Source organism: Protomyctophum parallelum (genome assembly GCF_964188405.1).
Source record: "Protomyctophum parallelum genome assembly, chromosome: 13".
NCBI classification, from domain to species: Eukaryota; Metazoa; Chordata; class Actinopteri; order Myctophiformes; family Myctophidae; genus Protomyctophum; species Protomyctophum parallelum.
Window position 1 is genome coordinate 22,921,623 of NC_139708.1, and position 72,089 is coordinate 22,993,711.

At 45.5% G+C, this 72,089-nt stretch overlaps 2 protein-coding genes across 2 annotated transcripts in view; both read right to left on the reverse strand.

The window, feature by feature from the left end:
• Window positions 1-9,342: 9,342 nt before the first annotated feature.
• Window positions 9,343-45,591, reverse strand: syt3 (synaptotagmin III). The gene is made up of 13 exons (XM_083780639.1): window positions 45,336-45,591; window positions 35,474-35,846; window positions 34,180-34,624; window positions 28,041-28,427; window positions 27,256-27,358; window positions 26,148-26,324; window positions 21,282-21,408; window positions 18,182-18,400; window positions 16,262-16,382; window positions 14,884-15,055; window positions 10,709-10,838; window positions 10,178-10,271; window positions 9,343-9,462 (listed from the first exon to the last, which is right to left on the reverse strand). Exons 3-12 carry the CDS (start codon window positions 34,328-34,330, stop codon window positions 10,182-10,184), a joined length of 1,677 nt encoding a protein of 558 aa, XP_083636765.1. The 5' UTR covers window positions 34,331-34,624; window positions 35,474-35,846; window positions 45,336-45,591; the 3' UTR covers window positions 9,343-9,462; window positions 10,178-10,181.
• A 23,567-nt stretch (window positions 45,592-69,158) lies between these two features.
• The window catches only part of LOC310869757 (protein kinase C and casein kinase substrate in neurons protein 3), a 13,762-nt gene continuing 10,831 nt past the window's right edge, over window positions 69,159-72,089 (reverse strand). The window contains exons 7-10 of the mRNA XM_083780649.1: window positions 71,940-72,060; window positions 71,485-71,555; window positions 70,419-70,498; window positions 69,159-70,150 (exon numbers count right to left, since the gene is read on the reverse strand). Of these exons, the coding sequence (XP_083636775.1) occupies window positions 70,041-70,150; window positions 70,419-70,498; window positions 71,485-71,555; window positions 71,940-72,060 (382 nt within the window). The 3' untranslated portion in view covers window positions 69,159-70,040. The remainder of the gene's footprint in view (window positions 70,151-70,418; window positions 70,499-71,484; window positions 71,556-71,939; window positions 72,061-72,089) is intronic.

Sequence of the window (72,089 nt, forward strand, 5' to 3'; positions counted from 1 at the left end):
CTCCGATCCATGTGGAAATATCTATTCAGCAGCAGTGGTTCAAGGAGAGGCCCTGGGTCAGCCATTTTGTTCCCCACCTGGATGTAGTGCAGGGGAAGCTTAAAGGCTTTTTAGACACCAGCTCATTGCCTAGTGCTTCCCAGCCAGCACCCCGATCTGTAAGGCTTGGAGTGGTGAGCCTGCAGCCCACCAACCCTGTTTCCGATCAGCAGAATGTTCAATATGTTGACTTGCCTACCTATTTTTACAGACAGGCAAAAATTGAATCATTTTCTGATCCACGTCATGTTCAAAACCCTGATGCTAACCGGCAGAAGGATATGGATTATTTCCCCTGTTTTTTCTGCGATGAGGAAAGTCCTGTCTGTTCAGAACAACTCCATGCGCAAAGCCCCTTTTATGGCACCCGTCTGGCTCGGGGGGGGTCCCCGTTGTGTCAACAGGCGGGGGGGTGTCTCCCTGGGTCTCCCAGCCACCAAGCCCATCCGGCCCGCCTGTCCTGACAGGGTGGGGAACCGTGGGCGTGCTAGGAGAAGGCGTGGCCGCCGACACCACCAGGAACCTCTTCTGCCCAGCCTGCCCAGCTCTCCACCGTCCAGTTCTCCAAGGCCCAGTCTGCCCAGCTCTCCGCCGCCCAGCCTGCCCAGCACTCCCCTGCCCGGCACCCCGCTGCCCGGCATCCAGAGCAACGTGTTGCCCAGCATCCACCAGCCCGTCCAGCCTGCTGTCTCCATTGGTGACCCGCCTGTGCCCTCTGCACCCTCACCGGTGATATCTACTGCCGACCTGCCAGAGCCCTTGCCAGCCACCTCCTTAGATGTCCTGCCTGCGCCCTCTGCACCCTCGACAGCCCTATCAGCCAGTGACCTGCCAGAGCCCTTGTCAGTCATCTCCAATGGTGATCGGTTTCAGACCGAGGTTGTGGAAGCTCTGGCCCTGGGCTTTTTGTTCGGCTGCTTCCGTCAGCTGCTGGCTGCCGGCTCTATCTGTCCAGAGTCTGCAGCATCCTCCTTGTCTCCGGGGTGTGCAGAGTCCTCTGGGGTTCAGTCTCCAGAATCTGCAGCATCCTCATCTCCTGGGTGTGCAGCTGGGGTCCCGTCTGCAGCATCCTCATCTCCTGGGTGTGTAGCTGGGGTCCCGTCTGCAGCATCCTCATCTCCTGGGTGTGCAGCATCCGTTTCTCCTGGGTGTGCAGCATCCGTTTCTCCTGGGTGTGCAGCATCCGTTTCTCCTGGGTGTGCAGCATCCGTTTCTCCTGGATATGCAGCATCCTCCATGTCTCCTGAGTCTGCAGCTCCGCCTGCAGCCCTGCCTCCTGAGCCTGCAGCTCTGTCTGCAGCCCTGACGCCTGCAGCTCCGGCTCCAGAGCCTGCAGCTTCTCCCGTGGCGTCACCTCTGCCTGCAGCAGCTCCGGCCTCGCCTCTGACTGCAGCACCTCCGGCCTCGCCTCTGCCTACAGCACCTCCGGCGTCGCCTTCCGAGCCTGCAGCATCCCTGGCGTCGCCTCAGCCTGCAGCGTCCATGGCCTCGGCTCAGTCTGCAGCATCCCTGGCCTCGGCTCCGTCTGCAGCATCCCTGGCTTCGCCTCAGCCTGCAGCGTCCTTGGTCTCGGCTATGTCTGCAGCATCCCCGGCGCCGCTTACACAGTCCTCTGCCTCGACTCGGCCTCCAGGCCGTCCTCCTGATGACTCCTCCGCTGCCCCGTCTCGGCCTCCAGGCCGTCCTCCTGATGACTCCTCCGCTGGCCTGTCTCTGCCTCCAGGCCGTCCTCCTGATGGCGTCTCCGCTGGCCTGTCTCGGCCTCCAGGTCGCCCTCCTGACGACGCCACCGCTCTGCCTCCTGGCCATCCTGCAGACGTCTCCTCGTCTCAGCGCCCTGGTCGTCCCCCAGATGTCGACACGTCTCCCTCGTCTCAGCGCCCTGGTCGTCCACCAGATGTCGACACGTCTCCCTCGTCTCAGCGCCCTGGTCGTCCACCAGATGTCGACACGTCTCTCTCGTCTCAGCGCCCTGGTCGTCCACCAGATGTCGACACGTCTCTCTCGTCTCAGCGCCCTGGTCGTCCACCAGATGTCGACACGTCTCCCTCGTCTCAGCGCCCTGGTCGTCCACCAGATGTCGACACGTCTCCCTCGTCTCAGCGCCCTGGTCGTCCACCAGATGTCGACACGTCTCTCTCGTCTCAGCGCCCTGGTCGTCCACCAGATGTCGACACGTCTCTCTCGTCTCAGCGCCCTGGTCGTCCACCAGATGTCGACACGTCTCTCTCGTCTCAGCGCCCTGGTCGTCCACCAGATGTCGACACGTCTCCCTCGTCTCAGCGCCCTGGTCGTCCACCAGATGTCGACACGTCTCTCTCGTCTCAGCGCCCTGGTCGTCCACCAGATGTCGACACGTCTCTCTCGTCTCAGCGCCCTGGTCGTCCACCAGATGTCGACACGTCTCTCTCGTCTCAGCGCCCTGGTCGTCCACCAGATGTCGACGCGTCTCCCTCGTCTCAGCGCCCAGGTCGTCCACCAGATGTCGACTCATCTCCCTCGCCCCAGCTTCCTGGCCGCCCACCTGAAGATCCCCTTTGCTCTGCCTCAGTTTCCCTCCTCCAGGCCCCCTCCACCCGCCCTGCTTGTCCCTCATCAAGGTTGTTGGACGTCTGGTATCCGTCCCTTGAGGGGGGGTACTGTTAGGATCTGTCTCTCCACAGAACATGTCAGACCTGGCCATTCCCACTTTCCCTTCCACTCACACAGTCAGTTCACTCACCTGTCTCCAACCCCCTCGTCATCCCACCTGTGAACACTTTGACAATCAGCCTGCCCCATATATAACTGGACTCATTGCACTCACACTTTGTCAGTTCATACATTGTTGTTATGATGTCTACCCTGGAGCTCTTGCCTGTGTCTCTGTTCCTCTGGACCCTGCCTTGAATACCTCTGGTAATTTGCTCGTACCTATTTTTGTGTGTGCATTTTTGGGATTGCTTATCCTCTGCCTTTTTTGTGAGCCTGCCTTTGTTCTGCATTTCAATTAATAAATTAGTGTTTGAACACTATTCCACTGGTTGTGAGTCGTGACATTTTGACACCGTAACAGGATCACAACCAAATCCACAGCAGACAATCCCAGCGGCATCCAGTGGACCTTGGACTGGGAGATGCAGACTATGATTTGCCTACTACAATCTTATCCTATCATATCCTTACCACCCATCACACTGACGTCCTACAGGCTAAAACTGACAGGCCCATTCATTTTGCCACACAGCATGAACCATTCCAAAACTCAAGTGTGTGTAAACACCACCACCACAGCACCCATCCTTGAGGATGGGTGCTGGGGTGCTACACATTAAATGGGGTGCTACACATTAAATATATACATAAACATATACTACCCAAATATCGGTGGACAGGCAAACAGCATAAAGTACATAGATCTAAATAATGTCGACTAGTAATGCAGTCTAGTAATGTAGGCCAGTAAATAATGCAGTCTATCACTGCTACTACACTACTACTTTAGCTCCGGAAATACAACACTTTTAACTACAGCTACTTTATTGCTATCGCTGCCATATGTGCCATAGCATATGTGAACAAGTAACCAACATACATCTGGATTACACTAGCAATAAACCAGTACTGATACAACGAAATAAGAAGTGCTAGGGTGTGAAGTGGAGTCTGAAGAAGTGAGTATCCAGACTGCAGTGGAAAATGGGAAGAGAGTCGGCAGACCTGACTTGGTGTGTGTGATTGTGGGAAGGTTGGAACAGTCCCGTGTTTACCAACTCTGTTCCATCTGGAAGTCCAAGCAATACATCTTTAAGACAAAGATGTAGGTGGATGTAACCGGAGTAGCTGGAACATCACCACACACATTGCACAGAGACATATGAGATTGCAGGGCCATGTGCTGAGAGAGGAGGAGCGGGCCCTGATCCAGAAAGTTGAATTGAGATGGACACCACCAGGCAAAAGAAAAGAAAAGCCAGGAGGTGCAAATCCAGCTGGCAAAGCACTGTGAAAGAGGAGCTGCACTATAGACGAACCAATCATGATGAGAGGCACAACATGCTGCCAAGGACCGATGTGATAAAGAGGGCTCATTGAAGCCATAATTTACCATAGAGGCCATGAAGAGGAGTAAGTAATTAAGTAATAACGTTAATGTTGAGGTGTTACATAAACTGAGATTTACTGTGGCTCACTGTGTGCATGTATAGGTCTACTTCATACCGATGGTCTTGCCACCAAACTCTCACCGAAAACAATGAGCATTAATTTTCAATGGCTTAACAGAATGCATTATCATCCTGTATAATAACCAGATATATCAGTGGTGAGGCTATAATGTATCCCTGTCAACTACTTGTGAAATAGGTTTGTCCAGTGCGACACAAACCGATCTGTGTTACACACACACACACACACACACACACACACACACACACACACAGTACCTCCCCCACATCTACCCCCCCACTCCACACACACACACCGCCCGCCTCTTTCAGCTCACTGAACTGAGTGAAATGTCTTTCCGACTAAATGATTTTTTTTTTTTGCACGGCGGGAATGTTGCCATGGAGACAGCAGCCCCCCCCCAGCCCCTCCTCCCATTTCTCTTTCTATCTTTCACTCTCGCTACTTGTCTCTCTCCCTCCATCTCTCTCTCTTCAGTGGTCCATATCCTCATATGCCTGGTCTGTCTGTCTGTCTGTCTGTCTGTCTGTCTGTCTGTCTGTCTGTCTGTCTGTCTGTCTGTCTGTCTGTCTGTCTGTCTGTCTGTCTGTGTGTGTGTGTGTGTGTGTGTGTGTGTGTGTGTGCGTCTGTCTCTCTGTGTGTGTGTGTGTGTGTGTGTGTGTGTGTGTGTGTGTGTGTGTGTGTGTGTGTGTGTGTGTGTGTGCTTGTGTGTCTGTCTGTCTGTCTGTCTGTCTGACCTGTGTGTGTGTGTGTGTGTGAGAGAGAGAGATTGCACATGCATATGCACATGTGTGCACATCACACGCTGCCTTTGCCGCTGGAGCAGGTTGACGCCGTCGTGGAGTGTTGTGTATAGGTGGCCCTACGATGAGTGTGTCTATATGCGGACACAGCCTCCCTCCACCTCACCTCCCCATCCACCCCGCTCACATTCGCACACGCTGCATGCACATAGCATTTCCTATGTGCTCTCATTCCTGTCCTCCTCCTCAAATTCCTCGCATCATCTTCCTTCATTTCTTTTAATCCTCTCCTTCTCTCTAGCCTTGCCCACTGCTGTCTATGTGCACAAGCCCTCCTGCTCTCTCTCTCTCTCTCTCTTTCTCTGATAGCAGGCATTCACCCAACACCCAGCAATGTTCCCTCTAACAGAGGATAATAACCATGTGACAAATATGACTATTACAACATAACATGGCATGACATAGTAGGAGTGCAGAGGTGTGTGTGTGTGTGTGTGTGTGTGTGTGTGTGTGTGTGTGTGTGTGTGTGTGTGTGTGTGTGAGGGTGTGTGTGTGTGTGTGTGTGTGTGTGTGTGTGTGTGTGTGTGTGTGTGTGTGTGTGTGTGTCGGGGGGTGGGGAATGCTCCACTTTGCATTTCGGTAAAATGCGGCCATGATAAAGAATTCATGATAAAGTGGCAGAATAATTACACATGACTTAATGCACAGCAGAGAGAGGAGGGCAGAGACAGACATTTTTAATCCATGGATTCAAAACAAAACGTGCTGAGGCGTCGTCTATCCAGGGTAGAGTGAGTTGTGGAAGGCTTCCCCAGGTCAAATGTGTGTTCTAATCATAAGATGCCTTTGATATAAGGTGCAGCAGGCCTGGCCGGCTCCTGTTTTCCACAGACACACCAAGTCAGGTGATGCAATTTCCGACAATGTAGAGTACCGGTAGTTTAAAGAGACAGACAAGAGTGAGGCTGGATGATACAATATCCTTTATTTTCTTTATCATTGCTTCAGCCACACCGTTTAAACATTCACCTATATCCTCCTGTCTGGTATTGTTGTCCTGACTGAAACAGTCACCCTGACTGAATGCCTCACTCGTGTTCAAATTCGCAGCTTTAAACCCATAAAAAAGTAAACCTCTTAAATAAATGATATATATAAAAAAATCGATCTTGAAAATTAAAAACAAGAATGCCAATTCAAGGAAGATATACAGCATAAACAATGTTGTTTTCTCATTGTTTGTTTTGATCACAGAGATTAACATTAATTGCTATGTCTCCATTTTTGTCATTAGTAGTATTAGTATCAAGTTCATTGTCAGATTTTTGCTTAAAGCATCACTTATATAATTTTCATTGCATCAAGTTGACATCATTCATGTTAATATAAGCATGCAAACACGTTTCCCCCAAGACCATTCAGAACTGCACTAACACAAGGAGGGAGAGAGAGAGAGAGAGAGAGAGAGAGAGAGAGAGAGAGAGGAGAGTCATACACAGATAGGAGGGCAAGATGGAGGGGCATATGGTTGTGTAGAGAAAATATAGAGTGAGAGGTGAGGAGAGAAATAGATTGGAGGGGGGAGTTAAGGTAGGAGTACCAATAATCAGACAGACAGAGAGAGGGGGAGGGAGAGAGAGAGAGAGAGAGAGAGGTTTTCAGAAAATGGAAACAAGGGAGCAAGAGGGTACCAAGACGGAGACAGAGAGAAATAATGAGAGAGAAACAATGAAGTAAGTGGTTGTACTACAGGTTTACCACCACCGCCAGTGTGAGGGACAGTTACAGGGCCTATATAGACCAATGGATCAATGACATATCTACTTCTACAAGCTGATCAATAAGTTCTGAGCTGACTAACCACACGGAATGCTTATTGGAATGATATGGAACGTATTGCCTCTGTGTATACCCGGCGAGCATACCAGTGATGCTTCATTTCAAACTCCATCATACGACAGTGAGAACAGCTGAAAATAGCAGATCTACAAACTCATAGATTGGCTCTTTTCGGCGAGCAATGCCATTGTACGATGAAGTGTGAGTCGGGCATCGTTGCTTGAATCCCAGTATATCCATGGTCTGAAGCTATTGTGGAATAGAAACCAGATCCCTCTTGGAATGTGTTTGCGTAGGGGGGGCACGAGGGGAAATGGCAGCGATAGCAATACAAGTAGCTGTAGTGAAAGTGTTGTACTAGTGTATTTCTGGGGTTACAGTAGTAGTAGCAGTGATAGACATGGCTTGTAATTCTATATCGGCTCACACACAGGATATGCAGACTCTCCTGTTTTGTTTTTGTTTTTAGTTTTTTTTTTCTTCCCCACTCCGTTGAGAGCTCCCTGTCTCCTTTTTGTGGGGCCTATTTAACAATTTCATCTTCTGTAGGCGTTAACAAATTTGTACCTCAGATGTTTGCTTTGTTTTTTTGTTGTTTTTTTCTTATAATTAATGAAAACATACTGACTTATTTTTTTCCCACTGAACCATCTGTGTTTTTTTTCCCTCATACATACAGTACCGTACACAATTACTGAAAAGTACACAGTCAACACAGTTACTTACATCAGGCAAAGGATAGAGGGGACATTTTTTAAATGGTTGACAGCCAATTTAGGAGACAACATAGACAATACAACCTAACTGTCTATGAGAGACAAACAGACTGTTTATATGGGTGAAAACCCCCATTTCCCAACTATTAGTGCAATGAGTACCACATGAAAAACAATGGCTGTTCTAAGACACAGGACAGACTTTTTTTTTTTGTTCCAAGACAAGTGTTTCAGTCCGTGGATGCAGGAAGGGGGAGAGGATTGGGGGGGGGGGGGGGGGGGGGGGGAGGGTCACAAGGACGCAAAGGAAGTGGGGGAGGCATGAGTACAGAAACGCATCACACACAATGACACACACACACACACACACACACACACACACACACACACACACACACACACACACACAGACAGATGCTCCACAAATACAAAACACACCCACAAACACGGAAACACACACAAAGAAAAGCAACACAAATGTTGTGTGTCCTTCTCAAGTCAACGCCCTGTTCAAGGACGTGATGGTCTGAAGACAAATATTCTTTTGAAATTAGAAAATGACTTTTTGGAAGGAAAAAGAAAAACAAGCTAAAAAAATGTCCTTGGAATGGAAATAAAAGAAGAAGAAGAAAAAAATATATAAATAATGGTGAAATCCTTCCCTGCAGGATACTTCTCCAGCAAGTGCACGCAGAACGATGCTGGTCCATGTGAAACACTGGTCCCCTGTTGTCCAACTGGGAAACGTCCGGCCTGTTTGGCCAACAATCTGGGAATTCTATTTCTATCACACACACAGACACGCAAATAGTCCACATCTCCCAGACCTCCCAGTACCGTCTCTTCCTTTGTGGATTGTAAAAAACTGGTATGGATAAATTCCTCTCTTGATGGTTGTGTATATACTGTATTATGTACAGTATATATATTCATATACTATATATATATATATATTACACAAACCCCGAAAGACAAATTAATAGAAAAATAAAAACTAATTGACATTGACGAGCACCATGAGGAAAGGTGACAAAAGAGGATGAGGAAGAGGGACACGTTTCAAGGTTGCGCAACATGCTTAGGCCAATAGTTCCATCCTATGTTCTCCCTCCTCTGACATCATTAGCCACCACTAAATGGTTCATTGTCTTTCCTCCAGACAGATACAAAATAAGCGAGATAAGTCTGATTTCAGAGGATATTAAGCCTGAACAAGGCATTCCAAAATGTCCTGGAGAATCCACAATGGATGTTTTGTCCTGTTGAAAACACAGCAATACATTGGGAGTTTTCTCATACAGTATGCCGTATCGGCTTGCAAAGAAAGAAAAATTATGTGGCGGGGTTTTTTCGTTTTTCGTCTTTTATAGTCTGTACAATGGCATGAACCTTTGGTCCGGTTTTGAGATGACCAATCCACATGATGTGTTGCTCTCTTTTTCCTTTTTTTCTGAGGAAGAAAATGTATCACACTCCTCCTAGATGAAATACTACACTAATCTGAAGCACAGGTACACACATAATACAAAGTGTGTGTGTGTGTGTGTGTGTGTGTGTGTGTGTGTGTGTGTGTGTGTGTGTGTGTGTGTGTGTGTGTGTGTGTGTGTGTGTGTGTGTGTGTGTGTGTGTGTGTGCGCGTGCGTGTGCATGTGTGTGTGTTTGTACTGTATGCGCACGCATGCGCTCTTTTTCTAATTCACAAATGTACAACCAATATCAATACTAGCCTTTGTGTCAAGTGTGTTTGTAAATGTGTAGTGTGATGCTCAAAGTGTAGCCAGTGATAGATGTGTTTTCCCCATCCATCTGCTGCACGGGACCTGGAGGATTCATTAACAGTGAGAGGAGCCGTGCGAGCGCTTGGATGTGCCTCCTCATTCTCTTTCTTTGATGGGAGAGAATTATTCACAGATGAGAGGGAAGAAAGGAAAGTCTGGCGCAGGGAAGATGATAATGACCTGAGGAGAGACGGAGAGCAGGGAATCAGGGAAAACAGGCAGATTAAGCTACAGAAACTACAGTGGTTGGGAAGGGGGCGGGGGGGTATATGAACGGTATGTAGCCCTGCAAGTTGGGGGTGGGGTGTAGAATTACATAACCCATAACATCTAGATTATACAGATGCTTCTGCCTTGCAGCCTCTACACGTGAGCTAGCTGTTCGGTTTTCTTTCTACACGGCAGTGTACAAATGTGACCAAAATGTACAAATGTACTATAAGGGTCCATTTAAACTAGGAGATTTATTACAAAATTGTGTCACGGACAGATGTTTCATAGTAAAATCCTGAATGACCCCACACCTCCTTTATTTACTGTGTATACTGGCTCGCTTGTTGCTTCTCTGTTGTCCCAGTTACTTCTCTGTCTCTGGGGACTCAAATCCCGTGACCACCTACAGGGCCCATCGTTTGACAAAGTGTTCGACGCATTTACTCTGACCTTTCATTTTGTAAGTCGCTATGGATATGAGCGTCTGCTAAAATGACCCAATTTGCATTGTTGGATGCGTGTCATATTCTCACAGAACAAAATCATACTCGAAATAAGACGACAGACAATTATGCGTCAGTCATTTTATGGGATGGGGTGTTGACAGACTAAACAATGTGCTAGAACAATGTTTGAATTTGTAAATGTAAATGACTCACTGAAACAAATGGGAGAGACTTACGGTATTAATCGGAATGAGGGCTGTCCACCACAATGTTAGGCTTGGGGGAGGATGCTGTGGCACTCTTTGAGTATGATGTACCGATCACTTTCTCCTAGACAGCAAAACACATTGTGGTTGCATTAATTGACAAACACTACATGCACTCTAAACAGCTGAGTGTTAATTTAACTCTGAGAGTGTACAAACGCAACCAAATGGAGGGTAAATGTGGTTACTTTACCTCAGAGTTGTAAATGGATACATTAACGGTATTATACTGTCTAGTCACAAGCTGATGTCACTAAAAGACAAGTAATGTGAATCTAAGTGGCGTAACAAAGTGAAGCCTATACACTTCAGTTGACCGGCGTGCCTCATATTTTAGCTTTTTAGCTTGTAGATCAGCTATTTTTAAAATGTTCGCATATTGTGAATTGGCACACTAGGGTTCAAAAGGTTAAATAGTCAGAACAAAAGAACAGTACAGAACAGGCGGAGTACATTATGTATGCACATTATCACTAAGCACACATACTGTATGCACATTACCTCCTGGAGCTGATACCATTGCTCTATGGGTTTGCGTGGATTGGCCAGCATGGCTGCCCAGTGATCTCTCCCGGGACCTTCTGCGTCACTGCCCACGCGGCACATCCCTATGACCTCGTTATGACCAATACTGATATACAGTAGAGAGAGAGAGAGAGAGAGAGAACACAGAGGGAACAAGAAGGAGATCAATGGGAAGCAAAATGAGCAAGAAGAGCGAACGGTGGAGGAAGATTGAGACAATAAAGACAGATGGAGATAGACAGAGAGGGAGGGTATAGCCATGGAGGGAGGAGAGAGGAGGAGGGAGGAGGCAGAAGGAGGGATTGAGTGAAGGTATAATGGAACAGAGAGAGACGGAGATGCTGAGGAACAGGCAGAGTGGGCCCCATTTATCAACCTTGAACACAGCAGCAGAGGTAGGATATTGAATAGCGGCTCACAAATAAACACAGGCTGTTACAAAGGGGCGGCACGCTGGTGGGGAGCGGAAACCCGCTCCAAAAGCTATACCGACATTAACTCTGAAAGTGTTAAAGCGTAGCCACACTTCAACACTCACAGAGTTGCAAATAGAAACATCAACACGGGGATTTCACTGTGCATGCAGATGCCAAACTCCATACGCTAGCATCCTCTAGCTAGCTATTGCACAGTGAAATGATTGAAGTCAGAGGGCGTACAAAATGGACCCAAATGGACCCATGTTAAATTGTGACGTGGCGACGCTGAGCACCGAACGCAACGATGTGTGTCTCACCATCCGACACTATTTCCTTTAGGCATTAGCATATGCTAATGCTTATTCATGAGATGCCTGTCCTCTATGTAAAACAGGAGACGTCCAGCAGGAGTCTGACTCATAAAGGGGGGGGTGGGGGGGGGGGGGTGGCAGACTCATCGTGTTCAACGTAGCAGTACCATGATCAAACAGAGCCACCCCTAAAGTGACAGCAAACAGCAGCAGCACACCATGTACAAACACGCTAAAAAGAAAAGGAGGCTAACATTTTGCATCTGGCATTTTTGGCCAGCCCTAGAAATGGACATGGCCTTCGATCATTGACTCACGTCAGTCATTGTGTGATGAAAATGCACAGAGACTCATGGCAAAGAAGAGGACTAGGCAATTCAATTTGCCTGTATCGCCTCAGACGGCTGAGATGATTCCTTCTTCTACTAGCTACCAACTCAGAGCACACGTATACACTGGCAGGGGCCATTGCCGTCTGGTACGGGAATAGCTCATCCCAGCACCTGAAAACCCGGCAGAAGGTGGTGAGGTTTGGCTGAACACACCACACGTCCTTGGTATGTTCCCCACAGGCGAGCACCTGTGGGGTCAGCACAATGGGACTGAGGAATAGTTGTTTTCCCCCAGAGGCCATCAGAGCGCTAAACATTGACAAAACATAACTTCCAATTGAGTCGGTCAAACGGCTTCAATCGGTAAAGTCCCCTTTTGCTCAAACCAGAGCATACTGTGACTGTAAGGGTTGAGAATGTTCAGCCGTCACAAGAGCCAAAGTGCTGACCAGGTGTAACTCCTAGCTTCGAGAGGAGTATAGTCTTGACTAAAGGCTTGCCGAGTAGATGAGATGTTGGGTTTAAAGATGGACAAGTTAAAAGATAAGCTTAGTGTTAAGGCTTAGGTTTATATTCTTATACGGACTTGACTGTAGTTTATAATCCGACAACGAGTGATTCTGGCACGATGCCTTATAAAAGGAGGAGGTGACATAACGACTAGGTAGTCGTGACGTCAACCCTGAAGGTGACTGTCTTTATTCTATATCTTTGTATACTATTTACTGTACATTTTATATATCCCAATTGCTAGATTGTTCTCTCCTGTACACTCTATGTTACATTGTATTAGTCTGTGCCTGTGGAGAATGTCACACCAACACACTTCACTGCTTGTACTTGTATGAGTTACTGTGAGTAACAAATAAACAGAATCTTCAAGTTATAGCCTTGGTCAGCCAGTTGATGCACTACTAGGCCAATCGCAGACCTATCTTCCCTCTTGGCTGTGGGATGTAATCAATCTGCATTTGGCCTATAATAACTAACTATCCAATTGCAGATCAATCATCACTCCAGGCTCTGGGAAGTAGTGAGTAGTGTTAATGTTGGACATCATATAATGATGTGCATTTAACCAACTGACTGTCAATGGGGAACTCTGGAGAGAGAGACGGTTGACGTTCAGTTGGTGGGTCTGCATTAAGGTGCGTTCAGACCTGAATGCACCCGTTTGCATTGACTTTGTATGTAATCGCGCCGCTCTAACCATCCACGTCTAAATGCACCTTTAGGTCGCATTCATACCAGAGAGCTTTGCTGCGATTAAAACGAATCCTGCTGCGCATTGTCAGAAAGTGCGCTTCGTTTGGCAGGTGTGAAGGCTCATTCGAATCCTAATGCGCAGCAAATAACCGCATTTTACTCCGCCCAAAAACGTGGGTTTCGCTTCGCTTCGAATCGCACTTGACTACGATTCGGTGCAGGTGTGAATGCAATCCGCAGTAAATAAAGGAAATGAAGCAAACATAATGTGGCGGGTGAGGAGCTGAACACAGTTGGAGACGTAGAAGGCATATTTTACGCAGCGCAAAGATGTCCCGTTACGGCCCAGGCCGTAGCGTAACGGTCTGGGCACCGGACTGGTAATCCAGTCGCAGTGTGCCGCGGGTTCGACTCCCGGACCCGACACGGCCTTTACTGCATGTCATCCCCCCATCTCTCTCCCGTTTCCTGTCAGCCTACTGTCTGTCCCTTCAAAAATCAATAAAAGGCGTAAGCCGCAAAAAAAAGAAAAAAAAAAAAAAAGATGTCCCGTTACTGTGGATAGACGTGGTCGAATAAGGAGACTGAAGCCCTGATCGAAATGAGGACGTGTACATTAATCAATTGCTTAAGAAAACACATAAAAACACTGCAGTGTATTATAGCCTACATAATATTCTGTCTGTCTGTCTGTCTGTGCGTGCCGTAAACATGGAGTGCTGTCACTGTGTGGGGACTGGGGAGTTATATCAGTGCGCTCATGCAGCGCTGTGCTGCATGCCCAAAAGAACAGTGTGTGGCGGCTGCGTGCGTAGAGAGAGAGAGGGGGGGGGGTCCCAGACGGCTCGACACATGCACGTTATGAGTGTAATTTTATCACCATAGATTTCACTGTGTAGCAGTGTAGACAGTGTGAAGGCAAACCGCAATCAATTAAATATGCAAGAATTCCAGGTATTAGGTGAGAATGTGACCTTAGTCTAACCTGAAAAAACTTGAACCTACTTTATGCATGTTAGGTAAACAGTTCAGGTTCTCACCAGAGAAATTGCTTTGTACAAAATACAGACATGGTTCCTTCCGCACTCACCAATGTGAAACTAACTAGGGATCTAGTCAACGCATATTTTGAATGTATTCTAATCTGCTAAATTGCGGTTTTGAGTGTAGACGAACCTTGCACCAAAACTAATATATTACAGCACTGTCTTGAAATGACAGACATTTAGAGATGCCTGCTATTGTGCTATGCCATATTAGATTTGTTTACATGTTTTGGGTGAGTTGATTGGAACATCCCAACTTAGATCAATATTATATGCTAGACCATGTCGCTTCAAAAAGCAATGACGAAGCGCATGGACACTTTTCAGTTGATTGCCAGACGTAAAATGTTGGAGACAACTTCAGACAAGCTATTCCCGAGATCCACATGATTTGAAAATTTCAAGATATATATATATATATATATAATTAGCTTAAAAATGTCATCATGTTCTGCTACTTCAGTACACTTTAACAATATTACTGGGAGCACTATAGATGAAGATGGGCATTTAATAATCAGGAATTCACATTATAGACATGGCCACTGGCTATCTTAAAAATCTAATTGCCCACAATTTCACACAGTCCAGCCATATAGGTTTCACATAATAGCCTTGTTTTAGTTCAAATTATCTTTGTGTTTCTTTTGAGTAGAATCTGAATCCATTATACCTCCATTGAATGTACACTTACCAGTTTAGACCTCAGGCCGATTCTAACAGTTTTCTGAAAAACGTCCTGGATTTAAAATAAAGACAGGTCTAAATGGATTTAACTGTAATAACATCAAACTATAGAATGGCCTTAAACAACAACAAAACGTTCTGGGCTCTCACCAGTCATAGTCCATTACTGCAATGATGATGGACACACTCTCTATGTTCTCATTAGGAATGTCAAACACCAGCGCCTCGTTATAGGAAGGATTCAGCGTGTTCTTCTTAATGGATGTCTTCCTCTTCTTTAGCCTGCGCCCGTCACAGATCAGAGAAGCCTTTACGTACGGGTCTGGGGGAAACACAGAGGAAAGGAGGTGAGGGAGAGGAGAGGAGGAGAGAGAAATAGAGTCGGACGTGGAGAGAGAGTGAGAGGGATTGGGGCAGAAAGAGATAAGGGGTGCACTCCTAGAAACGCTATTAAGCATTACCCTCACATGCACCTGTCTGTGGCACATAAAAGGCATGAAAATCAAGTCACCTTGGCAAAGCTGGATTAAGAACATAAAGGAGAGAACCAACACGGGCTGAATCACTCCACTTGTACATTCTACACCAGCAGCTTTGTGGAATGCATCGAGGGGGAAAACTGATACCCAGGATTAGATTTTTACAGCGTGTTTTTGAAGCATCTTTTGGGCATTACAATCATCCTGTGATCATGAAGGCTGTGATTGTGACGTGCATCATTATCATTTAAAGACCTCGTAATCAGTGGAAGCGTACTGCAACTACGTCTTCAAAGCAGATTGATTGATCATGCAAATACCTTAGTTCGGCCCACGCTAATTAAGTTGCACTAATCAAATGATTATACTATCAGCAGTAATCAGTCTCCTGACAGTAATATTAAGTAATATTATTTTAGATGTTTTGCAGTGAAAATGCACAATTTAAATGTTTACACGTTTTAGTTTGTACTACATTACAGCCATTACATTACAGTAACATGTCATTTTATTAAGGTATCGACCTTCAGCAGAGCTGCTAACCTGGCAATAGAGTGTCGCAGTCCCGCCCCCTTTCATGACGACGCCAGGCCCAGGAAATAATTCCCAATGCATTTTTCCCATAGACATTTCAAAACATATTTATTTAAAGATCTTATAAGCGTCGTACAAAGCCAACTCGAGTTGTGACAAATCATGACAACAAACACAATATTTTGGACCAAACAAATAATTACAAAGAAGAAGAAAAAAAAAAAAAGTGCCGTTTTCTTCTTCTTTCTAATTATTTGTTCAGCCCCAAAAAATTTGTTTGTTGTCATGATTTGTCACGACAATAGTTGGCTTTGTGCGAGGCTTAAAAGGTCTTTAAATAAATACCTTTTGAAAAGTCTATGAGGAAAATGAACGGAGAATCATTTCCTGGGCCCTGGTAGGGGGGCGGGACTGCGACGGTCTATAGTGTTTATGTGCAGCGAATGGGTTTTGGAACGACGCCACACAGCCAGCCACAGAACAGACAGCATGAGACACATTAGTTAATCCTGTACCTGAGAAGCCTGTTAGGTCCATGGCTTTGAGGTTAGAGGCCTTGATGACTGTAGCGGTTAGCCTGCCTGCGGTGGGCAGGTAGCACAGCGAGAAGTTGAGCTCCCCAAGGTCAGCTTTTTCCTACAACACACACGCACGTACACACACACACACACACACACACACACACACACACACACACACACACACACACACACACACACACACACACACACACACACACACACACACACACACACACACACACAAACGAGTCAAGTAGAGAAACAGCTGCAGGATCAACTGTAAAGATATCTCTGTCTTTATAGTTGATCCTGCGGCTGCTAGACTGATGATGGCACCCATTAAAACACTTTTACCATTTCATATGATTTACTTCACTCTGTCACCAAAGGAGAGCGACATCGTCGGCAACTGATGCAGGGTGGTGACGAGTCAGGCATTCTAATCTGAACGGGCAGAGTGTTTAGGCAGAGGGGAAGTGCCATCATTGTAAATGAATCATATGTCAATCTGTCAATGTCCCCAAGAGGAAGAAAGAGTTAAGTGGAGGAGACATTTCTTCAGGCTATTTATATCGCTCGCTCTTCCTTTTTATGTCAGGGTTCACTGTTATGTTTCTGTCTGTGGTCTCATGACACTCGGCGAGTGACACTGTAGGTTCATACGTCGCACCAGGGGCCTCACGGATCGTTGTTTCCAAATGCGTGAACCCCTGAGAGATGCTGAGAGGTTGAGTCAAAACTATTATTTAGTGAATGAAATATGATACATGCACTTCAGATGTACAGCATGTGCATTAGTAATGTTGCTCTTGCTCACTTTACAGTGTCTTTTGCAGAGGTGCAACTTTGCAAGCATTTTTGACCAATTACTGTTGTAACTGTATTAATGTTGTGGCGTAATTTGGACACAATAATGACATTAAATTCATAGTTGTATTTTAGTTTGGTATCGCACATCCCAAGGTTTCTCTCAATGTTTACAATTGTTTTAAAAAAACTACACTGTGCTAATATGTCCACTGGAAGCTTGTTATCATTTATTGGGAGCTAGTGCGGGGCAACCCTAGCTGAGTTGGTAGAGACAAGGGGCTGACAAGCAGCTGCCCGAAAATTACGAATATTATAGGAGCTTTCTCTGTCCAGCATCACCCGCTATCTTTTTTGCAGACACCGGTTTTTACGCCTAGAGGTGTGGTCATGGGCGTGCTGGCATGCTTTCCCCTAAATTGCTATTTTGGTCAAACACATACGTAAACCGTATGCCAAATTAGTTTGGTAAAGAGCGGCGAGCACCGCGCCTCAATGGAGATGTCCGCGTAGTGCAGGCTGCGTCATCTCTCCTTATTCCTATTGCATGCATCTCTTTGTAATTTTCATATAATCAGCAGAAGTGAGTGCCTGCCACTTCCTTGTGTTTATATAATTGTATAGTCAAAGAAGTTATTTGTGCCAGGCCCAGGCATTGTGCAGCGTGCGCGATTCCATTTGCTCGTTCAGTTCATCACCCCATAGCAGCAAATAGGGTTTAATCTAGAGACCGAACTTTCCTTTTCGCTTCATACCGTTCCGTAGAATATTTTTAAATGAGCAAGATTTGAGCGAGTTGTGACTCAATGAAGAAGTCTACAAGAAGTCCATGCAATTAGAGATTGTAGAAGAATTGTTATTTTTGAGCAATGTTTGCCTGTTATCTCTCCTAATGGTACCAACATGAATACAGCATGGAATTGTGGACAATATCTTATCCAACGATAACAAAAGATTATTTAGTTTTGGTTCTGCAAGGCTAAATCTTATCAAGTGGTGGTCCGTGGCTAAAATGCCAAATATGAAAAAGGTTGAAAACCACTGGACTTTAATTTGCAGTGGCACTGCAAGTGTAGTGTAGCTGGCCTTGCCGAGGGGTGTCCTTACTGAAATGCCTTCAACAATGTCCCTCCAGACGGGCTTGTCCCCTGTGCCCTCGCTGAAGTCTAACAGGTTGTCGACCACCACCTGACCAATCAGGTCATGTCTGGAGAAGCGGTCGAAGTCATAGACAGAGAAGTGCAACTTCCTGGAATGTAGTTCGGCCAAGGGCACACCGAACTGGAACGTTTCATTGAACACTGGGTTCAAGGTCTTTCTGTGGACCTGAATATGCACGCACGCACACGCACGCACGCACGCACGCACGCACACACACACACACACACACACACACACACACACACACACACACATTGCTCTAAATATTTTTCAATTAACAATTGTAGATGAAAAGCATTCTTTGACAAGCAAGACATTTCACCAGGTGAATTCTGAGAAGAATGGATTTTGGTTATTTCCGTGCCAAGTTCAAGGTTCAAGGTTGGACTTTATTGTTGCATCTTGTGTACAGGTAGTAAAACGTATTTTAGTTTGGCTTCCTAACAGACAATGCAGCGGCATAGATACTTAGATACTAGATAGCATAACATTCAAACAAGAACAAAAAACACAGCAAGCACAGTAAACAAAGGGATATACTGTAATACAGAGTGCTATACATATGTACATGTGCATGTTTTCCCTGTAGTAGCATAGGTACACCTTTTAGTGAACAGCTTGAGCTTCACAGTAGGTTACTGTATGTATCGGAGCCTTGCAGGTCTGCATGTTACGTTTGTGACATCCAGCATCCGTCTGCCCGCCCGCCCAACCCCTAGGCAAGTTTAGTATAGGTTCAAATGCAGAGAACAGAGCCGACATGGCTGTGATTTCTTACCCAACATTCTTCAATCCATTCACTATAGGCTCTATTTATAATTTTAATAATGTATTTCAGTCAGGTCAGCCTTTTAGCCTAAACATAATTGAGTTCATTATAATGCTTCAGACTACCGGGGGCAACGCTATAAAACAGCCTTAACATAGCCGGCTACATTGTTGACAAGTCGCGAACAAATGCTCGTTGACGTGTTTTTTGTTATATAGCACAGGGAATTTGTTTTTATTCCATGAGAGGGGAGCAGGAATTGTGGGGGGAGTGAAGGGGGACGGAAATGGTGAAACAAAAAACATAACTTAATGCTTCACTGTGTCACTGCAGCTCTGAAAAAGGTTCAACTGTGATGCAGTGATGTAAGCTTCATTTCACTGGCTGCCATTGAAAATGACTTTTAGCCTGTTGCTTTCCCACCAGTAATATGAATGCAATGCAGCATAAGTTAACACAGTAAAACCTTGAGTGGTAATTTTACTCTGAAAGTGTGTGTGTGTGTGTGTGTGTGTGTGTGGGCGCGCGTGTGCATGTGTCTTAGCATTTGCTGTCAGAGCTAGCATATGGTGATGCCAGTTACAAATTAGATATGATATGACACATGTTCCACTTCTAATACACCATTTAGCAGACAGAAGGGCTTTTTTCCACTCTAGTCTACTAATAGCTGACGACTAGCCTGATATCTGTCCAATTTGACTCTGCTTCGCATTAAACCTACATGCGTTGATGCAGGAGCTATGTGGCTCAAACCTAAAGCCCTGCCCATACCAAAGCTTTGCTCCGCGATGAAACGTTGCAGAACAATGCAGGGACAGTTGCAGCGCTCTGAATGACCCTGTTGCAGGTCAGTGCATGCTGGCTCATTTTGTCGCAAGTGATTCTGCTTGTCCAATCGCAAGCAAAACCTTTCAAAAGCTACCACACGTTTAACCAATGTGAGCATGCACTGCTCTCTCTGGAAACACCCGCACATAGTGAGAAAAATAAAGCGGGTGAATGGGCGAAAGGACAAGAGCGCTATAGAGGGTATGCTCGTGACATCATCCACATACCCGGAAGTTATGCGGGAACACTTACTGAGTAGCAAAAAACTACTTTCTGGCATTGACATCCAAACAAACAAAAAAGTCCTAGCTGATTGCCATTAAACGATGTTAAACTCACTTTGCCACTCAATTTGCCACTCACTTTATGCAAGCGCATACCATCTATTTCATAAATGTATACAAGATAATAGTAATTTAATAGAACTCATTGAAGTGCTATGGAATGGGTAAACTATCTCTGCTCCTCGCCTTAATGTCTATCACTAAGGGCAACCCCGGCTGTTGTTTATCACAGGCTGATTATTGCTGTGGAAATTGTTCACACCTGGTGCAGGTGTGGAATGTACTGTTTAAAAACCCCAGTTTTAGGATTCTGTTTTGAGGGATTGCAAGTTGTTTTTTTTGCGAATCTTTGGTCTGGACTGGGCTTAAGAATCTCTAAGCTCTGACATCAAGTGACGTCCCATCTTCTTGTCATATCACAACAGAGTCTGGATGTGACGGAAACATCAACTAAGATTTATCTTTCCTCTTTAAAAAATAAAATAAAAATCAATATACTGTAGTCAGCAAAAGTGACTAATTTGATAATGATGTGATAATTTGTAGATATTTGTGGATATTTTGGTAATAGAATCTGGTTCCTAAAAGCTAAAAGTTGAGTATTTGATTGAAATTCAGCACTCATCTGCATTAAACAATAGGAAAGCAGTATTATGGAAATGACTAAGACGCTAACATTTCTGAGTGAAAAGAGGAGGTTTTATGACAAAGACATAAAGTCTTTGTCGTTACACACACGGGGGTGCAGGAAACGCTCTCCTTCAGGCTGAGATGGCATTTCAATTTAGCATAACTCCACTTTAATACAACCCGTTGAATGTTCAGTTTGCACACTCGGATAATTCTTTAATCAATTGGCACATATCATCTAGCCTCAAAGAGAAATAGGAGTATAGCGCAAGGGTAATATCTGCAATCCTGAATAACTCTCTCCAAAGCCAGAACCCGACCAGAAGACGTGTGAACTCTTAAATTAAGTGAGGTTTTCCTTTCAGCAGTCTGAAGCCAATTATGACATACGTTCTGCCTTCAATCGACGTAGGATAACTTAAGCGATCATTGAAAATGTTCAAAGCCTTATACTGATGTTTGCCACAGGCAATACTACAATAATATAGTATGTAGGCTAGACGAGTGATGGTGGTGTGTGTGTGGGAGGTACCTTTGTCTGAAATTTCTTCTTCCTGTCTGGCAGTAGATAGATCTTAACGTAGGGGTCAGAGAAGCCATTGGCATCCTTGGCTGGCAGGTCTAGAGCTTTCAGGATCTTCACCACCAACTGCTCTGTGCTGTAGATACACACGCACGCACACACACACACACACCCACACACACACACACACACACACACACACACACACACACACACACACACACACACACACACACACACACACACACACACACACACACACACACACGTTCGTTTCACATTAATACTGAATGTAATAATGTTGAGGATATGTTTGATCACAAACTGTGGCCAGCCTGAACCGTCTGTCTGCCGCTATTATGAGACTCATGGGACCAAGGCTATACTGGCAGCGGGGGGAGGAGGGGGAGGGAGGGGGGGGTAACTGTAATGCCTAGGTACACCTGCAGCTCTGCTGCTGTGAGTGATATGAACTAATCTCTCTATGAACATGAACATCTGTGTTGGCTGATAAATCACGCCATATTGTTGTGGACAAACTGTTGGAGAGATGTGACGTGGCTAAACGAGACCTAGAAGGGCTTCATTCTATCCATACGGACTTCCATGGGGCGTGGGGGAATCCACTAAGTCCTAAAGTGGTACTATAGGGAGGATGCCAGTTGTTGTTGTGGAATAACAAATATGACCAGTTGGTTAATGTCATTAGATTGGGAGATGACTGGGCTATTGGAATAATGGTAAAGAGTTAATCATTGTGAATGTTGAACCTTTCTTAGTTACAAAAATGTACAGTGTAGTCGAGGTTGTTGGAAATGTCTGCGCGTTGTTTGTGTTGTCCTTCATTGATTGTTGTATTATATGTTTTATTATAATTTGTTCTCGACGCAAAATAGGCCTATAACACTAAACACAGGTGATTTTCTAATAGTTAATCGCAGCCAGTAGGCTACTGTCTCGATTGCATCGTCTTGATAAGTATAACCTACTGGTTGATATTGGTTGATTTTCATTAAAGTCCGCTAGTATGTCCATTCCAGCTGAGTGTTGAAATATGGTTAATGTCATGATAAGTTCAGGGTTCCAGAGCATGAGTGAAAGACGCTTATAAAACAAATGGAAATCTAGATTAGAGCTAAAAATGCTCCAAAAAAACTCTGGAACTAGAATTACCAGAGTGAGTACATACACAGCCAAATCGCTATCTCTTTCTCTCTCTCACACACACCATGTGCACGCACGCACGCACGCACGCACGCACGCACGCACGCACGCACGCACGCACGCACGCACGCACGCACGCACACACACACACACACACACACACACACACACACACACACACACACACACACACACACACACACACACACACACATGCATTATACAGACCCATATCAGACCAAAATACTTTGCAGACAGGGTCAGCAGCCCACACACTCACACACCTCTATTGGATTTGTATTATAGATAGTATTGTGAAAGCTTATTTCTGGAATAGCTCATGTCTCATCGTCCCTCCAGCCCCATCACAGTTGCATTATCAGTGGTGTATAATATGCAAGGACACAGTAAGCCCAGATGAACAGACAGTCTGAGCCAAATACCAAATTAATAATGCGTAAAGGGTGAGCTTTTGTTATTCACTCATTTATCACCACACACACACACACACACACACACACACACACACACACACACACACACACACACGGTCCCTAGTTTTTTAACAGCACACAATACTCACTCATACATACCCATGAACGGGTATTTACACAAATTCACAAACATGCACACCCAGTCACCCACACGCAGCACACGCGTAAACAAAAACACACTCACAAATTATGGTTACACACATTACGCCCAGTCTCCGAATAGTCACCTTCCACCACACCAAGAATATGCACTGTATGCAAACACGCTAGCACAACAACGCTGTCTTTACGTCCCAAAGAACTTCTCCCACAGTCATGGGCCTATCTCACAGGCTGCTTATGAAGTATTTAATTAACGGCTGAAGATGGCTCGCAGGCCTTTAATCAGACCTCGTTAGAATGTGTCTCCCCGCGTTAACGAGCATGTCACCGCCACTTCATTAGGTCCTTTAGGATAGCGGTACGAACTTTGGAGGGTGGGGCGGGGTGGCGGATGGGCATGTGGGGTGGAGGGGGGGGGGGGGGGGGGGCGAGCCGACAGGCTGAAGCCAATGTTGGCATGCTGATGGCCTGTTTGCCCTAATCATGAATTAGAAACATGTTGCTGACAACGAAGCCTGTCACGATTACAGATTTAAGTTGACAATGAATTATTACACAAATAATTGCAATTAACGATTTAATTGTGTTTTGGGCATTGAACAAATTAAATTTCTGTTTGGGTTTTATAATCACAAATTGCACAGGTCAGATGACAAATAACTTTACTGAAATTACTGCAGTGGCGTTTCCAAGAATTACATTTTTGGCAGGCAAGATGTTTTAATTGTCTCCCATAATTGCGATTATCTCAAATTATTGCGATGAGGCGATGATGTAATAATTGTGACTGGCCTACTGACAACATGGCCGTGCCCAATCAGGACACGTGTTTACCTCTGAATCACATCCAATTAAGGAAATTGGATAAACCTGCGCGTCTTGCAATCTTACAAAATCAGCGTAACGATAAACAGAGCAATCACAGGAATTAGGAAATTGCTTGTTTCTGATTCTGCAGCCAGATAAACAGTTTCATAATAAATCCTGACCAATTATCTTATTATCTATGATCCGTGTCATGGTGTGTAATATATTACGATGGCAAGACAGCTGCACACAATGCAAAAACAATGCAAAAAGAACACTCGGTCATTTTTAAAAATGACAAGCACTGCAGTCTGCTTGTGTAAAAACATTAAACCCGATCACATGTTGTGTCACCCATTTTAAAGCAAGACATGAAAACCGAGATTTCAAACACATTTCAGTCCCCCAAGGCATCCAGCACCAAACACGCCTATTTGCCTTCGAGCATAGTAGAATTCACAGCCCTACTTCTTGCAGACAATGCCTGAAAAGCTTGCTGTTATTCCCAGCGCAGAAATATGTCAGCTTTTAACAGGGGTGTCAATAGAACTGCATTTCTCCGAGGAGCTGGGAGAGATTGACACTGTTGCTCTGGCTGTTAGTCCCCAAATAGAGGGGGTCTCACACATTAACGTCACAATTCCAGTTCCGACAGTGGTAGCAGCAGGTGACAACACAAAGCAACACCCCAAGTCCCACGCGTGCGCCTCCACACGTGTTCACAAGGTCTTGCACACAGTCAAATCCTCAGTGTTGGACCCAAAAGGAACTGGAAGTGTCCATTTTTCACAGGCTCATAGTTGACGGAACACACAGGGGATTTTACTGTGCAGCTGTATTTTTAACCTAGCCTTCTTCGTCTCTCCCTCGCTAGTAACGACAGGCAATGCACAACACGAACACCACATAAATAATATTGTGCCTTTTATAAATGGGGAAAAAGGAGCACATGAGTAACTTTTCATCATCAACCTCCCTCTCCCTCAGACTCCCCCAGCTAATTTTCTGTCTGTAATTCAGGCCATAACACAGTGTGGTGTTATTATGTGTTGACAGGGTCTGCTGTTTAAAGTGGCACACCATATATAATTCATGACTGAAACGGCCTCTCACTCCCTTGTTTTTTCGACCATCAGCACTTTCCCACCCATTGTAATGTTTCTGTATGTGATGGCAGGCAGAAATAGGGGACCATGCATGCTCGTCCTGTGGTCAGACTGGTCAAGAAATTAAGCTGTACACACAACACTGACCCAAGCCCCACACCCACACCTCTCATATGCCTTAATCCCTTCAGTCCCTACTCCCTACTAACAGCTGTGGCACCCAAAATGACTTATACACATTCTCCAGCCAGGATTGAATAGATGAATAGAGGCTTGTTCACATACTTGACACATGAAGGAGATAATTGGCATAATTATCATTTAAAGGACCTATAACATAAAATTCAACTTTTTCAATTTCTTTGGGGTTTTTGGGGCTCCCATATGTGTTTTCTATCCCCACAAATAACCAATTTTGAACAATCAGGCTTTCATATCATATACTGTAGGTGCTTTAATGGAAATTGCTCTCAGGAACAGCTCAACTGATTTTGTCCTCATCGTGATGTCATCAATGTCAATGTCACCCTATACTTTGTATAATTCCTCCTCTTCTTCAGTCCTTAGTTCCAAATTAGCATTTCCACTTTGTTTACAATGTCCACCATTGTTGATTTTCCAAGCTGGCATGGAATGGAAACAAGCCTGGTTTTATCTAGCATCAGTATTATAATGACTCAAATATTAAATAAGCATGCATATCAGCACCCCCACATCTCAGGACATTGTGGTACTGCAGCTAAAACTGCTTTCAAAGTCCAGAAAGAACTGGTTATATCAGAGTGGTGATTGTATTGAGGCTCAAACCATTAGAAATAACTTTGAGGGACATAGACAATATGATATTAAATATTAAAATCAGTTTTAAAATGCATGTTATTTGTGCTTTAAACAATTTCAATTTGTTTTTTTGCTCTGCGTCCCTATTTTGGTGTGAGATGTCAACATTTTAAAGAAATCCAAATAGTTTAATCATTGTCATTTTTATATAGCCGATTTACAACCTCACACTGCATCATGTTGTAAATGATTCGACGTGCAACTATAGGGTCTCAGTGGTTAAAAGGCCTATAAACAGTATGTCTATGACAGTTACGGTATGGGCGGGGGAACGGAATCCTGCATGCCATTCATATTTAACATGAGTGCCATTTGGAAGCTGCCAAGAAAGTAGGTTGCCTCCTGTGAACCCGTTGACTTACTTGAAGGCATAGCGCAGAAGGAAGCTTATCTTGCCGCAGTTGTCACCCTGTTTCCCATCCCCCTGGTCACCCTTGGGCCTGTAGAGTTCTGGCTTGATCTGTCCAATGCTGGTCGGCTGCTCCTTCTCCTCCCCGTGGAAATCAGGGCTGGAGAGTTGATGAGTCATGGGCTTGGGCCTAATTAAGCACACACACAGAGGTAACGAGACAAGCAAAACACATTGTCACTGTATCAGAAAGAATATGCTTTTCTATTTAGGCCTGACATGAAAAAATGTCTTCTGAAAGAAAGAATATATATTCAAAGATTTGTGCCACATTTTCACGATTTAAAAACAATAGCAGACCTACAAGCTCGTAGATCTGCTATTTTTCAATAGCTAAAGTATAACATAATGCTTAGTTAAAACACCAAAACGGATTCCCGTACAGAATGGGTTAACTTCATCTTATTCTTTATTGTATTTAAATGTCCTTTTATACTGTATAACATTTGTTTTAGCAATGCAAACAGTATTGTCACTGTATTCATATATCTTTCAGTTTTACTTTAGCTTCCTCCCATTTTTAATTTCATTTAAATGTCCTTTTATAATGTGTTTCTTTTATGTCTTAATGCTCTGTCTGTCTTAATGTCTTAATGCATAATGTGTTGTGTAAAGCTCTTTGAATTGTCTTGTTGTTTCAATGTGCTATACAAATAAACCTGCCTTGCACTGCCTTATAGTATTTACGTGCACACACACACACACACACACACACACACACCCACACACACACACACACACACACACACACACACACACACACACACACACACACACACACACAAAAATTATATATATATATACACACACACACACACACACACACACACACACAGTGTATATATAGGGAGAGGGAAGTCTGGAGCTCTCTGGTGGAGCTGTTGCCCCCGCGATCCAACTACGGATAAGCGGTTGAAGATGGATGGATGGATGGATGGATACAGTATATATATATATATATATATATATATATATACTGTATATATATATATATATATATATAGTTCCAGATGACTGTGCAGTGGGCTCCTGCTGAGAGAGTGGACACACACAGTACTGACCGTGCAGTGGGCTGCTGCTGAGAGAGAGGCAGTTCTTTCTGAGGCTGGGCTCCCCCCTCTGGATTGGGAACATCTGGAGATGTCTGACCCAACTTCAGAGTACCTGCCACCACCACCACAAGATGGAAAAAGGATTAAAAGGAATTGCTGAGCAACTCTCATGGATCTGTCGCTTGTTAGAGGCTCGTTAGCGGGATTCTGATGCTGCTTTTGTGAAGCTACGAAGGCGGCATAGATCTCATTGATTTTACAGATTGTTCACAGTGTAGTGCAGCGGAAAGGAACATAAAAAGATGGGTGCGAGTGTGGGTATAAATCCATACAGTTACAGTATGTACATACATTTTGTACAGGCGAATCGATGAGACTTCCTCCTTGACATAAAATATTGCTTGAATGGAGTACGAATCAAATAAAACACCTTTTAGGTAAGATAAGATAACGCTTAAGATTCATCATACTGACGCTCCACAAATAAATCATTTTACTGTTCTGCTTGTAGATAGACCTATGAAATATTGTGTGAGTATATTAACCACTTAAACCTTTTCCATCTACATTAATATCTTTGTCCAAAGCAGCCGATCTACAAGCAATAGCTCGTAGATCTGCTATCTTGACTGAATGTTCAGCCCCAGAATGGGGATGCTAGGGTTCATGTGGTAAAAAAATGAAGGGTTATTGACTAATGTATAATATTACAGTTACACCGAGTGTGAAGGAGAGTGTCTAGTTTCTGTGGGGGGTAACACTGTACACTGTACGTGCTGTTGTCATCATCTCACCAGCATTGTTGGGGTAGGAGTCCATGTCCAGGTACGAGTGTTCCTGGGTCTCCTGTGGCCCACCGACAATGCCCCCCACGCCCCCGCTCTCCAGCCCCACCAGGTCGGCGAAGTGCGGGTGGTGCTGGCCCTGCTGGCCGAGCGTGGGGTAGAGCGACGAGGACGAGTGGCCCTCCTTCCTCTGCAGCAGCGGGGGCAGCAGCGAGCCCCCGCCCAGCCCCCCGACGCCGCCGCCGCCGGGCAGTAGGCCCGACGTCAGGCTCAGGCCCCCGCCTTCCTTGTCGCGCCATGGCAACCAGCAGAGCTTCCAGGAGACAAAGAGAGAGACCGAGAGGAGGACGATCCCGCAGAATGTCACGATCACCGAGAGCAGGCTGACGGAGATCTCTGCGGGACGGACGGGGAGGCACAGAGGAGGGGGAGAGAGAGAGAGGGCGACACGACTGAACCGAGCTCTTTGGAAATGGACGCACGATACGTACACTTACCGTGCATTACACGGATGTAACCCATTCTGACCTGAGATCAGATTCTAAAAATGTTTTCTACATCCTGACAGTTTTCTGAAAAAGCCATGTTTCTTTGTCAGTCGTTCTTCGATTTTTCAAAAATAGCAGACCTACAAGCTCGTAGTGGCGCGCTATGAGCTTGTAGATCTGCTATTTTTCAATAGCTAAAGCATAACATAATGCCCGCCCAAAATGGGTTAACATCCCAAATCATACATCACCGTCCCTCCAGCTCTTTAGTCGAGACAAAATATATTTTCAGATAAGGATACCAATTTCATCCAACTTGTATACAAGCTACAGGATAAACACATGGAATTGGATTTGATGAAACAAAATATAAGCAGGTAAAATTGGACAAATATTGAACAATATAAAATGTAAGCTGATAAACGGGCTGTCTCTCCTGATTGGATAAAATTGCGGACCCACCCTGAAGATGTATTGTGTGTATTAAAAAGTTGGAGAGATAGGGAGTTACTGAACAAACACTCGATAACACTGTTTACAAAAACAAAACCCATTTTGTTTTAACAGGAACAAAAATCACTTGCGGCGCCTTCAATTGAACTTACCATTTTGCACACTAGCTTAGAGTTACAAATGGACAAATGAACACTGAGGATGTTACTGCGTAAGAAGTACCCATACAACCCCGAGATCTGCAAATCACGTCACGCTGTCCTCCTAGATGCAGGAGGAAGACGGGTGGAGGTGGTGGTTTGAGGGGAGTTTGGAGTCGGGGTAGATTCATACACGGCTCACATTCCACATTGAAATCCTGCTCATAAAGTGGGGCAAACACTGGCGAAATAGGATATCTAAGGGGAGCAAACAATATAATGATATTTCTATGGGATATTATGAAGCATCTCCTTGTGGTTATGAGCTTTTAATCTCTGACGGCTGAAGGATTGTGTCTGTGGGGAGGGGGGGGGGTTGGGGTGAAGGGAGGGGGGGATGAGTCATCCGAATGAAAAACGTCCAGAGGAGAAAAGCGCCGTTTCAGCACCAGACTGTTGGACAGCTCCGGCAGCGGGCTCCATCAAAGAGAATGTGCGACTAAGATAGCTGACACGAATTACAGGCCTGGGAACTTCTGTAGTTCTGTTTATATTTTCAAAGTGCACTATAGCAAACACGGTAGCATCTGTGGCGCGTAAACACAATAAATGAATATTCAAAATGAATCCCCCCTCCTCCACACTTGATAATTAATCCCACTTGATACATATTTATTTAAATCTATCTAATTGGCAATGTTTCGTTTCGGTATGGTGAATGACTTGGGTAACAAGTAACATCCCCTTTTCATGAATATTTATAGGAATGTTGGTAGGAGATAATGTTAAGGAGAGACTGATAACGTACAGACTTAGCCGACCTAGCTCAACCCTCCTGACGTGCGTGCGCGCGCACACACACACACACACACACACACACACACACACAAACACACACACACACACACACACACACACACACACACACACACACACACACACACACACACACACACACACACACACAGACACACACACACACACACACACACACGCACGGCAAACACACACTCAACTTGCTCCGTGTCATCTTGGGCACCATCCAAACCAGAGGGCTGCCAATCAATGACTCCGCTTTGCCGTCATCATCTCATAGTAGAATTACTGTTTCTCTCCAACTGGCACATGCCCATTTTTTACATCCATATCATTCCATTTGAGGCGTGTTTGTGGCCATGACAAAGAAAAGACACACGCTGCAAAAATCACAAGGACACTTACATTTTTAATTTCTTTAAGCTCTCTTTTACACTTGTTGTATAGGCCCAACAGTGTCATATGGATGAAGTGAGCTTGTAGATGAGCTTGAGCTGCTATTTTTGTTATTATAAAAACAATTAGAACATGTTTCCCTAGTATAATAACATGCCCACAAGAGGGACACCGGGGTTAAAATGTCTTTAACACTAACGCACTGACGACGAGAATGCGAGCAAACAAGATGAGAGCTATAGAGTAGCCAATATCCTCCGGCCCTGGGATACATTTTCTAGATTAGAATTTGCTACACATTCTCTGCTTCATCCTCTCCCATATACGCCTTATTCCTCGCTCTCCTTTTTCCGTGTGCCTTTCTTCTCCAAGGCTACAGACTCTTTGTTCATCACTCCAATCTTCTCTCTCACCCTTTCTCCCCGCCTCTCCCCGCCTCTCTCTCTCTCTCTCTCTCTCTCTCTCTCACTCTCTCTCTCTCTCTCACTCTCTCTCTCCCTCATGTTGCCATGTCTTAATTCTCTTCTCTCACTCTCTCTCTTTGGTGAATTATTCATCAGTCTGTGTATGTCATTAATCAGCACTTGTTCAAAAGATATGATCAGAGAGAGAGAGAGAGAGAGAGAGAATGAAAGACAAGCAGAGAAAAGGAATGTGGGGGAAGGACATTGATCTGTCGCTGTTGGAGACAGCAGGAAAGGAGGGATGAGCCGGAGGGGTGGGGGGGGGGGTCGGGGGAGATAAAAGAGAAGAGACAAACGCCAAACCAAGGGAGGAGGAGGCACTGTGAAAAACCCGGACGACGGAGAAGGAGAGATAGTGACGCTCAGGGAGAGGTGACACCAATTTGGGGTTCAACCTTCATCACAGCGACTAGGCTGCGGTAGAGGTTGGGCTAGAGAAATGAGAGGGGAGGAGTAGAGAGGGAAACGGATTGGTGCACATGTTGGAACAGACATATTGGCTGACTGGCTCCACTCCCGGTTCCATTGGCGTGGCCCACAGAGGGGGGGGGGGGGATAAGGGGGTTGATAAAGTCAGCGAGTCACCACAACATGGAGCCACAAGGAGCAGAGATGACGGAATGAGACAGTGATAGAGGCGCAGCAAAACCCAAAGGAAAGAGTTGATCGAAAGAGAAACGGGAGTCGGGAGGTGAAAAGAAACGAGGCGACAGTGATTTAAAGGAGAGGACCTCGGAGGGGAGTGGTTTAGGATGGGGAAAGGTTAATATATTGATCGTGTGGGGGAAAGGAAAAACAAAGCGAGAAGGGCAAGTAGTAGGTGTGTGTGTGTGGTTGGCAGATCAGGGTGCACTGATAACACGAGGCCGGGATCAAACGGCGTGAGGAGGGGACTGTCGGGGCGGCGAACCGACCGCCCTCTATACATCTGTCTCTCTTTAGGCCAGGTGCTTTACCTCGCTCGATACCGATCCCTCTAAAGATCCATGGCTAATCCACACGGAGCGGAAAAAGAGCAGGTGGAAGGGCAGGCAGGGGGTCTTGCTCTGATGCGCATCGGGGGGCCGAGGGGTGGGACTTCCCTGTCAATCAGAGACTGTGAAGCGACCCACCGCCAGGAATCACACAGCCTCGGGAATCAAACACAGGCTCCCCTGCCTACACCAATAGGCTCCGGGGCTGACAGCGTTCAGCATGCAGGCGTCGCACCAATCTGAGCAGTAGCTGCCCTGGGCACCATTTCATTTCGGTATATGATCCAGGAGGGAGCGGATGATATCGTTACGTCATGTTGTAGTATTGTTTTGTAGTCGACAGGCAGGAACAACAAACCCGAACTTCCTTTTCCCTCAAACCCGATTTTTCTCAATAAAAGCTGCAGGCTACGAGAGCTTTTATTGTTATTCTTCCGGTTTGAGGGAAAAGGAAGTTCGTGTTTGTTGTTCCTGCCTGTCGACTGCAAAACAATACTACAACATGACGTAACGATATGATCCGCTCCCGAGCGGATCATATACCAAAATGAAACAGAGACCAGGCTTTCCTCCGAGGTGGAGGGAAGCCTGCATGGTAAATGGTAAATGGTAAATGGTGCATTTATATAGCGCCTTTATCCAAGGCGCTTTACAGAGATTGGGCATTACATTCACCCATTCACACACACATTCATACACCGATGGCAGCGGAAACCATGCAAGGCACCAACTAGCACATCGGGAGCAATTAGGGGTTCAGTGTCTTGCTCAAGGACACTTCGACAGTAACTCTGGGGGAGCCCGGGTTCGAACTGGCAACCTTACGGTTGCACATCCAGGCACTCTACCCCTGAGCCACCGCCGCCCCTGGTGCATGGTGGGCGAGGTTAATAGAGCAGTGGTTCTCAAACTTGTGTGTCCCTCCACACCCCCCCCCCCCCCACTCCATGCACCCCCCACCATCTGAAAAGCGCATCTACAAGCTCACAACGCATCACGTCGCCACACGTCGTGAGCTTGTAGATCGTCTATTTTCAAATAGCAGATGGATAAAAGGGTCCAACGTGGTCAAAGGTGATTTTGATGCTTAACTAATTTTGCTTTGAGAACCAATCCTAAAGGGGCTTGTAAACTGCCATCAGCAAACGGCATACACCTCAGCTGGTGAGGGAGGGAGAGGGGGGAGGGGAGCGGGCGATGCCACAAACCATGGCATGACATTTCTGCACACAGCCATAACAAATGTGCAGCAGCAGCAGCACGCACACAGCCAATCCCAGGCTGGTCTACATTACAGAGCACACTGAGCCACGCATATGCCACAGTATGTTGCACTTCTAAATGATTGAGTAGTGAACACACATGTGTGCATGCATGCACACACACGCACGCACGCACGCACACACACACACACACACACACACACACACACACACACACACACACACACACACACACACACACACCCTGCCATAGCCTATGGCGCCGCTGTAGCTTTTGTGTGGAAAAAACAAAATAAATAAATACATTGCATCACGGTAAATGAACCCCCGCTGATGGTCTTCTGGGCCATATATTAGCCTATCCAATATAGCACATGAATATTTCATGGTGTACATACGGTAGCTGGATTTATAATTCTGATGATGTCCCTTATGTGCTCCGAGAGCACAGCACCTTCAGATAACTTTAAGTGGTTTGCACACTGGTGCGTTCTTTTCACTGCGTTTTGAGGATCTGAAAGTAGTATGCTATCACTAGCTGTCAGCGTAGACCCCACTAGACCGCGGTCCGGAAAAAAACTTCATACAGAAAGATATGTGGCGGCAGTGTGCAAACGTGATAGACATAAAGTGAGGTTGAATCCTTTTTATTTTTTATTTTTTTTACATCTTCCGAAATTCGCTACGATTTTTGTCACACAAAAAAACGGATGACGCACAGTATAATGTGTGATTTAAAGGACCACTTCACCACTTTTCAGCCTATCTTCATATAATAGGTCCTCACTAATAATCATGAAAAAGTTGCACGATTCTTTTCTACTCAGTCTGTGTCTCATAGGACGGCTGTGGGCAGTTGAGAAACCGTCTTCCAGTGACATCATCATTAGGCAGATTTATTTTTAAACAAGATTTTTTTACAAAAGTATTTAGATTTTCATTATCGTGAGAACGATGGCTTCCATTTTCGCATTGCAACTTTTCAGGACTAGAAAGCCTGCAGTTTTTATTAGCTTGTATTCCCCATCGATGATGTCACTGGAAGACGGTTTCTGAACTGCCCACAGCCCTCCTATGAGACACAGACCGAGTAGAAAAGAATTGCACCATTTTGTCATGATTATTAGTGAGGACCAATTATATGAAGATAGGTTGAAAAGTGGTGAAGTGGTCCTTTAATGGTTGATGCGTTACCTGGGTCCAGCGGTCTGTTTTGACCCCTCAGCAGGTAGCTGAACTCCTGGCAGCGTTCGCTCTGGCTGTAGCCTCCTCGCGAGTTGAAACACAGCTCCTCCACCAGCACTAGCGCCTTTTTACACAGGTCTTCATCCCAGTCCCCCGACATCTTCCAATCCGCATCGCACACTCATACACCAGCAGTCAGCTCAATGACAGCGCAGCCCTCGCCCCGCCCTCACCTACTGGAAGGCGTTGGGGTGAGCAGAGGATCGGCCCCCGTGTCCACCTTTCGAGGGGGGCGCCGGTCGTGGGAGAGGCGGCTGTGAAGCCTGCTGTAGCTGCTATACGCCGATAAACGAGGATCCGATGGAGTCTTGTTTTTGTCTTGATCAAAGGAGGGACGGTACCAGAAAGAAAAACATGCCTGAATGATCGAGCCACATCCTCCCTCTCAGTTTACCTAAGAAACAGAAAGATCCTTATATAAGTGTTATATACCCTATAAGCTCTCTTAACACTGAAGGACAGACAGAGACCTCCTGGCTTTAGCAATGTCTCCATTTGTAATGGATTTTCTTTATAATCCAGTTCAATGCTGTGGCCATTAAATGTTCAGCCAAGGTCAGGCAAATGATAGGTTTAATCACACAAACCCTATAGTGTCCCTATTTATGGGGCGATCATAAGAATATATCTCTGCTGTCGGGAAGAAACCTCTTAACTCCAAAATGTTAAACTTTTCAGGGAATGAAAATTATACATTTTTCAGGAAATTAAGAAAACCTTATATTTTCAAATACTGCCTCAATCAACGTTGGTGTTGTGAGTTTATATATTGTCAATTACTTGCATGAGAGGGGGAGCGGTGGTGGAGTTGCTTTAGCAGACAGTTTGAGGGTCCAATGGAGTTAAGAGGTTTTGTCCAAAGCGTTTTTTACTACTTTCCATTGGTTCAATATTTTCTAAACAACCCACAGACATAAAGGGTGTTAATGCACAAAACAAATCCAAAACCTTACAAATGGAGTTAGGAGGTTTCCTACCGGCACCATTATAATATATCTACAAGCTTGAGGTTGGGCTATTTTCAGCACAGAGATTTGGTGTAGAGGGAGAAAATGAGTGTGCCAAGGATAGACAAAGTCTAGGTTTGAAGTGGTTAATGGGAGAAACGGAACCATGGAGCATGTGTCAAATTAATTTCACTATGCAGCTTTATGTAATTCTGTTTCTTATTTCATATGGACAAAGTAGCAATATTGATTGTTAGTCAAATAAAATAGAAGCATAGCATAATATAATTTTTTACCTTTATTCAGCTTGTCTTCTATGGTGCAGCGGCATGATGCATTTTCAAGTCGGCGTGGAGTCACTCGATCTGTATTAAATGTTTTCTTTTGCGTTTCAGATGTGTCAGTGTAATATTGAGCTATACCTCCAGTGTGTGTGTAACCGTTTAACTTGTTATTTTCACCTAACACCTCAAAGACCAGTCAGTGGCGAGTCGACATGCTAGTAGACAGCTGGCCTTTTTTCACAGTGAGTGGTTGGACAGCATTAAGCTCTTAGTCATCTAGCTCCATATGGAATCCACTGGGCTGCCTGCTGGTCCATCAGTATGGAGCTGGACTGGGATTCAGAGTCGGATTCGTGGAATGTCTTTTGAGCGGCTCCGGCATCACCTGAAAAACAACAAGAATCGATCCGTCAACGAGGCGTGCGATCTCAAGGACAGAGAGGGGGAGAAAGGGAGGAAGGTCATCATTGGCATGCCAATGAAATCCATTTCTACAGTGTTCAGAGGCCATATAGGCCTACAAACTGTGGTTCTCAGTGGTCCAGAGCTCTTTTGAGCTCGGGACATATATTTCGAACAATCCTGAAGGACCACACCACGCTACAACAATATTGTCATTGATTACAGTCAATCCGGCAGTCGATCCGTCACGCCACCATATATGGCCGTCAGCCCGTCACGCCTCGTGACACGCCACGCCACCACATATGGCCATCTCCGTATATGAAGATCACGATACTGACCTCATCAAACCCTGGATAGCCATACATGGAGAAGGATCATCATCATCATCTAACCTCAAACCCTTAGATCTCCTTATATGGAGCTGACCTGTTCTGACTTTCCAAATGGCGATCCAACCCCACCCGTCCTTCGTCTTTGATGTCTCCCTTTTGACTGATACCTGTCCATTCAAACTCTAGACTGGCCCGTCCCAAAGTTGTTAGTGCAGCCGCGCCCGGCAGCCGAAAACTAGAGTTCTCAACAGGCCTGAAAATGAAGGCCCAGCCCCACCTGGGCCTTCATCAAACCCTGTACACTCAAGACACTGCCCCCGCTGCAACCCTTAGATCTCCAAATATGGAATTCGGCTATTCTGACATTCCATATGTTGATCTGACCTCATCAAACCTTGTACACTCAAGACACGCTCCATATATGGCCAGACCTCATCAAACCCTGTACACTCAAGACACTGCCCCCGTTGCCACCCTTAGATCTCCATATATGGAGCTGACCTGTTCTGATATTAAATATGTTGATCTGACCTCATCAAACCCTGTACACTCTAGACACTCTCAATATATGGCCAGTACAGAATTTATTCCATATGTTGATCTGACATGCCAAAGCGCCAGTGCTTGCCCAGCAGTCTGCTGTCACCCAGGTGGATGCGGGCACGCAACCTTGCCCTTTAGGGCGATGTCACTTCTCGCCCTCAGGGTGTCTTATACTGGTATACTGTACTGTATATATTTAAGAAGTCTTATATATATTTCATTTTAAATAAAACATGTTTTAATATTCATGATCTTATGCTGGATTTATACTCAAAGGGATAGTTCACCCCCAAAATGACTTTTTTTTACCAGCTGCGAAGCAGGCTGGCCTACAATCTATCAGGTTGGTAGTGGCAACTTATCATTTCATTGACCTATCTTTCTGATTGGCTGCCTCGTCTCTAGGCAACCACACTTTTTGCCTCTAGCCGACCTCTCAGCCAATGGGATAGTATTGCATTGCTACATAAGGTACATAAGGTGGTCCCTTATTGGCGAAGCGCTCCCACCAACAGAAGATTGGTATGCCGATTTGCTCGTTTACATATGACGTACGTTTTCCCTTCAATGTCAATGGCGTTTAATGTTTTGATGTTTAATTTACGTCATATTTAACGGAATTCTGACGTCATTTCTCCGTTCATTGTCAATGGCAAATATTGAGACGGGCGAGGTTAAGTGTGGGGACGCCCCTTAAAAATTGAAACATTTTAAAACATTTTCCCATGGATCACCTGTCATAGCTGATGAAAGCACACATTAACTGTATTAAATTCACAGGCATTGGATACTGGTGTCCTCATTGTCCTTTCATAGAAGTAAAACTCTATAGACCTCGTTAGCATACTCTCTTAGTTGTTGAGCCCATTCTGTCTCGCTAAAAACAGGTCAATGCACTAACTCAAGATTCTCACAGCCTGTAGGCCTGCCGGGACTTTGACTCAGTAGAATGTATGTAAAGTTGTGTCTAAGAATACACAACTGTCGAAAACGAAAAAGGGTTTGTATTAAATGGTTCTTGCCACAGAACATTTCTTTAGTGGGTCATTGTATAACGGGTACACAAATCACCAGCCGAACAATATGCTGCTCCTCACTGAGAGGTCAACCGAACTGAACCAATGAGCCGCTTTTGTCCTTCTTGGGCCGGGTAGAGGATCTATCTCTCAAACAGCGCGCAGTACCTGCTCGGCGAGGGCAAGGACTATTGATCATTTGACGTATGGTGTTCTGTGAAATGTCAGCGCTAGTCTTTGTACATTGACTGGCACCTCCCCAGCAAAGTGCTCCTTATGTGTCCATCTATCTCACGCTCAATCCATCAATCCATCAACCGCATTAAGCAAAGATATTTCACACCACAGAGGACTCTCAGGACAGTTGATGTTTCCACTCACTTTTTATCGCACCCCCCTCGGTCCCTCTCTCACCCTTCCTCTGTCTCCTCAAATAGATGTAGACATAAACACCCTGATTGGTACATTAGGACACTCTGTCTGTCTCTCTGGCTGTGCGGCTAAAGGAATCGTGGTTTAACACAAGGGTCTATTTATCTGTCCATCTCCACTCGGCTCATTGTGGGAATGACTCTGAAATTAGAGTATCAAAACGTTAACCAGACCCAACATCCCATGCCAGCTCTTATAGCGGCCGCTTCACTCCCTCCCATTAAGATAGTAAATCTGTCTGAGTGACTTTAAAACCTAGGATATCTCAATCTGAGGAATTGCTGTCTGGCACAAAAACAGTCCTCTGAAATGCCAACGAGAAGATCAGGAGGAGGGGGAGGCCAAAAGAAAAGGGGAGACGGACAGACAGACAGAAAGACTGTGTGTGTGTGTGTGTGTGTGTGTGTGTGTGTGTGTGTGTGTGTGTGTGTGTGTGTGTGTGTGTGTGTGTGTGTGTGTGTGTGTGTGTGTGTGTGTGTGTGTGTAGGGAAATTGAGAAGGGGGGGGGGGGATAAGAGAGAGGGGGATAAGAGAGATGCTGACATTAATTTGGAAGCGGGAGATAAGGGGGAGGGGGAAATATTGGAATAGAAAGAGAGACAGAAAAATGGAGGAAGCAGCCGGCAGGGGTGACACAGCAACAATAATAATCAAGAAGCGGCTTGTGCAATTTACGAGGAGATAAATGTTTACAGAAGTTATTACCCTGCTTTCAGAAACATATGCCTTCCGAAACATGCACTATAAGTATTATTTGGCCTCAGGTAACAACCTGCCATAAGACACGCAAATCCCCACTAAAGGTCCTTGCAAGACTGGACGCGTTTTCTTTTTGGAAAACCAGCGGAAAAACGCTGCTTAGAAATCTGAAAAACGCAAGGACCTTTACGCAACACAACACCTCCAACAGACGCTCCATTGACTGGCTGTTTTGCCAGGGATCGATATGCTCGGAGCGACTAATAGGCCACGACACAGACCGGTCAACCAGTAAGGTCACTGTCCAATTGGACGATAGAGACTGGACAGCAATGCAAGGTCACCTGGTCTGATCGCACTACAGAGGATGGAGGATCAGCGACACGTGGGGGGGGGGGGGGGGGGGGGGGGATGTGTGCTATCCCCCTCTGGAGACTAGGCAAGTGGGGAGGTCAGTTCCCAATCATGTTGTGGGAGCCTCATGAGAGGAGAGGAGGAGATAGGCAATGGAAGTTAGCTAGTTCCCAATAATGATGGGGGAAGGTTGATGTGATCGGTATGGCGTTAGAAATTCCCCTCTGTCGGGTTGTAAGTGGGTGGAGTTGGGGTTACTCAGCTAATTATCTTCACTTATTGGTGGATGGTGTTTAGTCCCAGGCCAATCTGTGGGGAAAATCCTTTGAATTTGATGCAGAATCTGTCTTGTGAGATTATTCCCAGGCTAACAGCGCACACCTGATAGAAGGCCCAGATAGAGGCCTCATATCCATAGACATAAAAATGTGTTCACCGCTGCAGATCATTGGAGTGACGCGTATCTTATGGAGGCCACTCAATATGGCTGAGGCACGGCTGACACAAAGTGACAGCGGTGTCCTTCGAAACTCTATACAACTTGTGCAAGGACGCGCTGTGATTGGCCACTATAGCCAGTGCACTTTCAGTGGCAGTCAAGGGAAAACACTTTCGCCAGAACATTATTTACTATTCTCTGCCTATCGGGTCGCAACTTGAACGGCCCTGAGTCGGCTAACCGAACTTCACAACGTTCGGCACGGCAACTGGCTCGCTTTAGCTCGCTCAGTGGTGCCTCACGTGGCTCAGGTTCGCTTGAGACAGCGGGCCTCCGTTGCGGTCTAGTAACAGTCCATAGTTATTATGTAGGGAGTACTAGGGACATGGAAGTGATGTCACTGAGGAGGAAGTGATGACACTGAAGAGGAGCTCAATATGGCAACCGCCATATGATACACATTGCCCGGAGCCGGAGGAGGCGTCTACCTTTCTATGTCTATGCTCATATCCATTTTGTCTGTGGTGAGGGTTGAGGACTGAGGAAGTTGTTTGAAGAGAATAACTCCTTTAGTGTTTGTCTGCATTCTTATGAAGTATAAGTTGTGTTCCTTTTATTTTAATTTACGTGAGTATTTGTTGAGTTGGAACATAATTATGCGTAAGTTTGTTTATGCCATAGTTTGTGTTTATTGTTGGTTTGACTATTTATCTTTTTTTACCTTGGTTTGGCTGTTAAAATCATCATTGTTCCAAATAATAATAATTCCAAATTTTCATCCTTTGATTTATCTGCAAACGTTGTCAAGGCAGCTGAAGGGGTCAGTTGGTGCTTTGTTTTTGCTCTATTTCCTCCTGCAAATAATTTTCTTAATGAGGGAAACAGATTGTGACGCACTCTTATTGTCCACTGTCCAGTTCCAGCTTCCAACAGTTGTCATTACAAACGCAACTCAAAGAAGCGGAAATGTGAATTTTGTCTTTTCAAGATAAAACCTGTAAGGTGTGCATTTCAGTGAGCATGAGATTAGGTTAGTTGATTGAAATCTCAAATCTGGCAGTGGAATCATCTTCGTAGGGATGATTGAATGATAAAGAACATGTCTGCTGAATAAAACTGCTACAGTACAACCAGCTTTCGCTGCCTACAATAAAACCTTGTATTATTGTAAACCGATATCATCCCTTGGCATTATAATTCATGGTAGAAATCGGATTATCCTTTTCACAATATATGAATGATCAAACAGAAGTCATCTAAACTTGACTTTTCTCCACTTCAGAGGCAAATGGATCAGAGGTGTTTTGACAATGCTTTAATATTTATCATTTTTTATTGTTGGTGATCATCATCATCAGATTTGTCCCTAATTAGTTTTTTCTAATTCTTCAGGATGATTATTTGGTTCTATTATTTAATCATCTTATATATATAGGCCTACTTTATCTGCATGTTGCAATGCATCACCATCACCCCTAACGTACTCAATACACTACTTAGGCTTGTTCTAAAAGGAATTACAGTTTTTCTCCCTCCATTCATCGCTTGACACTTTTTGTAAGTAAACCTGAAAGCATGCTTATAATTGGAAAATGTAAATGAGCAGAGTCGGACGCTTTTTGTGTGTGTGAGTATAAATGCCTCAGCAGACAAAGGCAGCTAATCCATTAGCTGTGCTTAATAGGATGTTTCAGTTAGATCCCACCGAAACTGCTCTCACTTTCCCCTATCTGTTACCCTGCTTGTTCTCTTGGTTACTATCCCTTGTATCATCAGGTATCATTATTCCCCAAGATCTGTCCTTGTGTTTTCTTAATTAAGGCATCGGAAATGTGATGAATGTTTACTTTTTGTTATGTCTTTACTTTTATAATAATTGCCACAAAACTAATATTTAATCACGTTAACCCTGGCGTCCCTATTATTTTGTGCAGCATCTACAACCAGAGGTTTAGATGGAGTTGAGTTGTAGTGACACATGCCTATGGGCGACGTATGGGGTTTGTTAATGGTTATGTCTGAGTCAGAGTGACGTGGCCGTGGTCCTGCCTATGGGCGTATGTGGTTTGTTTATGGTTAGGTTACTAGCCCTTACCCGTTGTGGAATACTTGCCGCCTTGTGGCCGTGGGGGGTACTGCACCCTGTGGCCGCGGGGGGTACTGCGCCCTGGGTGCGTTTTCGCATTTTTTATTTACTAATAAATTCATTATTAATTCATAATTTGTTAAATTGGAAAAAGGGCTTCGTCAAGACCTCCATATTATTATGGTCAATGCCTGTGGGAAAAGTGGGAGCGATTGGTGCAGGCAGTGAGGAGACAGACATTGGCTTAATTATAGTATGATGATACTGAGTCAGACTCAGTGAGTCAGAGTCAGAGGTCCGCCGGCCGGCCGGTGATCCCATAAGCCAATGTTAATATGGAGGATAGCACAAGCTAACAACACCTTGCAGTGTGACACATTGACACAGTGAACGGCTATTTATTTTTTGATAGAATTAAGTCTCTCTGCCCCCCTGGCCTCCCTTTTTGTTTCCGTTGTACCGTGATGTTGACTACTATCTATCCAGCGTAGCTCTATGCTATGAGATCATTGGCTGTGTGCATGGACTGTCATGTTGACTACTATCCAGCATAGCTCTATCCTATGAGATTATTGGCTGTGTGCATGGACTGTCGCTGATTCACACTTGGTCGTGACCTCTCCTCACTGGGTCTGGCATATCCTTTTTTTTTTTCTTTTTTTTTTTTTTTACGGCACATCACTTATTTTCTGAGGGCAAAGTGGTGTCTGTCTGAGACAATGCTATCGCTGCTCTCAGCTCATTCAACTGTGTGGGATTGATGCAGCAGGGTAAACAGATAGGGGCTACTTACTACAATGCATCTTTTGGTTAGTCCACTGGACCGCTGTTGTGTTTCGCTGTGACAGAGGCCCTGTACGAGGCCAAGATTGAGCGCGGGGTATTAATGTCTATTGACTAAAGGTAATGGCTTTGCTGAGGCTAAGCCTTGAGGTGGTTCCAATTTAGGCCGCCCTATATAATAGGGCCTCGACACCTTTTCAGCAAATAAATAACGTGGTCAAGACATTCTAATATCTTTTAATGACCATATTCCTCTTAAGAATGCCCACTTTAAGGCACAGGAGTGCACAATGCACGTGCAGCGCCGAGCATACAGTCAACTTACAAAAATACAAGTAGGCCTACACACTAGTACACAGTCGTTCTCTCTGTCTTTCTCTCACATACAAACACGGACACAATACGACACACTGACATACTGTACCTGTACTGTGTATAGGCCTATACATGCACACTAGCACAGTGGTTCTCAAAGTGGGGTCCGGGGACCCCCAGGGGTCCTTGAGGGAGTTTCAGGGGGTCCCTAGTTAAATGATAGATAGGAACCAAATGGACCCTTATGGGTCTGTAACTCAGATAATGTACACATTCCATTCGTACACTCTCAGAGTTAAATCAACATTAATTTTACAATATAAAGTGGGGTGACGGGGTCCCAGAGATAAAAATGCCATGAAGGCCCGGAGGTCCTTGAAACTAAAATGGTTGACAATCACTGGCCAGAGCCGTAAAGATCTTCTCTTATGGGGGCCCCGGGCCCCATGGCATATCTTTTTCAAATGGGGCTAATAAATGTCAATTTGGGGGTCCTTGATATGAAAAGGTTTGAGAACCACTGCACTAGGATACAGATTGCCGCTCCCCCTACCACTGTGGCCCTGCACTAGTCTCTTCTCCCTCTACCACTGTGGCCCTGCACTAGTCTCTTCTCCCTCTACCACTGTGGCCCTGCACTAGTCTCTTCTCCCTCTACCACTGTGGCCCTGCACTAGTCTCTTCTCCCCCTACCACTGTGGCCCTGCACTAGTCTCTTCTCCCTCTACCACTGTGGCCCTGCACTAGTCTCTTCTCCCCCTACCACTGTGGCCCTGCACTAGTCTCTTCTCCCTCTACCACTGTGGCCCTGCACTAGTCTCTTCTCCCTCTACCACTGTGGCCCTGCACTAGTCTCTTCTCCCTCTACCACTGTGGCCCTGGCCTGCACTAGTCTCTTCTCCCCCTACCAGTGTGGCCCTGGCCTGCACTAGTCTCTTCTCCCCCTACCAGTGTGGCCCTGCACTAGTCTCTTCTCCCCCTACCAGTGTGGCCCTGCACTAGTCTCTTCTCCCCCTACCACTGTGGCCCTGCACTAGTCTCTTCTCCCCCTACCACTGTGGCCCTGCACTAGTCTCTTCTCCCCCTACCACTGTGGCCCTGCACTAGTCTCTTCTCCCCCTACCACTGTGGCCCTGCACTAGTCTCTTCTCCCCCTACCACTGTGGCCCTGCACTAGTCTCTTCTCCCCCTACCACTGTGGCCCTACACTAGTCTCTTCTCCCCCTACCACTGTGGCCCTGCACTAGTCTCTTCTCCCCTACCACTGTGGCCCTGCACTAGTCTCTTCTCCCCTACCACTGTGGCCCTGCACTAGTCTCTTCTCCCCCTACACTCTGGCCCTGCACTAGTCTCTTCTCCCCCTACCAGTGTGGCCCCGCCCTGCACTAGTCTCTTCTCCCCCTACCAGTGTGGCCCTGCACTGGTCTATGCCAGTGTCTAAATAGATGATTTAGACTCTAAATCATCTATAACATCAAAACAGGAAACAGAGCAAGAAGAGTCCAGCAAGGAAGTAGGAACCCTGGGATATCAGCGCGATACTCTTCCTGTCTAGTTCTGCTACCAGTGGAGCTGCAGAACTGGACCTATACAGAAATAAGGGGAACGTGATCAAACTACACACTCACGACACACATGCACGCATGCACGCACGCACGCACGCACACACACACACACACACACACACACACACACACACACACACACACACACACACACACACACACACACACACACGCACACACAATGGGCCACCTTCACTTCATTTTCCACCCAATGCTGTGTCAAAGTCAGTCAGTCAATGGATGCATCATTGTTGGAGGTATACATTCACTATTTGCATAAAATATGGTTCTCTTGGGGAGTCAGTGCAACAGTCTGTGATGGGGGGGAACAGATTGGCTGTCCTCTGTCTGTGTGTGTGTGTGTGTGTGTGTGTGTGTGTGTGTGTGTGTGTGTGTGTGTGTGTGTGTGTGTGTGTGTGTGTGTGTGTGTGTGTGTGTGTGTGTGGCCTATACACCCTTCTGTCACTGTTTTATCTTATCTAGATTCTAAAGCCCCTGTAATACGTTTGCATTGAAGAAAGTTTAATAATCTTGCAGCATCGTTGGTGATATTTATATGAAAAACAAATATATATTTGAGATTAGTAATGTAGTTGTAGCCAATGAAATATACAACCTATCCTATTAGGCTATGGATTGTCTCTCACACTGTGCATTCCATAACGCTCGACACATATAGGCGCAAATTATTCATTATGAAAGGCCCTGTAGGCTAGCAAGACACGAATACAACAATAAAATATTTATTTGAAACAGACATGCATCCTATCAGATTTAGGGCACATTCAACACAGCCTATGCCCTGCACGTAATGCAGATAAAGCGAAATTGTGAATAACACACATCTAACGCACATCGTAGAGCCAAACGGTTGGGGGTGAAAAAACAATGAAATATGTTCCTACCTCCGTTTTTCAGAGAGCCCCCTCTCCTTTCAAATCCGATTTTCTCCAGTGCTATTTTTTCAGATGCGACGCGTGTAGATGTAGATGATGTAGCCTACATTCCGCCCTCTCCCCCAAGACGGGAAAATGGGCTGAGCAGCACAGCACTGCACCTGGGATGACGGGATGGAGGCGGAGGGGTAGTACCAGGCATAGAGTATACACCTCTATTCTGTTCTTACAATCTATGCTCAGTCTCCGTTTTTTCTCTCTCTATATATATTTCACTATCCCCTCCCTCCCTCTCGATTTCCCCCTGTGCTCCGAATACTAAGCGGGCTCCGTCTCTCTCCGGCGCTCACTGACTGTACAGACGAGCGACTAGTGCTAAAGACATACTGATGTACGTGGGATAGAATATGTGTGTGTGTGTGTGTGTGTGTGTGTGTGTGTGTGTGTGTGTGTGTGTGTGTGGGGGGGGGGGGGGCGAAGGAGCCAAGGAGTAGGTGTTGCTTGGACACGAGCCGCGGGATGACGGTTATTGTGGTTCGCCCCCCACCACCAAAAAGGACATGGCTTTTAGCCTGCGTGTGCTTGCTTGCATGCATGCATGCATAGAGGGTTCAGAAATAGCCTCTATTATAGTTTTGCACTAAAACATACACCCCCCATTTTTAAAGATTTATTAGAACTATTCTAACATGTATTGACACTTTTTTATGAGATGCCACATCTTATTAGACTTCCTAGTCAATAGATGGCGCTCTTGCGCTACTGTGAATCATAGAGGAACTACCTATAGTCTCGGTCCCACGCATGCGCAGTTAGTAATAAACCGCTGCTGACCGAGCAAAGCAACACTAAAGTTCGTGTCCTGTTCCTCGTTTTTCACAGGTATAAGAATCATATCTAAACATTCCTAATGATGTTGAAACTACTGTGAACTGTCAGTGACATGTTTAGTAACGTTTTGAGTGTACTTGAAGTGAGTTTGGACCAGTAGTTTTATTGTTTTGATTGAGTTGAATAATGGCTGCTGCCAGGTAGTTTTACACTGTGTTACCACACAGACAGGCACACGTGGTGCGCGTGCGTGCGTGCGTGTCTGAATGAAAACGTACGTGTTATTTGAATGTATTTGAGCTAATGATGATAAATGGAATCTGAGTGTTCTGATTACAGTGTTAAGTTTGTATGTTGAGATACAGATTGGATAGGATGTCAAAAGGTTTATTATTGTGTACTTTATTTTTGGTTTATTGTATTTTTGAAGCTATTGTGAAGTATGTTATGTGTCTATTATTATTTTGATATTGAATGCACAATATGAATGTTGACATTGAGTTAGTAATAAACCGCTGCTGACCGAGCAAAGCAACACTAAAGTTCGTGTCCTGTTCCTCGTCTTTCACAGATCCACATGGCATTCAAGCCTGTGAATCGCTTGTACCGACCCAGACTCCCCTAGGTCTGAGGCCGGTAACAATTGGGGGCTCGTCCGGGATCACAGCGCCACCTAGCTGGGAAAGTGGGAACTGCCACGGAGAGAACCTGTGTCTAAAGCTTCAGGGAAGGCTGCATTGCTGTGCGTCATCCAGAGAGTAGAGACCACGGGCGCTGAAGATGGCTACTACCACAACCCCACGAAGGATGCTGATATTCACGATCCAAAAGAGACTCTTAGCCTTGAGTACCAGTCAGCTACAGACTGTTGCCAGTGCTGTTGATGAATACAGAGACGCTGAGGAGCTTGCGGCTTTGAGTGAACCAGAACTGTATGATTTGATTGTCGACTACCTGAAAAGTGACAAGTTGAAAGTCATGGAGGATGAAGGCATGTCTCAAATCCTTCCCCTCAACGACATGATCGAGGACATGTTCCGACCCCTGGATGGAAGAGGTACTGTGGTAGGAGCTGACGTGAGAGGAGTGGTCGAGGCTGCACCCCTCCAGACGGACGATGCAGTGACCCAACAGACCAGTTCAACTACAGCGACCATGGACAGTCACCTGTTGTCCCAACCCAGGGAAAGAGACATTCACACACCTCAACCGACTATGGACAGAGACACTAGCGCACCAACCAGGAACCTTGCCACTTCATCGCCAGCCAGATCCATCACCAGCAGTGCAGGTGGTGCCCCTCCTGGCCGTGCCAGTCCGTCCTCCAGTAGTGGTGAGCAGGTGGTGAGATTGACTGATGTAGCTGCTCTGTTTCCACGTAGAGAGTTTAAACTTCATGGTGGACAGATTTCTGACACAGGGTGTGAAATGTCATTCAGTAGCCTTTGTAAACAGATGGATGAAGGGTTACATGAAGGGTTTAGTGAGTCAGAGATAATCCGCACTGTGCTTAAGATAACTAAACCTGGTACATTCAGAGAAATGTTAACTAACAAAGATGACCTTACTATGAGTGAGTTAAAACGGTTTCTCCGTTCCCATATCAGAGACAAAAACAGCACTGAGCTTTTTCAGGAGCTTAGTACTGCCAGACAGCAAGACAAAGAGGGCCCACAGCAGTTTTTGTATAGAATCATGGGTCTAAAACAGAGAGTTGTTTTTGAGTCACAACAGCCAGGTGCAGATTTTTGTTATGACAGAAAGCTTGTTCAGGGTACATTCCTTCACACACTCTACCAAGGGTTGAATGAAAAAAATAACCATGTCAGATGTGATCTCAAACCGTTCCTCACAGACTTGCAGGTTAATGATGACCTTCTCCTAGAACAGATCACTAAGTCCACAAGTGAGGAGGCAGAGAGGTTAAGACGCCTTGGTACTGTGATTAAACCCCGACCAGTGACTGTAAGTACAGCTCAGACTGAGCAGACTGACCAGACTAAACAGACCAAAGTTGACTCTGAATTACAGGCTAACCGTGCTGCTATCCTAGAACTGACCGCACAAGTGTCCTCACTGACCGAATACTTTGCCCAGGTTGTCAAACCCACAGAATCTACGACTCCTGTGAACCCAGGTCCAACCCCGCACCAACCCTCAATTAGATCCCAAACAGCTGAAACCAGGGGCCGATGTCAGGATTGTGTGCAAAAGAACATTAAACATTGCCCTCACTGTTTCATATGTGGTCAGGAAGGACATAGAGCCGTTGGCTGTCTGCAGAGAAAGGCATCGGGAAACGAGAGGAGGTCACTGGAGTGAGGCTGCCAGTGACCGTCGCCAGTAACAAGTCTCCAGTACAGGTTAACTTAGTTGAAACAGTAAACCCAGGAAAACCAAAGACTACACAGCGCCAGGCAACACCAAGAAAACGTGTAGCACAACTAATTGGCAAGCGATGTATGGTCTCATGTGCAATCAATGGGGTCCCTCTCCAAATGCTGCTCGACTCAGGGGCCCAAGTGACTATGGTGGGGAGGGCGTGGGTAGAGGAAGCATTGCCTAGTGTCATAATACAGCCACTCTCCTCCCTATTCCCAGATAAACCCCTCAAAATAGCTGCAGCAAATGGTACATCGGTTCCCTTTGATGGATGGGCTTACGTTGACTTACAGATACACAGTGAGAGCCATGGACATGCTGACATACAGGTGCCCATATTAATCAGTCAGAACTGTGTTAACTGTCCCCTGTTAGGTAGCAATGTTATTGCAGAGATGATCAAAGAGAACAAAGAACAGGTGGATATGACTGCAATACTGAAGGAAGCCTTGAGTGTCAGTGAAAGCACAGTGGAAACCCTTGTTTCTGTTCTCCAGATACTGCCCCCTGATGAAACACCTCCTCAGTACACTGTGCGAGTTGGAAAGAAAGGACTAACTATTCCTGCTGGTCAAATATGTGAGGTGAAGTGCAGAGTCAGAGCATGGCCCCGTGGCGGAACAATGCTATTTGAGCCGAGCACAGAGAACAACTGCCCTGAGGGTTTAGACCCCTTTCCCACTTTAGTAGATGTCCCCAATGGCTCAACTAAAACTGCAAAAATCCCTATTCAGAATGTCACTAAACATGACATCTATCTGTCACAGAGAACCATTTTAGGCACACTTGAGGAAATTACTGAGGCCAAACCCATTAACCATTCCACCGACAACCCAAAGCCCATAAACCGTTCCACTGTTCAAACCTGCTCCGCTCTGACTCAAGATAAATGGCACCCACCTATTGAATTGTCACACCTCGAAGAGGAGGAACAAGAGATAGCCAGAGACATGTTATACGATGAGTCAGATGCCTTTGCAAAGAATGACTCTGACATAGGTTGCATCCCAAACCTGCAACTCAAAATTCAGCTAAATGATGAGACACCAGTCCAAAAACGCTACAATGCAATCCCGAAACCCCTGTACAGAGAGGTAAAAGAATATGTGCAGAACCTGCTTGACCATGGCTGGATAAGAAAGTCCACTTCACCGTACTCATCCCCCGTGGTTTGTGTCAGAAAAAAAGATAAGAGCTTGCGTCTATGCGTTGACTTCAGGGAGTTAAACCGCAAAACTGTCCCAGACCGTCATCCGCTTCCGCGCATTCAAGACCTGCTGGATAACCTGGGAGGCTACTCCTGGTTCTCAATACTCGACCAAGGCAGCGCGTACCACCAGGGCTTTGTCGACGAGAGTTCCAGGCACCTGACCGCTTTTAGTACCCCTTGGGGATTATATGAGTGGCTTCGCCTACCCTTTGGCCTTACCAACGCTCCAGCGGCCTTTCAAAGATGTATGGAGGGTGTCTTCGAGGGCATGAGGGACGAATGCTGCTCTCCTTATTTGGATGACACTCTCTGTTTTTCTAAATCATTCCAAGACCACGTGGAGGACCTGAGGCAAGTGCTCCGCCGCCTGCGAGAGCATGGCATCAAGTTACGTCCAAAGAAATGTGAGCTGTTCAGACGAGAAGTGAGATACATCGGACGCCTAGTGACAAGTGAAGGTGTCCAGATAGACCCGAAAGACCTGGAAGCAGTGCTGCAGCAAAAAGAGAGAGAGCCGAAGAATGTGGGAGAAGTCAGAAGTCTGTTAGGTTTCCTAGGCTATTACAGATCCTACATACAGGACTTTTCCAGGATTGCACGGCCACTATTCAAGCTTGCAGAGGGTCCCAGTCTGCCCAACCAGAGACCTGTTAAAGATAACAACGTTGCACACAAAAGAAAAGTCACAAAGCCTGGCCAGCTCCCCTCTAATACACCTGTCCAGTGGACCCCCGAACACAGTGCTGTCGTCTCTCGCATCGTAGACATGTTGACCAATCCACCCATTTTAGCCTACCCAGATTTTAATTTGCCCTTTGTGTTAAATACTGACGCGTCCAATGAAGGTCTGGGGGCTGTGCTCTATCAGCAGCAAGGGGGGAAACTCCGCGTCATCGCTTATGGATCCAGAACACTCACACCTGCAGAAAAGAATTACCATCTCCATTCTGGCAAGCTCGAGTTTCTGGCATTGAAGTGGGCCATCTGCGATAAATTCAGGGATTATCTCTACTATGCACCCACATTCACCGTGTACACAGACAATAACCCCCTTACTTATGTGTTGAGCACAGCCAAACTCAACGCCGTCGGACATCGCTGGGTGGGTGAGTTGGCAGATTTCCACTTCACCATAAAATACAGGCCAGGCAAGGCGAATGCTGACGCTGACACACTGTCACGGTACCCAGTAAAGCTTCATGGTCACATAGGGGAGTACACTGAAACTCTGCCCCCAGATGTAGTTTCCACCATATGGCAGGGAAACAAAGCAGTGGCTGAGAAGGATGTGCCATGGATGGCTGCACTGCAACTCTCTTCTGGTGACGACGATCCACCTGTGACAATCCCCACTATCACCCCTGAAGACATCAGAGCGGCCCAAAAGGAGGATGCAGCAATCTCTGAGGTGATGACATTGAAGAGGAGGGGATGGAACCCCAATGACAAAGACAAAAGACAAATGCCACAAGAGACAAGGAGACTAGTACATGAATGGAACAGACTCAAACTGGACAAAGGCATTCTATACAGGCAAGCAGGAAAATGGAAACAGCTCGTTCTCCCCAGTAAGCTGAAGTCCACTGTGCTCAAACACCTGCATGACGACATGGGTCATGTCGGGGCTGACAAAGTTATTCACCTGGCAAGGCAAAGGTTCTATTGGCCATTCATGCAGCGTGAAATAGAACATTATGTCATCCGCCAGTGCTCCTGTATTAAGCAGAAACGACCCACCATCCCAGAAAAAGCACCCATGGGTTCAATCACGACCAGTGCCCCATTTGAGCTTATTTCCATTGATTACCTCCACCTAGAGCCAAGTAAAGGAGGCTTTGAGTACATTTTAGTCCTGGTAGATCACTTCACCCGCTTCGCACAAGCCTACCCGACTAAGAATAAGTCAGGCAAAACAGCAGCTGAGAAAATCTTCAGTGATTTTATCCCACGTTTCTCATACCCTGAGAAGTTACACCATGATCAGGGACGAGAATTCGAGAACAATCTATTCCAGCGACTCCAACAGCTGTCTGGCATTTCCCATTCTCGAACCACACCATACCACCCGCAGGGGAACCCGGTGGAACGCCTGAATAGAACACTGTTACAGATGCTCCGCACTCTCCAAGAGGAAAGAAAAGCTGAGTGGAAAGACCATTTACCCCACATCGTCCATGCGTACAACTGTACGAGACATGAAGCAACTGGCTATTCGCCATTCTTTCTCCTCTATGGAAGAGCCCCACGTTTGCCCATTGACTTAGTCTTTGATCTGAGAAAGGAGGAAGAGGTGTCGAGTCGACAGGAGTTTGCACAGAAATGGGCTTCTCGGATGCAGGAGGCTTACAGGATCGCCTCAGAGAATAGCCAGAAGAGCTCTGCAAAAGGAAAAAAATACTACGACCGTGGTGTTAAAGGGATTGCACTTCAGCCAGGAGATCGTGTGCTTGTCAGGAACCTGTCCGAGAGAGGTGGACCTGGCAAACTCCGTGCTTACTGGGAGGAGAAAGTTCACAGAGTCATTGAACGGGTGGGAGACGGGCCTGTGTACAAAGTTCAAGCAGAAAAGGGAGAACGAACTATTCGCGTTCTGCATCGTAATCTCCTGTTATCTGTAAATGACTTGCCATTCGAACAAGATGAGCAGCCCTGTCATGCCCAAAAGAAACAGAGAAAACAGAGAGACAAACAGACTAACAACAGAGAAACAGCTGAGCAGGAATCGGATGATTCTGCTGAAGAGGAAGGATATTCCTACAACCTCCGATCGTTACCTGTGTACACAAGGAGGACAGTCAGACATCAGGCGCCTCAACCTGAACCACACAATCATCTCAGAGCTGTAGCACCAGATTTCCAACCTCTAAGACAAACGACAGAACCAGGTGATATGCATCAGCAGGAGGAAGCTGTTCCAGTTGTTGTACCAGCATCAGCACAAGCACCAACACCAGCTGACACGCTGCCTGCTGAGAATGTCCAGGAACAACCTGTGATGGATGACAACGAGGGTGATACAGGTCCAGGGTTGCCAGAGGATATGGTTGAACCTGACATAGAGCCACGAGGTGGAGAGGAACTGCCCGCGAGGAGGTCCACCCGGACTGTAAAACCCAAAGAAAGATTCACATATGAACATTTCGGACAGCCGTCATACCAGCACTGGAGGCCCGAAGCAAACGCCATGTTCACATGTGTGCCTTACCCCATGACCCCTTACCCAGTTCTGCCCCAAACCTACTACTACCCTACCCCAACTGAATGGACTTATTAGGACAGAAGACTTACATAGGATTTGACTGAAGTTCACTGACTTGACAGACTTTGACTAACTCCAATGAACCTCACCAGACACTACACAGACTAGACTGATGACTTTTCCCTGACTATGACTTGACTACTCATTGTTTGTTTAGTTCTAGATGTCAGGAGACATCTCTTGAAGCAGGGGAGAGTGTAGAGGGTTCAGAAATAGCCTCTATTATAGTTTTGCACTAAAACATACACCCCCCATTTTTAAAGATTTATTAGAACTATTCTAACATGTATTGACACTTTTTTATGAGATGCCACATCTTATTAGACTTCCTAGTCAATAGATGGCGCTCTTGCGCTACTGTGAATCATAGAGGAACTACCTATAGTCTCGGTCCCACGCATGCGCAGTTAGTAATAAACCGCTGCTGACCGAGCAAAGCAACACTAAAGTTCGTGTCCTGTTCCTCGTTTTTCACAGGTATAAGAATCATATCTAAACATTCCTAATGATGTTGAAACTACTGTGAACTGTCAGTGACATGTTTAGTAACGTTTTGAGTGTACTTGAAGTGAGTTTGGACCAGTAGTTTTATTGTTTTGATTGAGTTGAATAATGGCTGCTGCCAGGTAGTTTTACACTGTGTTACCACACAGACAGGCACACGTGGTGCGCGTGCGTGCGTGCGTGTCTGAATGAAAACGTACGTGTTATTTGAATGTATTTGAGCTAATGATGATAAATGGAATCTGAGTGTTCTGATTACAGTGTTAAGTTTGTATGTTGAGATACAGATTGGATAGGATGTCAAAAGGTTTATTATTGTGTACTTTATTTTTGGTTTATTGTATTTTTGAAGCTATTGTGAAGTATGTTATGTGTCTATTATTATTTTGATATTGAATGCACAATATGAATGTTGACATTGAGTTAGTAATAAACCGCTGCTGACCGAGCAAAGCAACACTAAAGTTCGTGTCCTGTTCCTCGTCTTTCACAGATCCACATGGCATTCAAGCCTGTGAATCGCTTGTACCGACCCAGACTCCCCTAGGTCTGAGGCCGGTAACACAGGGCTGGTTGAATTTTAATTTGGGATAAATATAGACCTATCGGCTATCGGTATCAGATAGACCTATCCTATGCCTTAAATAATAATGGCTAGAAATATTGAATATAGGCCGTAGCTGCTATAGATTTTTTAACTGTCTTTCAACCTTAAGAAAGTCATTTAATAATAATCATAATTATGTTTTTAGCCTGGTTTCTGTAGGCCTGATTAGTAATAGTGCGGGAGGGAGAGGGGCAGAGGGTATAGGCTTGTTGAACCGTGTAGCCTGCAGGCATTGAGAGGAAAATAAGCCATGGGCCTATATAGACTCGATTATCAAATTGCTCCCACATCATACAGGTAAAGGGTGGGTGGGTTATACAAAAAAACTCATGGAGGGTGGAGGCCACAATCTTGATAGAGTGTGAGATAAGGTAGTAGTATTGGAGTTGTGTGATTAGATAGTGGTATTCCGTAGCACGCCTCATAAAAAAATGTGAACTCTATATTTATGGTAATATCATCAGCAGCCCAAGAGGAGGATAATTATGCTGATGCTCTCTTATTCTTCTCTCTGCAGGATGCTGTGTGATCAGCCATGATTGTCTGCAGCTTGGACATTGCAGTCAGTTGACTACAGACTGGTATTCAGCAGCTCTTGACTTGAAAATCAAGTAAGTTTGTTTGCCCATGGCATCTTCACAGCCACTCTACTGGCATGTTTAATGAAACCTCTGTACTTTGTTTATACTTAGCCTATGTAAATTATAGCTGATGTATATTGTGATGTGCACAAACGTTATGCTAGAGAGACAGTATAGGCCTACTATCATGACCGTTAATTATTCAGCCACACGGTTGTATAACTTTTTGATTGCATTAGCATTATCTCATCTTCTAAATGTCATCTTTGGAGTATTTTTCCACTCCTCAGACTTTCCAAATGGGGCCTTTAATTTATCAAATGCTCTGCATCACAGTGAAGATAGGGGTCATGTATGTGGATAAATGAGATACTTTGGTACTTTGAGCTGAGGACTAATTATTCCTTCCTGTGAGTCATATTATCAAGACAGAGGCAAGAGCCTCCATTTAAAGACAGCTGCACGGCCAAATCCTGAGTGTTCATTTAACTCTGATTGCAAAAAATGTAACCGTTTTTACACTCGCAGAATTTAATTAGCACACAGGAGTTTACAGTGTATCTGATTGACGAATTAATTATTCCTTCAGACTACCAAAACAACAGCTAATGGGGCATATACGCTAGCAGGAACAGTGCACACAATTTACAATTTAGGCATTTTAGCAGATGCTCTTATCCAGATGACTTACAAGTGTGAGATCAGACTTAAGAGCAATGATATAAACAGTGGCAATTTGGGTTTGATAATCATGATCTTAGTAATTTATTTTATCTTTTCACCATCACAGGAAGATGGGGAAATGATTGTGTAGAATCCTGCAGCGAGGATTGATTGACTGATGAGAAAACAGTAACCTCTTTTGACTGTCAGAGAGGAAAGAAGTATAAGTAGAGAAGAGCAGTGGAGACTCCTTGTCCCTTTCTAGAACGCACGCTGAAGTAACAAATCTCCCACACTTGGGGGCAGAGTCGGTGGACATAATATACAATATTTAGTGGGCATGAGGCAGGCATCAAAAATAGTCACACAACAAGCACATTATTTGTCCTCATCTGAGGATGAGGGAAAGCATCTAAACCAGTGGTTTTCAAACCTTTTCCCGTCTAGGTCCATTATTTATTCTGCATTTGAGCCACGCGGACCTGCACCATTTGATGAGATTTTGCCTCTCTGACCCAAAACTGAATTATGTTGTTGTCGTTGGATTAGATTTTGTCCACAATTCCATGCTGTATTGACGTGGTACCATTTGGATAGAGAACAGGCAAACATGGATCAAAATAAGAATTCTTCTACATTTTCTAATTGTGTAGAATTAAGTAACGCAGATTTTTAACAATAATGTAACTCTCGAGAGCGTAAAATCAAACCAGGGTCCATTTGGTTTCATTTTTACACTCTCAAGAGTTAAAGATTGGCCATTTGGTTACCAACTCTCCATCATTTTAGCTGGGGACCACCTGTAACCCCCTCAAGGACCACTGGTGGTCCCTGGACCATTGGTTGAAAACCTCTGATCTAAACTATAATGCACTGTAAAGTCTGGACAGCAGAGTGTTAATTGAACTGTTAAAGTGAAGCCCAGGGGAGAGACTTGAGGTAGGTGTGGCTGGTTTGTAAGAGCCCCGCGCTGGCCGTTAATGTCAAATCTAATTAGCAACTTTTTTTTTCTCCCTCCTTTTCAATGTATTTGGCCTCCCTCTTTTCCAAAAGTCCTGTCATCATCATCATCCGTTTCCATGACTACGATTCTTCATGGGACGAGTCGCCCACACCTCTCTCTCTTCTCCTTCCATTGCTTTTAATTTCCTTTACTCTTTCTTTCTTTCTTTCTTTCTTTCTTTCTTTCTTTCTTTCTTTCTTTCTTTCTTTCTTTCTTTCTTTCTTTCTTAATTTCTTTCTTTCTTTCTTTCTTTCTTTCTTTCTTTCTTTCTTTCTGTCTTTCTTTCTTTGTATTAATGGTCACAATTCGCTATGTGCACAAATGTCAGTTCTGTCTCATGCCATCAATTCTACACTGGGTTCAGGACCCTGTATACTAATCTAATCATATAAGTCTGTTCTTGTGTAGCAGATTTTCTTGGCATTTCACTGTGTGTGTGTGTGTGTGTGTGTGTGTGTGTGTGTGTGTGTGTGTGTGTGCGTGTGTGTGTGTGTGTGTGTGTGTGTGTGTGTGTGTGTGTGTTTGCTCGTGCGCGTGTGCGTGTGTACCAGGAGACTTTTATAATCCAAATCATATTTGTGCCGTTCAGTGAGGAACGTCAATGTTTAGCGGTCGTAGCAGAAGTGGGCATATTTTTCGCACAGTGATACAGTGTGGCCTATATATCACGTCACTTTACCTAAACTGCCCCGCTGTTGAGATGTCCATTTTAAAGCCTGATGCACTCCTTCTGTATGGATTTGGCCTCCATGCCAGCAAAGCACTCTGCGTGGAGAAGGGAATTAAACCCCAGAGGTTTTTCAGAGATAGATTAAACAGGGAGGGGAGCTGAGAGGGCTGGGCGACTATAGGGGCAACCCAAACGTAGAGACCCTGCCAAACGCCAACAGAGTACGGGGGAGAAGAAGAGCGTGGGTTTTAATTTTGCTCATGTGTGCACATAATGGGCCTGATTCTTCAACGTGTTTCCGCTGATATATTGCCGTGACGCTGGCGGAAAGGCATTTACGTGGATTTCCCACATTAATTTGGAATTCATGGAAATGGCCGTGAACTTGACGCTGACTTTGGTTCGTCGGAAACTCCGCTAAATCCGGAAACTCCGCTAAATCCGCTAAAATTTGCGGAAGCATACACTTGCATATAGATTTATTCAGAAGGCTTTAGTCTTCATGCTGAATCAATAAATAGTCCCCAAATCTCAGATAAAATATGTAGGCATGTGCCCCCAACATATTGGTCGATCAGCACATAAAAAAACGATATATATATATATATATATATATATATATATATATATATATATAAAAGCCGAGTGCACTTGTATGCCTAAATGCATGCATTCTAGAGGCAAGTTAGCCTATAGAGTCCCATAAGGAAACTGCCCCTGCAAGCCCCGACACCTTTTTATTTATTTATTAGGATATTTCTATAGCATGCCATGCGCGATTGCGCTGCTCACTGGACAGCCTTCTCTAGGCTACTCGCAGTGCAACGCGTTGTGAGCTTGTAGATCGGCTCTCGCGGACTGCATGTTAAAAAACAAACTCACAATTATAATAAGAACAAAGGCCTACACTTATCTGCATTTTGCACTGTACGAATCTAACGTTGTTTCGGTGTGTGTGTGTGTGTGTGTGTGTGTGTGTGGGGGGGGGGGGGGGGGGGGGGGGGCAGACAGCAGCGTGCTGCCGATCCGATTCACATTGGAAAATGAATAGGGCTAATTAGCCCTATATAAAAAATAGAAGACCACATTTATAGCCTAATGAATGCAGCGTGTTTGAAAGTCGGCCAGTCATATCAGTTTTAAACCAGCTCACCTCCACTCGTGAACATGACGGACAGACAGACAGAATTTATAATAATGTATATTGATATTGATCACATGGATGCCACACACAGAATAGTTTAACTCACTGGATAAACTCACTGGATTATAATTTCTTCAGACAAGAGGATCCCAGGCCTACGAGGTAGGCCTATAATATATTTACTTATGAATGTATGGGGCTATGGGCTACTGTTCTTTATCGCGCAACAGTGTCGAGGGCCCATGCAGCCCCCCTCCCTCTCTTGTCTCTCTCTCTCTCTCGCTCTCTCTGAAAAGACGACTTTTGCATTGACATATCCATGATATCCGATATTTTAAATATCGGATATGTTTTACCTCTGCAAAGGTGTGAGTGAGCACCCGCCTTGGTCCCGAACTTAATTAAATAAATTATAATTATATTGCTTCAGCGGAGCACGCACCGTTGCAAGCTTCGATAGCAGTGACCGCGGCTGTGATCTCAGACAAACTGCTGTCTGCTGAGTCATGCTTGAAGCCTTTCATGGTATGAAATTGGGCGTGGATCAATGCAGATGAGGTTGTCGGGTGCTTTTCCGATCACTTTGCACCCGCTGCATTCAGTATGACATACACCTGCGATACACCTGCGCACCTGTGGTACACACCACTCTCTGAATAATGATATAATGCTTTTATGTGCTGTTATGCTTTTGTTCTTGCTTAAATGTAAGTCGCTCTGGATTAAGAGCGTCTGCTAAATGCCTAAATTGTAAAATTGTAAATTGAATAACACGTCATCTCAACGTAGCTTGATCGGACGGATAAATACGATATCTGTTTCCGCCACCGTTACACTCTGGCGCATTTCGTTTTTGAAGAATCAGGACCTATATGTGTATATGCATGCATAGGCATCTTCAGGATGGGTGTGTGTTGTTGTATTAATATGTGGAGAGGCATATGGCTCAGTGGTAGAGTAGCCGGTATAGGTACAATAGATAGAACCGCAAGGTTCCAAGTTCGATCCCGGCTCCCTCAGAGTCAGTGTCCAAGTGTTGTGCAGGTTGGTGCCTTGCATGGTTTCCCCCGCCATCGGTGTGTGAATGGGTGAATGTAATGCAATCTATGTAAAGAGCTTTGGATAAAGTGTTATAGTGCTATAAAAATGCACCATTTTCCATTTATGTATGTTTCTTGTAGACAATTTGGGAGAGATGAAGTGAGCAATTTGAAAGGTAAACAGATAAAACAAAATCGAGTGAACACATCCAGGCATAAACGCGGGGTTTGGAGTGGGAAATGACAGACAGAATGAAAGTTGGAGAAATATTTTGTTTGCTACATCTCACATGTTTGGTTGCCCAAGATAATAAGCTGCAATTAGACAGCAGCCAATTAACTATGGCCATCAGACTGAAACGGAAGTAGCAGGGAAATGAAGAGGAGAAGCAAGAAGGGGGTGTGGAGGGACATGAAGGGAGTGGGACAAATGACCAGGGAATCACAGACATCAGGTGATGTTGGTGTGTCGCTTCTCTTGCATGTAAATGTGTGTGTGTGTGTGTGTGCGTGCGTGCGTAAATGGTGCATTTATATAGCACCTTTATCCAAGTCGCTTACATTCACATACCGACAGCGGAGGAAACCATGTAAGGCACCAACCTGCACATCAGGAGCAATTAGGCGCGGGGTTCAGGACCCCGCTCAAGGACACTTCCACACTAAACTCTGGGGGAGCCCGGGATCAAACTGTGTGTGTGTGTGTGTGTGTGTGTGTGTGTGTGTGTGTGTGTGTGTGTGTGTGTGTGTGTGTGTGTGTGTGTGTGTGTGTGTGTGTGTGTGTGTGTGTGTGTGTGTGTGTGTGTGTGTGTGTGTGTGTGTGTGTGTGTGTGTGTGTGCGCGTGCACGCGTTACAGCAGGAGGAGCTGTGTGTAAGCTGGTGTCACTGTGTGTGTTCTACATGGCCATCTGGCTCTCTCACTGTCACAATGGATGCTGGAGTTCTACTAACTCTCTAACTGCCAGCCTATAGCCTACCTACTGTTAGCCTGGCACTGATAGCCTACCTACTGTTAGCCTGGCACTGATAGCCTACCTACTGTTAGCCTGGCACTGATAGCCTACCTACTGTTAGCCTGGCACTGATAGCACTGCCAGGCTGATGACGTGGACACACTCCGCGGTACCGTGGACTCACTCTGCGGTACCGTGTGGACACACTCCGCGGTACCGTGGACAGACACACTCCGCGGTACCGTGGACTCACTCTGCGGTACCGTGTGGACACACTCCGCGGTACTGTGGACAGACACACTCCACGGTACTGTGGACAGACACACTCCACGGTACTGTGGACAGACACACTCCGCGGTACCGTGGACAGACACACTCCGCGGTACCGTGGACTCACTCTGCGGTACCGTGTGGACACACTCCGCGGTACCGTGGACAGACACACTCTGCGGTACCGTGGACTCACTCTGCGGTACCGTGTGGACACACTCCGCGGTACTGTGGACAGACACACTCCACGGTACTGTGGACAGACACACTCCACGGTACTGTGGACAGACACACTCCACGGTACCGTGGACAGACACACTCCACGGTACCGTGGACTCACTCTGCGGTACCGTGGACAGACACACTCCACGGTACCGTGGACTCACTCTGCGGTACCGTGGACAGACACACTCCACGGTACCGTGGACTCACTCTGCGGTACCGTGGACAGACACACTCCACGGTACCGTGGACTCACTCTGCGGTACCGTGGACAGACACACTCCACGGTACCGTGGACTCACTCTGCGGTACCGTGTGGACACACTCCGCGGTACCGTGGACTCACTCTGCGGTACCGTGTGGACACACTCCGCGGTACCGTGGACTCACTCTGCGGTACCGTGTGGACACACTCCGCGGTACCGTGGACTCACTCTGCGGTACCGTGTGGACACACTCCGCGGTACTGTGGACAGACACACTCCACGGTACCGTGGGGGTAGGTATGCTATAATGTCAAACATGGATGTGGGCCAGTGGTTCCCAAAGTGGGGTCCGGGGACCCAGGGAGTACCAGAGAGTACCAGATGGACCCTTATGGGTCTGTAACTCTGAGAGTGTACAAATGGAACCCTATCAGAGTTACATTAACATCGATTTTACAATATGAATTGCCATTAAATGGGGGTCTGTAGACTAATATGCATGTCAAACTGGGGGTCCTTGAAATTAAACGTCCGTCCGTCCGTCCGTCCGTCTATCTGATTAACTTCATATTGGCGGGTGTATTGCTGAGGACCCAAGGAAGTGCCGTGTCAAGTGCCAAGTCGATCGGACGAGTGGTTTTCCCTAGAACTGGCTCATGTGAACTATTTTTTGTTTTGTTTTGTTTTTTTGGAGGGGGGGGGGGGGGGGTGTACACTAATTCACCCTCTCATTCACTCTCATTCTCATTGATCTATGTCAGTCAATTCCGAGAGAGAGTTATGGGGAATCAACTATCTGGGAGGTCCTACGCTCGATTGAACAAATGGACAGCTAGTAGGTTCAATAATGTCAATAATCAGCCAGAGATTGATGGAGAGACAGGTTTGCTTATCTGGAGATGCATCTGAAGCAATCATAAGTCAGACAAAGGTTTGGTTATCTGTTGTTCTCCGTGGGCAGTGACTGGGAGGGACTGTGGAGAGAGAATAGTTAATGCCTCATCCGAACTGCTGATGCAGTGCTGTGGCTGAACCCCTTGGGGAATCTTCTCTCACTCTCTCTGTGTCTCTCTCTCTCTCCTCTCTCTCACACACACACACACACACACACACACACGCACGCACACGCACGCGCACACACAAACACAGCCCTGTTGTGCCAGTCATCCTTATGAGTAGCCCGCTGCCCTCTCTTTAATTAGGCTAATTGAAATGCGAGAATAACCATTTTCCTGATTGCTCATTATTTTCGGGCAGTTTGAAAGGAATACCATACTCATACACATGGAAGCCAAGACAGTCAGCACTACCTAGTATCTCCTTAGATGACCCTATTTCCTGATGTAGACAAAACAGGCCTCTCTTGGCCTCTTGAGCACCTGGCTGCACGCTCGCTGCGCCATCTTAAAAGGGAATTTATGCTTCTTAAGTTCTTATATATCCTATGACGTGATGGTAAAAACATGATGCATCCACGCCAGAAATAATTGATCTTCTGTGAGATATATCTTTGTACAAAGTATAAATTAGTTAGTTGTTTTTTTCTGGCCCATGCACGGCAGTGCTTGTATGCAGACATGGATTTCTTTGACGTCCGTGCACCCCTATAAATTTCTAATTCCTATAACTCTCAATGCTTACTTTGTACTTTTGCATCACAATGTGCAGTGGGCTTGTAGATATGCGATTTTCAGTGCTTGCCACTGGCACACAACAAAGGAATCAGTCATAACTCTGCGTTGTCAGTCTGCTGAGAATTAGTCCGTGTGGGCCACAGCCTTACCGGTGAAGTAAGGTGAATTCCACAGGGATTTGGTTATTGTCCTTCAGAAAAACGATGGTTTAGGCTTAAGTGTTCCTGGCATGCCAGGGTATGTGACTACAGGTGGTGGGGCGGTGTTTATCCATGTTCCACATCACTCTCTAACCCCCTCGACTGGCACTCTGTTGGCCTTTTGGGACAAAATGCTTCCCTCGGGATGTAGAGCTTATGGTGAGAGAGAAAGGAGAGAGAGAGAAAGCAAAGAGAGGGAGAGTGAGTGAGTGCACTTGAGTACATCTGGAGTTAGCTGCCAGACACTGTTACACTTGAATATTGCCCAGCACCACGGTCTAGTGTTGTTGGAAATGCTAAAGATAAAACCATCACAAAATGGTACAAATCAGAGCAGCTCATACAGCTCTCCATTGTGAATACATACAGAATTAATGTTGTTGCGATGCATAATTGCCTTGGTTATATGTCCAAAACAGATTACGTGTATGTATAATAAACAAGTAGTAGAGGTTATCACCTTGCCCAGTGTTTCTGAGGTTATTGCGCTGACAGCATGGTAGTCCAGGCAAAGTAGCATTTCCAGACAGACTAATTAAAATAGAATTTTTTTCACCATAGATCATCTCTATGAGGTGTCTAGAACAACATACTAAAAGTCCTAAGAAATCCTAGATGCGGAAATATGTTTAATTCTCATCAATTCAAGATGTGTGCTAATACCTCGAGAAAACTAAACACCCTAATGGGCTTTTTTTTTTTCTTTTGTCCTATCACAATGAAACTTTCCACAATGAATCTTAACATGAAAACTAAACTTTTTTGTATTACAAGTTTCTCTGAAACTTAATTTGAATATGCAAATTAGCTTAATATATATTGAATATGCCCACATTTGCATATCACGGAAATTACTTTTCCCCAAAATGTATAATATTTACATTGTTGTTTGTTAATGATATCAAACACACTGATCAGACTTTCATGAACCATTTCATCAAAATATTGTGACTTCATAGAATAACATCAAAAACACCATTCATATGTATGACAAATGTATAAATCCGTCAAATCTTCCTCCAACCATCCTACTGCTAATGGTTGATGGCAATGCTGCTTTTGGACTGGCCTCTAACCTGAAACCTGCCGGGCTTGGTTGTACCTACTGGGGGCATAACCCCCACCGGTATAGTCCTCAGGGTCACAGAGGCCAGGTGACCTACCTCTGGGAGGACATCCCCTGGCTGCAGCAGTGTCTCAGTCCATCCCAGTCTTTTTGTTCCTGTACTCTGCAGACGCACCTGAAGCTGTTGCAGGCCATCTCCCACCTCCAGGTAGACTCCATCACACATCTCCCACCTCCAGGTAGACTCCATCACACAGCTCTGTCACCTCCAGGTAGACTCCATTACACAGCTCTGTCACCTCCAGGTAGACTCCATCACACAGCTCTCCCACCTCCAGGTAGACTCCATCACACAGCTCTCCCACCTCCAGGTAGACTCCATCACACAGCTCTTTCACCTCCAGGTAGACTCCATCACACAGCTCTGTCACCTCCAGGTATACTCCATCACACAGCTCTCCCACCTCCAGGTAGACTCCATCACACAGCTCTGTCACCTCCAGGTAGACTCCATCACACAGCTCTGTCTCCTCCAGGTAGACTCCATCACACAGCTCTCCCACCTCCAGGTAGACTCCATCACACAGCTCTGTCACCTCCAGGTAGACTCCATCACACAGCTCTCCCACCTCCAGGTAGACTCCATCACACAGCTCTCCCACCTCCAGGTAGACTCCATCACACAGCTCTGTCACCTCCAGGTAGACTCCATCACACAGCTCTCCCACCTCCAGGTAGACTCCATCACACAGCTCTGTCACCTCCAGGTAGACTCGATCACACAGCTCTCCCACCTCCAGGTAGACTCCATCACACAGCTCTGTCACCTCCAGGTAGACTCCATCACACAGCTCTCCCACCTCCAGGTAGACTCCATCACACAGCTCTGTCACCTCCAGGTAGACTCCATCACACAGCTCTGTCTCCTCCAGGTAGACTCCATCACACAGCTCTCCCACCTCCAGGTAGACTCCATCACACAGCTCTGTCACCTCCAGGTAGACTCCATCACACAGCTCTCCCACCTCCAGGTAGACTCCATCACACATCTCTGTCACCTGCAGGTAGAATCCATCACACAGCTCTCCCACCTCCAGGTAGACTCCATCACACAGCTCTGTCACCTCCAGGTAGACTCGATCACACAGCTCTCCCACCTCCAGGTAGACTCCATCACACAGCTCTCCCACCTCCAGGTAGACTCCATCACACAGCTCTGTCACCTCCAGGTAGACTCCATCACACAGCTCTGTCACCTCCAGGTAGACTCCATCACACAGCTCTCCCACCTCCAGGTAGACTCCATCACACAGCTCTGTCACCTCCAGGTAGACTCCATCACACAGCTCTCCCACCTCCAGGTAGACTCCATCACACAGCTCTGTCACCTCCAGGTAGACTCAATCACACAGCTCTCCCACCTCCAGGTAGACTCCATCACACAGCTCTGTCACCTCCAGGTAGACTCCATCACACAGCTCTCCCACCTCCAGGTAGACTCCATCACACAGCTCTGTCACCTCCAGGTAGACTCGATCACACAGCTCTCCCACCTCCAGGTAGACTCCATCACACAGCTCTGTCTCCTCCAGGTAGACTCCATCACACAGCTCTCCCACCTCCAGGTAGACTCCATCACACAGCTCTGTCACCTCCAGGTAGACTCCATCACACAGCTCTCCCACCTCCAGGTAGACTCCATCACACATCTCTGTCACCTCCAGGTAGACTCCATCACACATCTCTGTCACCTCCAGGTAGACTCCATCACACAGCTCTCCCACCTCCAGGTAGACTCCATCACACAGCTCTGTCACCTCCAGGTAGACTCCATCACACAGCTCTGTCACCTCCAGGTAGACTCCATCACACAGCTCTGTCTCCTCCAGGTAGACTCCATTACACAGCTCTGTCTCCTCCAGGTAGACTTCATCACACAGCTCTGTCTCCTCCAGGTAGACTCCATCACACAGCTCTGTCTCCTCCAGGTAGACTCCATCACACAGCTCTCCCACCTCCAGGTAGACTCCATCACACAGCTCTGTCACCTCCAGGTAGACTCCATCACACAGCTCTGTCTCCTCCAGGTAGACTCCATCACACAGCTCTGTCTCCTCCAGGTAGACTCCATCACACAGCTCTGTCTCCTCCAGGTAGACTCCATCACACAGCTCTGTCTCCTCCAGGTAGACTCCATCACACAGCTCTGTCACCTCCAGGTAGACTCCATCACACAGCTCTGTCTCCTCCAGGTAGACTCCATCACACAGCTCTGTCTCCTCCAGGTAGACTCCATCACACAGCTGTCGCTACAATTATGTTGTGTCTTTCCTACTCCTTAAAGGTTTCACATGTGACATTAATTCATATATTTTTAATGTCACAATGACACAATCCCTTTAATGTTTTGCAAATTCATCCATCTTCATCCGCTCATCCGAAGTCGGGTTGCATAGAGTTCCAGACTTCTCTTTCCTGGGCCACGTTAGCAGGGGAACCTCCCCTGTTGTTGCTACCTTGTCGTGGTGGGGAGGCTTGTGTGCCTCTGTGACCCTGAGGACTATACCGGTGGGGGTTATGCCCCCGGTAGGTACAACCAAGCCCGGCAGGTTTCAGGTTAGAGGCCAGTCCAAAAGCAGCATTGCCATCAACCATTAGCAGTAGGATGGTTGGAGGAAGATTTGACGGATTTATGCATTTGTCATACATGTTTTTGATGTTATTATATGAAGTCACAATATTTTTATGAAATGGTTCATGAAAGTCTGATCAGTGTGTTTGATATCATTAACAAACAACAATGTAAATATTATACATTTTGGGGGAAAGTAATTTTCGTGATATGCAAATGTGGGCATATTCAATATATAGTAATCTAATTTGCATATTCAAATTAAGTTTCAGAGAAACTTGTAATACAAAAAAGTTTAGTTTTCATGTTAAGATTCATTGTGGAAAGTTTCATTGTGATAGAACAAAAGAAAAAAAAAAGCCCATTAGGGTGTTTAGTTTTCTCGAGGTATTATCACACATCTTGAATTGATGAGAATTAAACATATTTCCGCATCTAGGATTTCTTAGGACTTTTAGTATGTTATTCTAGACACCTCATAGAAATGATATCTGTTGAAAAAAAAACTATTTTAATTAGTCTGTTTTTTGGGTCTAAAATGGGCTAGATTGCCTGGACTATGGTGATCTGCAACCTTGTTACCTTGTTTTTTTGTTTTGTTTATATGTTAAAAGGAAAAAAGGAATCTATTGCAATGCTGTAGCCTACTCAATGGGAACAAACAAACAAACAAACAAACAAACAATCTCTCTCTCGCTCTCTCTCTCTCTCTCTCTCTCTCTCTCTCTCTCTCTCTCTCTCTCTTGACAAATCTTCTCTCATCCCTAAAGTACAAAACCTTCTCAAATCGGGGTCCACAGTCAAGCTGACAATGTTTGAGAATCACATACTGTATATAGGCTACTCATCCCCCTACAGAATCAGTGGCACTGAGTCTTCACCTCACAGCACTAAACAGTAATCATACATATGCTCATTATACATACATGGACTCATTGCCTTGAAGGGCCTATGCAATTTCCTCATTAATGTCTCGAAATGTAGGGAGCCAGCCAAACAAGCATCTCCAGCTCATTTAATTATGGCCTCCTTTCAGCAGCTCTCTCCATGGCAACCCAAAGTTCTGCTTGTCACAACATGAGAGATGAGGGAATAAAGACATTTTCCCATTATGCCACCACTTCAGTGTGCATACAGTATTTCTCCTCAAGACAGGCACACTGCGTGCCGTCAATCCTTTAGCGCCCTCTGCTGACTGATATGCCCAATGTAAGGTAAACCTCTTTTAACCAGGATACACTTACAAATGACCAGCCAATAAACTGTGCTTAATGAGCTGACCTGACACAATGAACCCCTGGCCTAAACCAGTGAGTGGTGCAATCAATGTGTAGGATACCGCATGTAAATGGCACTGCCGTGTCCGCCCATGTGATTGGTTCAGAGTGAAAGTACATGTGAAGATCACAAGGGCCCCCCCATGTGTTACATAAATAAATACACCTCCATCAGGAGGCTCTGACTCTGAACTGCAGGGTGGACGACTGCATGGGTGCACAACATTTACTGACCCCACAACATTTAATGGATGACCGGTTAAACTTTAGAGATCTCCATGGCATCTAAATTGCAATTAATGTCAAGCATAATTAGCATGCAAATGAGCTGTTTCCAGTCTAATTGCTTTATGACAAACAAGTTAACATTAATTGCTGAGTGTGTGTGTTACATTGTACTTAGTAGGCCTACAAGACAAGCTTGCTTAATGGATATAAATGTCTGTAACGGACCATAAGTTACTAGGAAATGCTTAATTTATAGCCGAAAATAGCAGATATAATGCAACGTCGAGCTTGTAGATCAGCTATTCTCAGCCACGGTATAAATTAGCACACACATGGAATGCCGTGATTGGCAACAGTAATTAATTTACAAACTTACTATAGGCTTATAAATAAAACGTTTTTTTCTGGCTTGCAGACACCATCATACTACGGAGTAGGGCTATAAATGAAATGGCGAGTCTCCTAGGAACCCAGGTATGTGGTGTGATTTTAAATCATGCACGCACGCACGCACAGTTCATGGCTTTAAGATGTGGCCCCATTCTTCATGATGTGAATGCAAACTCGTGGATCTTTGCCTCCCTCTCTCTCTCTCTCTCTCTCTCTCTCTCTCTGGCTCTGACAGTAGACACTGTAGCTCTACATGTACGCTGCAAGCAAGCTGTCAGGTGGAGGAAATCCTTTCAGGGTGACATCATTAACTCCATTACTTCTGTGAAAAAGCAGACACTTCAATGGACCCTGTCTGTTTGATTTTACTGTGTGTGTGTGTGTGTGTGTGTGTGTGTGTGTGTGTGTGTGTGTGTGTGTGTGTGTGTGTGTGTGTGTGTGTGTGTGCACGCACATGTATGACTGTGTATTTGCATCATGTAAGCATGAGTGTATTTATATATGAGGGCGGGTGGGTACGTTATGAATACATGTATACATGTGTGCACTGGAGTGTAATAATACATGATGTGCTGTAAAACTTCACATCATATCTCTGTCTTCATCTTGACGAGCTGAAACATGAACACTGATGTGCTTGCTTGACTGATGCCTGCACTCTGATGATATCACATGCAGCGCCGTTTGACCTAAACACAGCTGGGTTTATATCTGTTGCACTCTCAACACGCAGGCACACACACGCACGCGCGCACGCACACACAGTAAAATCCTTTGTGGCATTTACTCAGAGATAAATTAATGTGTACTCGTGCACAAATCACCTAGAGTTCATGACAAATTCAAGAAAGCTTCGAGATTCTGACAGTATAACAAGTTCCAAATTTTATTTCAAACTTGACAAAGGCAGTTTTGTGGTTCTTACCATACATACAAATACATACAGCGCTTACACACACATTCATAATGGCAAAGAACTGGACAAGGCGAAGGCAAGGCAAGCGCAGGAATTTCAAGGCGCCTGTCCTGTACTAAGCTGCTGCTACTGAGGATAGGTGCACACATAGTGATTAAATACTACAGACAGACACAATTATGGACAGGAAAACATATGTGTTACCCAAGTATATTATTCATAAAACAGGAACAAAAAACAGATCATGTAATAAAGCAATCTATCTAATGAGCTTAACTTAATTTATAATGCTACTGGTGATGGATTATGACCACATAAAAAGCTTCACTCCCTTCATATGAAAATGTATCGTGAGCGATTTTATATGAAGACGCAATTCATTGAAGTGTGCAGGGGAAAAACAAGTAATGACAATTAAAATAGCAGTCTTGCGATATTATTTATTCTCAGCACCAAGTGGTTAATAATGTAGTGTTCTGTACCTTCAGAGTCCAGCATATTTATTTTACTTTTCCTATTATTGCATTAATTTGCATTTGTTATCTTTAATAGGCTACACAACCTGGATAGGTCATTTTTATGTAAATCTCTATGTCAAAATGTCCACCTCACTGCGATCATCTTTTCAGCATGACAGCCAATATCTTTAGGATAAGAACTGGACACAGCAGCCTACTATAAACTATAGACTGGCAGACTTTCAGGTTCCATGTTGTGGTTGTCATGAAGCATTCATCATACATACCGTAGGCCACATACAGGCCAGCTCAGTCGCCATCAATCCCATGCTGATTTTCATTACATAATACGGACACTATAATACCACTAGACCGCCTCTACATAGTTTGCAGGGTACAGTCCTTCTCGCCCGGCATCCTTCATCCCTCGACACCAACCCTGGTCATCCTCATCCTCCACTTTCAAGAACTCCTCACCTAAGACAAGGAAATTAAAAACAGGATATTATGTGACTATATTCTACTACTAGATACTACATATAATATGTGAATAGTGTTTTATTGTAGATGTCCTAAAACATCAAATATAAAGCCAATCACAGGAGAATGTGTAGTACTCGATAGTACCCGAACTTTTGCTGCATGTCACTATACCCTACTCTCCATGTTTCCTGTCTCTATAAAAAATAAAGGCTTATAGGATTTTACCGTTTACACACATTCTTCTGCATGGACATTTATTCACCTGCTTTAAAGGACAGCTCGTCTGTCTCCTGGCCGACGTAGTCATAGAGGGCTCTCACTCTCACTCCTCCTATCATCACACTGACGGAGGTGAGCAAGCACAAAAACACACGTGATGGAGAGACAGCCATGTACAACATTTAACCCATGTTTTAAGGATTACTTTAGCTATATTGAAAAAGATAAGATCTACAAGCTGTAACTACATATTTTCAGATCAGTGAAATAAGGGTTAAGTTCACAACGTGTCCCCGGCCGGGAAGGATTAATAATGGTGCTTAACACCATTATTAGTAACATGTTAGCCTGACCTAAGCAGAGACATTTCTGGCCTAGATGGGAGGGCCGCGGCTCAGAAAAACGCGCACCCTGATTGGATCTCATCGATCTGTCCGTCACCCCCGGCCCCTCCTCTCCCCCCTAGTGCAGCGCTACGTCACATCATTTAGAGCGACGCCTACGCGGAAGGGTTGACTCCCACTTTTAGACTGGTTCAGCCCACGGCTTTTTCCAGGCTTTCATCTTTCGCGCAGACGAAATGAAAGCCTGGGTATCGAGGCTAGTAACATGTAAACACAACATGAACATAGTACTCTTCATATCGCTTTCTCGCCTAGATATATTTTCTAGTAAAAAAATGTAAAAAACGAAATGTAAAAAAACCCCAAAAAACAAACAAACAATGGTTCAAACCATACAGTATAAAGAAGGATAGAGACTGATCTGGCGCGAAGCCCCGCCCCCTCCGCTATTCATGTCAGTGGAAGTTGCTCAGTGGCATTTTGAAGCACCCGGAAGGACCGTCTCAAAACGTCTACTTCCACATTGGACCACCAAATTTTGGTGGTTCAATGCGGAAGTGCAACCGAGTGCTCAATGTTAAAGCCCAGCTGCACGGGGTTTCCTCGTCCACGGGTCCGCCTGCAGTCCTTCCTCTTACCACTAGGGCCCCGTGCTTCAACGTTGGAGCGCCTCACTGGCCCCTTGGTCCAAACCCCTTAATTAAGAGTGACAACCCTAACGAGCGAACGTTGGAACCCCCGGATGTTCGTGGACAGCCCACTCACCTTCTCTCTATCGTTCCTTTCTTCTCCGTTACTTTTTTGCCTTTTTTGCTTTTCTGTTCAGGCGTCCACTCCTGTGTCCACAAGCAAATCAAGCATGAAGTGTGTATGAAATTCACACAAGAAAAAAACATGTAGACATAAAACAATACACTGCACTGTATGCACTGTAACTTATGAAAACAAGCACTGAGACAAGTAGAGGCATACACATGAAAAACTATAACAGGATTACATCTAACATAGTGAGCTGTATTATGCTGGCAGTGTGTGTGTGTGTGTGTGCGTGTGTGTGTGTGTGTGTGTGTGTGTGTGTGCGTGTGTGTGTGTGTGTGTGTGTGTGTGTGTGTGTGTGTGTGTGTGTGTGTGTGTGTGTGTGTGTGTGCCTGTGTGCGTGCGCACGTGCGTGTGTGCGAGTATAGACAGCGAGACACACAGTGAGAGAGAGTGCACGGGACCTGGAACTGAGGCCAGTCGGTGGGCATGCCGGGTCCATGTGTGTTCTTCCACCAGCGCAGGTCTTCCTGCTCATTGATGGCCATGAGCGTGTTGTGGAGCTCATTGTACACTGCTTTCACACTATAGTACACAGGAACAAGGACGGCCAT

Bases quoted from the DNA above. Each gene is read 5' to 3' on its own strand.
- syt3 (XM_083780639.1), bottom strand. From the start codon at position 34,330: ATGTCGGGGGACTGGGATGAAGACCTGTGTAAAAAGGCGCTAGTGCTG. The intron at 16,383-18,181 runs GTAAGGACACCC...TGTGTGTTGTAG, and splicing joins ACATTGTTGAAGGCATTTCA to GAAAAAGCTGACCTTGGGGA. The intron at 10,839-14,883 runs GTGAGAGCCCAG...ACTGTATATCAG, and splicing joins GCAGTAATGGACTATGACTG to TATTGGTCATAACGAGGTCA.